The 72,089-nt window shown below is 45.5% G+C and overlaps 1 protein-coding gene across 2 annotated transcripts; it reads left to right on the top strand.

The window, feature by feature from the left end:
• Positions 1 to 27,652: 27,652 nt before the first annotated feature.
• On the top strand, positions 27,653 to 49,136 carry LOC125465837 (atypical chemokine receptor 2-like). Of its 2 annotated transcripts, none has more exons than XM_048559756.2 (2): positions 27,653 to 27,690; positions 42,221 to 49,136. In XM_048559756.2, the coding sequence occupies exon 2, from the start codon at positions 42,249 to 42,251 to the stop codon at positions 43,347 to 43,349; it is 1,101 nt and encodes a 366-aa protein (XP_048415713.1). In that variant the 5' UTR covers positions 27,653 to 27,690; positions 42,221 to 42,248; the 3' UTR covers positions 43,350 to 49,136. The 2 variants fall into 2 exon arrangements, with proteins under 2 accessions (XP_048415713.1, XP_048415703.1); XM_048559746.2 differs by lacking the exon at positions 27,653 to 27,690 and adding an exon at positions 33,597 to 33,748.
• The last annotated feature ends 22,953 nt before the right edge of the window (positions 49,137 to 72,089 follow it).

Below are 72,089 nucleotides of genomic sequence, written 5' to 3'. Positions count from 1 at the left end.
GAACAGCTAAGGTCTTTTCCCCAAGGTAGGGGAAACCAAAACTAGAGGGCAGATGAGAGGAGAAAGATTTAAAAGGGACCTGAAGAACAACATTTTCATACAGAGTGTAGTACATATATTGAACAAACTACTAGAGAAGTTGATAGAGGTGGGTACAATTACACATTGAAAAGACAGTTGGACGGGTAGGAAAGGTTTAGAGGGATGTTGGCCAAATGTAGACAAATGAGTTCAGTTTAGGAAATCTGGTCGGCATGGACAAGTTGGATTGAAGCGTCTGTTTCCGTGACGGATGATTCTATGACTCTGTAAGTATAAAGGAAATAACTCCATATGCTTTCTTTACCACCATATCTGCTATGCAGATATTCACTCCAAGGTCTCTCACTTTCTCCACCACTCTCAATATCCTCACGTATATTGTGTAGTCCTTTACTTTCTTTATCCTCCCCAAATGCATTGCCTTACTCTCCCAAAACTAATGTCCTTTGCCACTTCTCTGTCCACTCAACCAAACCATTGATATTTTTCTGCAGTCAACAGCCATTCTCTTCAATAGCAACCACCCAGCCAGTTTCTGCGGTCATCTACAAATATTCTTGTCACGCCTCCCTTGGAATTACATTTTGAAAGAGATACACTGGGCGGGGGGAGGGTGATCATAGCATCCCTCCAGTGTGGAAGCAGACCATTTGGCCCATGAAGTCCACACCGACTGTCTGAAGAGCATCCCACCCAGACTCGCCCCCCACTCCCCTATCTTGATAACCCTACAATTCCCAAAGCTAATCCACCTAACCTACACATCCCTGGATGCTATGGACAGTTTAACATGGCCCATCTACCTAACCTGCACTTCTTTGGACTGTGGGAGGAAACTCACACAGACACGGGGAGCATGTGCAAACTCCACACAGACAGTCACCCAAACCCAAGAGTTAGGCAGTAGTGCTAACTACTGAGCCACTGTGCTGCCCCAGTGTTGTAGTCAGAATGCCACTGGACAAGGAATCCAGAGATCCACGCTAATGCTTTGGAGACAAGAAATCGAATCCCACGGGTAGAAGATGGTGAAATTTTAAATTTATAGAGTTAACAAATAGCTAAATGTGACCACTGTCAATTGTTTTAAAAACGCTTCTGATTCACTAATGTCCTTTAAGGAAGTAACTGTCATCCTTGCCTGATCTGACCTACATGTGACTGCAACTACAGCAATGTGTTTCACTATTAACTGCTTTCGGGCAATGAGGGATTAAATACTGGCTTAACCAAAGAGGCATGGGTGGCACAGTGGCTCTGTGGTTAGCTCTGCTACATTTTAGTGCCAGGGACCCAGGTTTGATTCCACCCTTGGGCAACTGTCTGTGTGGAGCTTGTACATTCTCCCCCTGTCTGCAGGGCTTTGCTCCGGTTTCCTCCCACAGTCCAAAAATGTGCAAGTTAGATGGATTGGCTGTACTAAATTGCCCATAGTGTCCAGGGATGTGTAGATTAGGTGGGTCACAGGGGGATGGGTCTGGGTGGAATTCTCTGAGGGTCGGTGAAGATTGTTGGACCGAAGGGCCTGTTTCCACACTGTAGGGATTCTATGGATCAATGACATCCACATCCCATTAATGAGTTTTCGAAAAGGCTAGAACTGGAGAAACCAGGATTCCTGGAAGTTTGCAGGGCTGAAGATCAATACCTGCTTTACAACCAGGGAATTTACCGCTGCATCAATCACACAAGTAATTAATTTTCCATTTCCTCTTCACTCAGGAACACAAGAACATAAGAACTAGGAGCAGGAGTAAGCTGTCTGACCCCTCAAGCCTGCCCCGCCATTTAATAAGATCATGGCTGATCTTTTTGAGACTCAGCTTCACTTACCTGCCCACTCACCATAATCCTTAATTCCTTTACGGTTCAAAAATTTATCTAGTCTTGTCTTAAAAACATTCAGTGAGGTAGCTTCAACCGCTTCAATGGGCAGGGAATTCCACAGATTCACAACCCTCTGGGTGAAGAAGTTCCTTCTGACCTTAGGCGTACATCTGCTACCCATTCTTTTGAGGCTACATCCCCTAGTCCTAGTTTCACCTGCTAGCGGAAGCAACCTCCCTGCCTCCACCTTATCTATTCCCTTCATAATCTTATATGTTTCTATAAGACCTCCCTTCATTCTTCTGAATTTCAATGAGTATAATCCCAGCCTACTCAGTCTCTCCTCATAATCCAACCCTCTCAACTCTGGAATCAACTGAGTGAATCTCCTGTGCACCCCCTCCAGTGCTAGTATACCCCTTCTCAAGTAAGGAGACCAAAACTGCACACAGTACTCCAGGTGTGGCCTCACCAGGACCCTATACAGCTGCAACATAGCCTCCCTGTTTTTAAGCTCCATCCCTCTAGCAATGGCAGACAAAGTTCCATTTGTCTTTTTAATTACCTGCTGCAGTTGCAATCCTACTTTTAGCGATTCATGCACAAGGGCCCCAAGTCCGTCTGCACAGCAGCGTGCTGCAATTTTTTACCATTTAAAACATCGTCCATTTTGCTGTTAGCCCTACCAAAATGGATGACCTCACACTTATCAAACACTGTACTTCATCTGCCAGAACTTTGCCCATTCACTTAGACTAACTATAACTCTCTGCAGACTTTCAGCACCCTGATAATCACCCTTAAAAATCAGAGTGACACCGTCTCCCTTACCTTCCTGTCTGTCGTTCCGAATAGTTTGATGCTCCTGGATATTTAACGCCCAGTCATGACCATCCTGTAACCATGAATCTGTAATGGCCACTAAATCATATCCATTTGCCATGATTTGCACCGTCAACTCATCCACCTTGTTTCGAATGCTCTGAGCATTCAGATAAAGTGCACTTATGCCAGTTTTTGCGTCTTCTTTTTGAGTCCTATCACCTCCGTTACTAACAGCTCTTGTTTTCTCCTTCCCTTTAACTATTTTCCTAATTTTCAATGGAGTTGAAGCTTCCTCGTCACTCGCTAACCTGCTGCTTTGCCTTCCATTAATTGCTATACTCCCTGTACGCACACTTCTCCTTTCCCCCCAACTTACTAGTTTAAAGTCCTATTAACCACCCTGTTTACTCTATTCGCCAGCACACAGACCTGGCCCTGTTCAGGTGGAGTCCATCCCAGTGGTATAGATCCCTCCTGTCCCAGAGCTGATGCCAGTGCCCCAGGAAAAGGAAAGCCTCTGTCCCACACCACTCTTTTAGCCACGTGTTTATTTCCCTGATCCTCGCCTCCCTATACCAATTTGCACATGGCTCGGGCAGCAGTCCAGAGATTATGACCCTTGAAGATCTGTTCTTTAATTTTGTTCCTGGCTTTTCATAATCCCGAAACAGGTCTTTTTTCCTAGTCCTGCATATGTTGTTGGTACCTATGTGGACCACAACAACTGGATCCTCCCCCTCCCTCTCTAGTATCCTCTCAAGCCAGTCAGGGATGTCTCGCACCCTGACAACGGGCAGGCAACACACCACTGTCAGACTCTCTATCCTGCTTGCAAAAGATACAGTCTATCCCCCAAATTTATTGGATGAAAGATAGCCGTTGTCCAGCCGACAACTCACACCCACTCTGGGACTCCTCCTCTGCTGAACAACTGAAGGCAACAGTCACGCGAGGTAAGACTTTTATAACGAAAGCTTACCTTCCCGGCTGCCCTCGCACTCTCTCCCGGACTCCTGCCACTGAAAACAAGAAGGCCGCTGCTGCACGAGGAAAGTTTTTATGCAAGGAAGAAAACCTTACCTTCCCATTGGCACTCTGGCTCGTGCTGCTGCCACTGAAAACAAGGCCACTGCTGCACAAGGTACGTTTTTACACAGGGAAGAAAACAACCTTACCTTCCCAGTGAAGAAGAATAAAAAGTAGATTTATTTCTTTTTGTTCTCATGGACCTGAAATGACCTTTCTTTCCCTTCAAGAGCAGATCCAAAATTTTATTTGGAAATTACCATTTAATCTGCTTCCACTGCCTTTTCAGACTGCATTTGTTTGCTCTCAACAATACTCTCCATGGAAAACAAACAGTTTCCTCATGATGCCTTTAGTTCTTTATCTGAAATATGTAACCTTCAGTTACAGACACATCTGCCACTGGAAACAGTTTTTTCCTTGTTTACTTAAAACCATTCAGGATTTTGAATGCTTTTTAACAGATATCCTCTTAAGTTCCGTTAGGAAGAAAGCTGACGATCAGACAAACAAGAAACAAGGGAAGGGCACTCAATCCTTCAAACCTGCCTTGCCATTCAATAAGATCATGGCTGATCAGATTTTAAATTTAACTCTACCTTCCTGCATATCCCTGATAATCTTTCATGCCCTTGGTAATCAAGAATCTCTACCCCTGCCTTAAAAATATTTAAAGATTCTGCATTCATTGCCTTTTGAGAAGAAAATTCCAAAGACCCACAACCCTCTGAAGGAAAACAGATTTCCTCATCATGTCTTAAGTAGACAACCCAGAGTTTTAACCAATGACCCCTCCTTTTAGTTTTCCCACAACAAGAAACATTCTTTGACATCCACCTCAGGATCTTAAATATAGTCAGAGAGATGTACAATGTGGAAACAGACTCTTCAGCCCAACTTGTCCATGCCAACTAGATACCATAATTTAATTTAGTCCCATTTGCCATCATTTGGGCCACATCCATCTAAACCTTTCTTATTGATGTATCCGTCCAGATGCCTCTTAAATGTTATAATCCTACCAGCGTCCACCTGGCAGACTCCTTTGGCAGCTCATTCCATTCATGCATCACTCTCTGCATGAAAATGTTGCCCCTTAGGTCTTTTTTAAATCTTTAACCTCTCACCTTAAACCCTCTAGATTTGGGCTCACTTAGCATGGGAAAAAGGCTTTGGCTATTCACCCTATCCATGTCTCTCTTGATTTTATAAACCTCTGTAAGGTTACTTCTCAACCTCCAATGCTCCAGGGAAAATAACCCCAGCCTATTCGGTCTCTCCCTATAGCTGAAATCCTCTAACCCCAGCAACATCCTCGTATTTTTAAACTGAGTTACTACTGACTAAACTCCAGAGGATGCAGGTGTCTTCTCCAGTCTCTCTTCATAACTGAAATTGCTCACTTCTGGCATCAGTTTAGGATTTCTTTTCAACTTCCTATTGAAGATCTTCTCTAAGTGCAGCTCAAAACTGAGCCCAAAGTGTTCCAACTAAGGCTTACCCCATGTTTCATAAAGGTCTTGTACAACTGCTTTGGTGTTGAATTAGCTTTATTGTCTCATATTGTCAAATGAGTACAGTGAAAAGTTTACAGTCGCTGAATTACAGTGCCATCTTAGGAAGACAAGTACCTAGGTACAGATACTTAAGATCAAGTTCCTGAGAAACAAGAGGTAATTATAAAATTAAAGAAATAAATAGTCCAGCATTACAAAGTATGGAGCTGGATGGACATTGCAGGCCAAGCAGCATCTCAGGAGCACAAGCTTTTGTGCTCCTGAGATGCTGCGTGGCCTGCTGAGTTCATGCAGCTCCACACCTTGTTATCTTGGATTCTCCAGCATCTGCAGTTCCCATTATCTCTAATAGTCCAGCATTATTGGTCATAGGAATAAGTTAGAAAAATAAAGCAGTAAGAAGTTCTGGGTGGCACAGTGGCTCAGTGGTTAGCACTTTTGCCTCACAGCACGAGGGATCTGGGTTCGATTCCACCCTCAGACGACTGTCTGTGTGGAGTTTACACATTCTCCCCATGTCTGCGTGGGTTTCCCCTGGGTGCTCCGGTTACTTCCCACAACCCAAAGGTGTGCAGGTTAGGTGGATTGGCCATGCTAAATTGCCTCACAGTGTCCAAGGATGTGTAGATTAGGGTTATAGGGGTTGGGTCTGGGTCTGGGTGGGATGCTCTGAGGGTCATTATGGACTTGTTGGGCTTGTTTCTACACTGTTGGGATTCTATATTCTATATTCATATATAACTTCAGAATATCAGTCTTTCCAAACTAGCCCGTACCAGCACCTAGCCTCAAGGGTGACCTCTGTCGCCACACCACTGCCTGCGCCAGACCCATCAGTTTAGGAGTTGTCCCACTTTAGGTGCCATCCCTTTGCCACTGAGTCCACTTTGATGATGCTGCTGAACTCACACTCGCCCTGTAACCATAAGTTCCTGCCTCTGCTTCCAGGCCAGGCCTCCACTGGGCCATGAGTCCCACTTTGGCTGCAGATATCACCTTGCCGGCATCACCATCATCTTGAAGAATCCAGTACTACCAATGCGGCCATCCCTGATTGGTGGAGGAGATTGCTGTACCTGCCGCCTGCCCCAATCATTGGGAGAACAACCTTGCTGCTGATGCTACAGGTTTCAGACACCAGAACGACCTTGAAGACTCCATTCCATCTATATGCATTCTATGCCTCTATTGATAAGGATTCTGTATGCGCTTTTAACGTATCTTACTCATTATTCTGCACCTTCAAGATGTTCCCAAGAAGCCGGTCGAGCTCGTAAAAGAGACAAGATCACGAGGACATAGGGTTAAAGTGATGTACAAATTAAGCTAGAGTAATGTGAGAAAGACATTTTCACATCAAGGCATTCAAGAAGGCATTGGATGATTATTAGGATATAAACAGTGTACAGGGATATGGGGAAAAGATCGTCATTATGCTGGGAAGTAATGGCCTATTTGTATTATTGCTGGACTGTTAATCCAGAGACTCAGATGATGTTCTGTGGACCCGGGTTCAAATCCTGCCATAGCAAATTGTGGAATTTGAATTCAATAAATATCTGGATTTAAGAATCTAACGATGACTATGAATCCATCGTCGATTGTCGGAAAAAAAAATCTGGTTCACTAATGTCCTTTAGGGAAGGAAACTGCCGTCCTTACCTGGTCTGGCCAACATGTGACTGTAGACCCCCAGAAATGTGGTTGACTCTTAACTACCCTCTGAGCAATTAGGGATGGGCAACAAATGCTGCCTAGCCAGTGACGCCCTCATCCTGTGAATGAATAAAAAAATTCAGTTATAATGGCATGATGGCCCAAATGGTTTCCTCTGCCATAATAATAATTCTATGATTTCATGATTCAAGGGTGTGTGTGTGTGCACTCACTATCGTCGACGCGGACACCTAAGAGGTAATGAGATTAATGATGCTATACTTTGCTGTCAATTCCCCGAACAGAGTTAAATTTCTAAGAGACCATGTTCCATCGTAAGGAGTAAATTCCTCAAGAATGCTGCAATGAGAAACAGATAAATAATAGTTGTGTGCATTTATTCCCTGAGCTCAAATAGACTGCTACAACCTTCTGCTCAGATCTAAAAAATATAATGTTACATCAAGGAGATTTTATTTGATTTAGAATCTGAGTCTGGCAACTCCCAGCGGAAAGCAATAATGTCTTTGCTGAAGGCCAGGATGCCAAGACATTTTGTTTCCCCACTCCTTTATCAGTCATTATTATTTGTAATGGATTCCACCAGTGGTAGTGCCCCGACATCTAGGCAAGGGTCCCACTTGCTCTAAAGGTGAGTAATAATGTCTCTGAATGGGTTAACTAGAAAGTATCTAACTGTTCTTCGTAATAGTGGCTGTTCAACCTCTTCTGCTGTATTCATTGAAAAATCAGTCACAATTAGGATCTCTCTACATACAGTACGTTATCTTTTCAGTTCATTATCCTTATGTGACCGATAACTGGCTGGAGATTACTGTCTGTGATGATTGCTTCTCTTATGAATGCAAATCACTCGACAGTTTTTTAAAATTCATTCATGGGATGTAGGGATTGCTGGCGAGAGTGACATTTATGACCAGGAGGGAAAACATCCAGTACAACTTGCAAATGATGTATAGTGGCCCAACATGTCTTATATACCTCAAAATGGAGTTCCAATATGTCCAGTACTTTCATTTCCATGTATGGCTGTTTCCTTCTCCTGGGTGGCTATCTCTAACTGCTCCTGAATGGATCGCTAAGACATTTCAGAGGGCAATTAAGAGTCAACCACATTTCTGTGAGTCTGAAGTCACATGTAGGCTAGACCAGGAAAGGATGGCAGTTTCCTTCCCTGAAGGGTGTTAGTGAACCAGATAGGTTTTTCAAAAAGAATCAAAAGAGCTTAATAACACCACCACTAAGTCTAATTTCATATTTCAGATTTTTATTAATTGTATTTAAATTCCATTAACTGCCGTGGTGTGATTAGGACTCATGTCCCCAGACCATTAGCTAGGGCCACTGGATTGACATTCCACTGTGTCACTACCAGTCCTGCCAAATTACTAATGCACCTTATTTATTTGGTTCAGCACATCATTGTACATTGTTCTTAGTTTCTTCGCTGGGTTAGAACTGGTCCTTTGATGTACTAACTGAGCTGTTCAAGTCTGAGGCCTAGTACCTTTAAGTCTATTATCTGGAGACAGGATTCAATGGGCATTGCTGAAGGCAACTGCATGTGTCCAAAGGCCCAACACCAACATAATGGCAACAAATGACTCTTTGTTAATCTTTGTTGCGTTCTTGTCACAGACCCATTTTGATAAGGAATTATTAACATATAGTCTTCCCCGATCTCCAGTTTGCTTGTGTTCTTCCCTCTTATGTACAGTGAGCATCATAGTTGGTTTCTTGCAACCCAATTTTCATCCTGAGCTGAGCATAGAAAATACTGATGCCTTCATTTGGGAAATACTGAGCATAAAAGATCCAATAGTTACGATTTTGAAGTCTCTCCATGCCCAGGACAGCATTTATTCCTCAACAGATACCACAAAACTTAGTCTTCAGAGCTCAGTCATGGAAGCAGTAGCATTGACAGCAGCAACTGGGAGACTTTGATGATCAGCCATGGGGCAGCTGGTCACTGTCAGTGGCATCGCAGCTGCATTGATGTCCGGACCAGTACAGCGAGATGGCTAAAATGGCAATGGAGCATGACACCAGCACAATCTCAGAAGGCAACAGCAGCAAAGACAGCAGTAGGTGGCAAAGGATGGCAGTGGCAAAGTGGCAACTGAGGCCAAAGCCTGGTGGAGGTCAGCAACAGAGGTCAGCAGCCAGGGCAGTTGGCAAACACAGGCAAGCCTTAGCCCAGTGTGTGTGAAAACATGCCCAGTGTGGGGGCAATCTGCCCAGTGTGGGTGAAAACTTACCCAGTGTGGGGGCAACATGCCCAGTGTGGGTGAAAACATGCCCAGTGTGGGTGAAAAAGTGCCCAATGTGGGTGAAAACATGCCCAGTGTGGTGGAAAACACACCCAGCTAGAGAAAAACATTCCCAGTGTGGGTGAAAACATGCCCAGTGTGGCTGAAAACATGCCCAATATGGGGGAAACATGCCCAGTGTGGCTGAAAACATGCCCAATGTGGGTGGAAACATGCCCAGTGTGGCTGAAAACATGCCCAGTGTGGCTGAAAACATGCCCAATGTGGGTGGAAACATGCCCAATGTGGGGGAAAACATGCCCAGCTAGAGGAAAACATTCCCAGTGTGGGTGAAAACATGCCCAATGTGGGGGAAACATTACCAGTGTGGGTGAAAACATGTCTCGTATGGGTGAAAACACACCCAATGTGGGCAAAACATGCCCAGTGTGAGGGAAAAATTGCCCAGCATGAAGGAGAACAACCTCTTTTGGGGAAAGCTCAACTTGGAGCATCTGCAGGCCCATGGCTTTATAAAGTACTGGATTGTTTGACTTTTTAACCTTATTTCTTTATATTTCTACTTCTTTACAAAGAAAACTGTAGTGCTGAACTCTTAAACTTAGTTCTTTATTTTCCTACTTCAATAACTAAGATTTTGTATCCAGGTGCTTTGTACCGAAGATGGCTCTGCGTGTGGCAACATTGTACACTTTTCAATGTACTCCGGTTACCCATACTTGAGTACAAATGACAATAAAAATTAAATCTGAAAGAAACTGATGATCTAGTCATTATCACGTCACTGCTTGTGGGAGCTTTCTGCACAGAAACTGTGTTTTCTTAGTTACAATGAGTGTTGTGTTTTGTGCCACAGTGATGTGTAGAGATGGCACTGGTTTATTCATCTAAGCACAAGTTTATGTGAAAGTTTTTAAAAATAAAATTCTGCTCTCATGCTTCTTGTTTCATTTTATCACTTCGTTCTCTCTGTGACCACATGTAGGCCTGACTCATAGTTCACAGAGAGAAGTTAACAGAATCACACAATCAACAATTGATTCATACAGTGACTACTACAGTTCAGAAGTGCTTCATTGGCTGTGAAATACTTTTGGACATCCTGAAGAAATGAAAGACTATTAAACACAGGATCTTCCTTGTGTATGTTGTGTCAGTATATTACTGTCTACTTCAATATCTTCAGATTTGTGTCATTGTTGGTCATTAGTATGCCAAGGAAGAGCGGGACAGATTTTGACTTGGTATCATACAGTGAAAGACGTGACAGCAAATGTGAATCTATTTTACTTTTCTCTCAGTTTCTATGAGATAAAGATTGAGAGCAAATTAAATAGATTCACATTTGCTGTCACGCCTTTCACTGTATAATATCAAGTCAAAATCTGTCCCGCTCTTCCTTGGCACCTTCCTGCAAAAATGCCATCCCCTATTCCCAATTCTTTCGCCTCTGGTGCATCTGCTCCTGGGATGAGGCATTCCACTCCCGTACATTTCAGATGTCCCTGTTTTTCAAGGACTGCAACAACCCCTTCAGTGAGACCAGGAGGTTCTGGATGTGAGTTTGCTCGCTGAGCTGGAAGGTTAGTTTTCAGACGTTTTGTCACCATTCTAGGTAACATCATCAGTGAGCCTCCGACAAAGTCTTCGTCAGAGGCTCACTGATGATGTTACCTAGAATGGTGATGAAATGTCTGAAAACTAACCTTCCAGCTCAGCGAGTAAACTCACATCCAGAACATCAACCTGAGCTATAAATCTTCTCAAAACTCGCTAGACCAGGAGGTCTCAGTTTCTATTCATATAGAAATCAATGGAGATAAAGATTGAGAGAAAAGTAAAATAACTGCTGATGCAATAACAGCCTTCATTTTCACACTACCTAACAAACTGAAAAGTCACCATGATGCCTAATTTTGTAGTTTAACATTAATAATAATTGCTTTAACAAGACTGGACAAGGGAGGCTCATTAGCGTTTTACACCAGAGATAACAAGGTGTAGAGCTGGATAAATACAGCAGGCCAAGCATATCAGGGGAGCAGGAAGGCTGACATTTTGGGCCCAGACCCTTCTTCAAAAATGGGGGAGGGGTAGGGATTTCTGAAATAAAATAGGGAGAGGGGGAGGCGGATATAAGATGGATAGAGGAGAAGAAGGTGGAGAGCAGATAGACAGGTCAAAGAGGCGGGGATGGAGCCAGTAAAGGCGAGTGTAGGTGGGGAGTTAGGGAGGGGATAGGTCAGTCCAGGAAGGACGGACAGGTCAAAGGGGCAGGATGAGGTAGGAGGTGGGGGTGGAGCTTGAGGTGGGAGGAGGGGATAGGCGGGAGGAAGGACAGGTTAGGGAGGCAGGGACGAGCTGGGCTGGTTTTGGGATGCAGTAGGGGGAGGGGAGGTTTTGACACTTGTTGAGTCCACATTGATACCATTGGCTGCAGGGTTCCCAAGTGGAATATGAGTTGCTGTTCCTGCAACCTTCAGGTGGCATCATTATGGCACTGCAGGAGGCCCTGGATGGACATGTCGTCTGAGGAATGGGAGGGGGAATTGAAATGGTTCGTGACTGGGAGGTCTAGTTGTTTATTGCGAACCGAGCAGAGGTGTTCTGCAAAGCGGACAACAAGCCTCCGCTTGGATTCCCTGATGTAGAGGAGGCCAATACATGAACAGCGGATGCAGTATACCACACTAGCAGATGTGCAGGTGAACATCTGATTGATGTGGAAAGCCTTCTTGGGGCCTGGGATGAGGGTGAGAGGAGAGGTGTAGGAGCAGGTATAACACTTCCTGCAGTTGCAGGGAAAAGTTCCGGGTGTGGTGGGGCTGGAGGGGAGTGTGGAGCAGACAAGGGTGTCATGGAGAGAGTGGTTCCTCTGGAAAACAGATAAGGGTGGAGAGGGAAAGACGTCTTTGGTGATGAGGATGGATTGCAGATGGCGGAAGTGTCAGAGGTTGATGCATTGGATCCGGAGTTTGGTGAGTTGGCACGTTAGGATGAGGGGTATTCTGTTTTGGTTGTTATTGTGGGGAGGGGGTGTGAGGGATGAGTTGCAGGAAATGTGAGAGACATGGTCGAGCGCATTCTTGACCACTGACGGGGGATGTTGCGGTCCTTGAAAAACAGGGACATCTGAAATGTACGGGAGTGGAATGTCTCAACCCAGGAGCAGATGCACCAGAGGCGAAAGAATTGGGAATAGGGGATGGCATTTTTGCAGGAAGGTGGGCGGGAGGAGGTGTATTCTAGGTAGCCGTGGGAGTCAGTGGGCTTTAAATGGATATCGGTTTCTAGGTGGTTGCTGGAGATGGAAGCAGAGAGGTCCAGGAAGGAGAGAGCGGTAACAGAGGTGGTCCAAGTGAACTTAAGGTTGGGGTGGAAGGTTTTGGTGAAGTGGATGAACTGTTCGAGCTCCTCATGGGAGCACAAGGTAGTGGCGATACAGCCATCAACATAATGGAGGAAGAGGTGGGCTTTAGGGCCAGTGTAGCTACGGAAGAGGGATTGATCCACATAACCTACAAAGAGACAGGCATAGCTTGAACCCCTGCGGGTACCCATGGCCACCCCCTTTGTCTGTAGGAAGTGGGAGGATTTGAAAGAGAGGTTGTTGTGGGTGAGGACGAGTTTGGCTAAGTGGATGAGGGTGTCAGTGGAGGGGTTTGCCAACATCATTGTTCCCCAACCCTGCACCGCCCACTTCTATCTCCTTCCCAAAATCCACAAACCTGACTGTCCTGGTCGGCCCATTGTCTCCGCCTGCTCCTGCCCCACTGAACTTATCTCCACCTATCTCGACTCCATTTTCAACCCTTGGTCCAGGAACTCCCTACCTACGTCCATGATACCACCCACACCCTCCACCTCCTCCACAACTTCCAATTCCCCAGTCCCCAACACCTCATCTTTACCATGGACATCCAGTCCCTAGACGCCTGCATTCCCCATGCAGATGTTGGAGTTGATGGAGTTGAAATGCCCATCAGCTGTGATTTAAATGGCGGAGTGAACTTGATGGGCTAAATGGCCTTACTTCTACTCCTATGTCTTATGGTCTTATAGATAGCCTAAAGGTCCTCTGCTTCTTTCTGTCCCACAGACCCGCCAGGCCCCCTCCCCGACACCTGCTTCCGCATAGCTGAACCCGTCATCACCCTCAACAACTTCTCTTTCAAATCCTCCCACTTCCTACCAACAAAGGGGGTGGCCATGGGTACCCGCATGGGCCCAAGCTATGCCTGCCACTTGGTAGATTACCTGGACAATCCCTCTTCTGTAGCTACACTCGCCCTAAACCCCACCTTTTCCTCCGTTACAGTGATGACTATTGGCGCTGCTTTGTGCTCCCATGAGGAGCTTGAACAGTTTATCCACTTCACTAGCACCTTCCACCTCAACCTTAAGTACACGTGGACCTCTGATACCTCTATCTCCTTCCTGGACCTCTCTGTTTCCATCTCTGCCATCCACCTAGAAAACGATATCTAGTTCAAGCCCACTGACTCCCACAGCTACCTAGAATACACCTCCTCCCACCCACCTTCCCGCAAAAATGTCATCCCCTATTCCCAATTCCTTTGCTTCTGCTCCATCTGCTCCCAGGATGAGGCATTCCACTCCCGTACATCTCAGATGTCCCTGTTTTTCGAGGACCGCAACATCACCCCGTCAGTGGTCAAGAATGCCCTCAACCGTGTATCCCGCATTTCCCACATCTCATCCCTCACACCCCCTCCCCGCAATAACAACCAAAACAGAATCCCCCTCATTCTAACGTCCCATCCTACCAACCTCTGGAACCAACGCATCATCATCTGACACTTTCACCATCTACAATCCGTCCCCATCACCAAAGACATCTTTCCCTCCCCACCCTTATCTGTTTTCCAGAGGGACCAGTCTCTCCATGACTCCCTTGTCTGCTCCACACTCCGCTCCAGCCTCACCACACCCAGCACTTTTCCTTCACTGTCACTAGGTCAAGAACCTGGTATTCCCTCCCTAATGGCATTGTGGGTCAACCTACAGCACAGGGACTGCAACAGTTCAAGAAGGCAGCTCACCTCCACTTTCTCAAGGGTATCTAGGAATAGGCAAGAAATGCTGTCCCAGCCAGCGATGCCCACATCCCACAAATGAATAGCAAAAAAATAAAAAAGAAAATATCCAACTAATAACACTTTGGTGGCAGGGAGTGAGGAATCATCATTGATCAATTGTAAGTCAGAATCCTGAAGGTCTCCGAAAACCAAGAGTTTGAACTTTAGTAAACTGAGTTTGCTCAGCAAGGGATTGTGATTAATACTGTCAACACGAGAGCAAGACAGAAATGGTGAAAGAAAGCAGAATTCATGCTGGGTATTTCTGTTCAACTGCCTAGTCACTAGGAAGCCAGGGGTCAACAAAGGAGTTGCCTGTTATTCTGTGAAAGTCATTGTTTTAGCCTGGAATGAGGAAGGAAATGGAATAATCTCATATCTACTAAGTCAGCGAGTATCTGGTCCTGAAACCATTTTATTACACAGCCAAGATAATAGCAGAACAAGGCACAATTAAACAGGTATAAAATGCTTCAGAGATAGTAGGAACTGCAGATGCTGAGAATCCAAGATAACAAGGTGTAGAGCTGGATGAACACAGCAGGCCAAGCAGCATCAGAGGAGCAGGCTAACGTTTCAGGCCTAGACGCTTCTTCAGAAATGGGGGAGGGGTGGGGATTCTGAAATAAATAGGGAGCGATGGGGAGGCGGATACAAAATGGATAGAGGAGAAGATAGCTGCGAGAAGAGACAGACATGTCAAAGAGGTAGGGATGGAGCCAGTAAAGGTGAGTGTAGTTGGGGAGTTAGGGAGGAGATAGGTCAGTCCGGGGAGGACGGCCAGGTCAAGGGGGCGGGATGAGGTCAATAGGCAGGGGATGGGGTTGGGGCTTAAGGTGGCAGGAGGGGATAGGTGGGAGGAAGGACAAGTTAGGGAGGTGGGGACGAGCTGGGCTGGTTTTGGGATGCAGTAAAGGGAGGGGAGATTTTGAAGCTCGTGAAGTCCACATTGATACCATTGGGCTGCAGGCTTTCCAAGCGGAATATGAGGTGCTGTTCCTACAGCCTTTTGGTGGCATTGTGTGGCACTGCAGGAGGCCCAGAATGGACATGTCATCTGAGGAATGGGAGGGGGAGTTGAAATGGTTCGTGACTGGGAGGTGCAGTTGTTCATGTGCGAACTGAGAGTAGGTGTTCTGCAAAGCATTCCCCAAGCCTCTGGTTGGTTTCCCCGATGTGGAGGAGGCTACAAGGGGAACAGCAGATGCAGTATTCCACATTAGCAGATGTGCAAGTGAACATCTGATTGATGTGGAAAGTCTTCTTGGGGCCTGGGATGGGGGTGAGTGGGGAGGCATAGGGGCAGGTGTACATTTCCAAGTCAGGATAGTGCGTGGTTTGAAGGGTAACTTGAACATGGTGGTATTCCCATATGTCTACTGCAGTTGTCCTTCTGGATGGTAATAGTTGTGGATTTGGAAGGTGCTGTCTAAGGATTTGGGGTGAATCTCCGCAGTGCATCTTGTACATAGTACACACTGCAGGTACTGAGCATTGGTTTTGAAGGGAGTGGATGTTTGTGGATGTGATGCCAATCAAGTGGCTGCTTTGTCCTGGATGGTGTCAAGCTTCTTGAGTGTTGTTGGGGCTGCACCCATCCAGGCAAGTGGGGAGTATTCCATCACACTCCTGACTTGTGCCATTTAGATGAAGGACAGGCTTTGAGGAGTCGGGAGGTGAGTTACTTCCCAGTTTCTGACCTGCTCTTGTAGCCACTGTGTTTATGTGGAGAGTCCAGTTGAGTTTCTGCCCAATGATAACTCTCAGGATGTTGATAATGTGGTAATTCAGTGATGAAAACACCATTGAATGTCAAGGGGTGGTGATTAGATTGTCTCTTATTGAAGATGGTCATTGCCTGGCATTTGTGAATGTCACTTGCCTCTTGTCAGCCCAAGCCTGGATATTGTCCAAAACTTGTTGCATTGGAACACGGACTGCTTCAGTATCTGAGGAGTCATGAATGGTGCTGAACATTGTGCAATCATCAGCGAACATCCCCACTTCTGACCTGATGATAGCAGGAAGGTCATTGATGAAACAGCTGAAGATGTTTGGGCCGAGGACACTCTGAGGAACTCCTGCAGAGAGGTCCTGAAGCTAAGACAATTGACCTCCAACAGACACAACCATCTTCCTATGTGTCAGATATGACTCCAACCTCCAGAGAGTTTGACCCAATGCCCATTGATTCCAGTTTTGTTTAGGCTCCTTGATGCTAAGGGCTGTCACTCTCGCCTCACCTCTGGAATTCAGCTCTTTTGTCCAAGTTTGAACAAAGGCTGTAATGAGGTCAGGAGCTGAGTGACTTTTGTGAAACTCAAACTCACTCATGGGACATAGGTAGTGCTGGCTGGCCAGCAGTTATTGCCCATCCTTAGTTGCCTTTGAATTCAATGGCTTGCTTGGCCATTTCAGAGAGCAGTTGTGAGTCATCACATTGCAGTGGATCTGGAGTCACATGTAGGCCAGAACAGGTAAAGAAGACAGATTTCCATCCCTGGAGGACATTAGAAAGGTTTTTCCGGACAAGTTTCATGGTCATCACTTGATTCTTAATTCCAGATTCTTTATTAAATTTAAATTCCACCACCTGCCATGGCAGGATTTGAACCCATGTCCCCAGAACATCATCTAAATTTCTGGATTAATAATCTAGCTTTAAAAACACCAGGCTGTTGCCTCCCCATAACAGTAATATTGTTGGAGATCAGGGATTATTTTTAGCCTTTGCTTGTTGGAGATGGCCATTGACTGACACTAAAGTGTCACAACCATTACCCATAAATGGGAAGGGTTTGGAGAAGATGAAATTGTTCAGTGTAAAATAGAGAAGATTCAGAGAAGACAAAGTGAAGACTGATTAAAACTATGGAGCATTTTGGTAGTGTAGATAATCTTTTCCATTGGTTTGGCAGCTAATAGATACATCCGTAAGATATCAATAGGATAAAACTGGTCCTCGGATGAAAGCACTAAATTAGGAGAAGCCTAATTGAATTGGTATTAGGCAGCAACTGGATAACACAAGAATTAGTTTACAGTTGGCTGTTTGAGGGTAAATCCACATCTGATATATGTGAATCTTTTAAACACCAATTGGTCAAATTTCAGGACTGGCATGTTCCTGTGAGCATGACGGATAAGGATGGTAAGATTCAGGAACCTTGGATGACAAGAGATTCTGTAAGTTTAGTTAGAAAGGAAAAGAAAAGGTTTAGGAAACTGAAATCAGACCAGGCCTTGGAGAATATAAATGAAGTAGGAAAGGAATTAAATAATAAATTAGGAAGGTGAAAGATGATCTTGGCAAATAGGATTAAGAAGAGTCCCAAGGTATTTTTATATGTGCATTCAGAGCAGAAGTGTAGCTAGGAAGAATGTGGGTCCACTTTAGCACAAAGGAAAGAATTCATGCATGAAGCCAGAGGAATTGAGTGAATTCCTTAACAAGTACTTCACATCATTATTCACCAAGGAAAAAGACATGGAGGATGGTAAGATTAGAGAGGGATATGTTGATATTCTGGGTCATGATGACATTAAGAAGGAGGAGCTGTTGGGAATCTTGAAAAACATTAAGGTAGATAAGTTCCTAGAGCCTATGGTTATCCCACGTTACTGAGGAGGCAAAGGAGGAGATTGCTGGGACCTTGACAGAAATCTTTGTATCCTCTTTAGCCACAGACAAATGTCTAGAAGATAGGCAAATAACCAATGTATTTCCTTTGTTTAAGAAGACCAACAGAGACAATCCAGGAAATTATAGGCTAATGAGCCTTTACATCAGTGGCACAGAAATTATTAGAGAACATTCTTAAGGACAGGATTCACTTACATTTGGAAAAGATTGGACTTATTGGGGATAATCAATGAGGCTGAATAAGGGGAGGTCTTGTCTCACAAATTGATGGAGTTTTTTGAGGAAGTAGCAAAAATGTTTGATGAGGGTAGGGCAGTGGATGTTGTCTATAAGTACTAAAGCATTTGACAAGGTTTCTCCTGGTAGGCTGGTCTAGAAGATTAAGTTACGTGGGATCAGTGGTGAAATGGTAAGTTGAATACAAAATTGGCTTGGTCATAGAAGACAGAGTGTTGTTACAGAGGGGTGTTTTTCTGATTGGACCGCTGTGACTTATACAGTCACACTATAGGAAAGATGTGGAGGCTTTGGAGAGGGACAAAAAGCTTTTCCAGGATGTTACGAGAACAGGAAATGCTGAAAAAACACAGCGGGTCTGGGAGCATCTACGGAGAGAAGCAGTGTTAACTTTGAGTCCAGTGAACCTTCTTCAGAACCGTTCTGACCTGAAATGTGAATTCCATTTTCTCTCCACAGATGCTACCAGATCTGCTGAAGTTTCTCATCACTTTCTCTTTCTTTACCTGTTTTTCAGCATCTGCAGTTCTTTGGAGTGTTTTTCTAACCGCGATGTTGCCTGGATTGGAGTGCAGTAGCTACAAGAAAAGATTGGACAAACTTTGATTGTTTTCACTAGAGCATCAGAGGCTGGGGGGTATATAAAATTATGAGAGGCATGGACAGGGTGGATAGTTATTGTCTTTTTCTAGGGTGGAAATATCAAATACTAGGAGGCATAGGTTTAAGGTGAGAAAGTTTAAAGGAAATGTGTGAGGCAAGATTTTTTACACAGAACACTGTTACCCCACGAATTAATTTAAAACTATTGCTGTTCCATGGAAGGTTTTTGTGTCCATGGACAACATGTCTTGTCCCTTAAAAAAGATACTTGACTTTGAAATGATGGAGGTAGGAGTGGGAGTGGGCTTGGGGGCTAGGGGAGGGAAATCAATGGTAAGGGGGATGCGGAAGGAGCTCGGTTGAGGTTCATTCTCCTTGCCCCCCCCCTTTCAGTCATTTTTCCTGGGATTTCCGTGCCTCTTGCATCAAAGTTGCAAAACAAAAATGGGAGAAATATGCAGAAGCTCACCAGCTCTGCATTTTGTACCTTGCAAGTCAGTCCGATATCCAAACTGCACACAGCAAGATCTCACAAAATTTGCTTTTTTGATGTTTCAGAGATGAGCAACAGCACATCACTCTCAAATGTACTACAAGTTAGGGTAACATTGAAATCTAAGCCTGAAAACAGTTTATGATTTTGCCTTCCTCTTGGTCGTTCTGCCTCAAAGTCAGACCCATTGCAAGACAGCAAACCACATAATAAAAGACTATCCATTATCACATTGGTGTTCGTGATGTCCAAGATACTTCCTATATTCACACAGCGACCACGCTCCTGAAAGTGCTTCATTAGCTTTGCAAATCCTTAGATCCTGAAAAGTGTTATTTCAATTGAGTATTTATTTTATCTTCATCTAAATTATCCAGCTACATTTCAATAGGAGTTTCCTGCTTATGTTGGGAATGTTCCAAGAAAAGCCCATCAAATACCCAAGTAATGCATTCCAGAATGACAACTCCTCCCCCTAATAGGTCAAAAAGTTACACACAGGGGAAGGGAAAAAAAAACTTATGTCTGATTCAAATAACAATTGTCAGGTATTCATTGAAAACACACTAGCTCAGCTGAATTCACTGGGAATGTTTAACATGAGCTATTCATCAATGAGATGGGATGGGAAGAAATGTTTTTACCACATTTATCCCTGTGGGAATTTGTATTAATGGTGACACAATCCTGCCTGCACCCTGCCCTTCAATGAGAGAACATTTGAACTCCAGCCCAGATGAATCTGAGACAAGACCTCTGGTGTAATTTGTTTAAACAGAGAGAGAACCTGCCTGCACCCTGCTCTTCAATGGCAGGCAGTCTGAAGTCTTTTCTGATCGAATATAAGAGACCTGCCAGCCTGGGGAGCCTCCACGATCAGACTTCAACTGAACTCATACCCTTATGAAAATGGGCTGCTTTGCATGTCAGAGATAATGGGAACTCTCCACCTATCTGGACTCCATTTTCTCCCCTGTGGTCCAGGAACTCCCTACCTACGTCTGTGACACCACCCACGCCCTCCACCTCCTCCAGGACTTCCAATTCCTGGCCCCCAACACCTCATTTTCACCATGGACGTCCAGTCCCTATACACCTGTATTCTGCATGCAGATGGCCTCAAGGCTCTCCGCTTCTTCCTGTCCCGCAGGCCTGACCAGTCCCCCTCCATCGACACCCTCATCCGCCTAGCCAAACTTGTCCTCACCCTCAACAACTTCTCTTTCGATTCCTCCCATTTCCTACAGACATAGGGGGTGGCCATGGGCACCCACATGGGCCCCAGCTATGCCTGCCTCTTTGTAGGTTACGTGGAACAGTCCCATTTCCGCACCTACACAGGCCCCAAACCCCACCTCTTCCTCCATTACATTGATGACTGTACCGGCGCCGCCTCTTGCTCCCCAGAGGAGCTCGAACAGTTCACCCACTTCACCAACACCTTCCACCCCAACCTTCAGTTCACCTGGGCCATCTCCAGCACATCCCTCGCCTTCCTGGGCCTCTCAGTCTCCATCTCAGGCAACCAGCTTGTAACTGATGTCCATTTCAAGCCCACCGACTCCCACAGCTACCTAGAATACGCCTCCTCCCACCCACCCTCCTGCAAAAATTCCATCCCCTATTCCCAATTCCTCCGCCTCTGCCGCATCTGCTCCCACAATGAGGCATTCCACTCCCTCACATCCCAGATGTCCAAGTTCTTCAAGGACCGCAACTTTCCCCCCACAGTGGTCGAGAACGCCCTTGAACGCATCTCCCACATTTCCTGCAAAACATCCCTCACACCCCTCCCCTGCCACAACCACCCAAAGAGGATCCCCCTCGTTCTCACACACCATCCCACCAACCTCCGGATACAATGCATCATCCTCCGACACTTCCGCCATCTACAATCCGACCCCACCACCCAAGACATTTTCCCATCCCCACCCTTGTCTGCTTTCCGGAGAGACCACTCTCTCCCTAACTCCCTTGTTCACTCCACACTGCCCTCCAACCCCACCACACCCGGCACCTTCCCCTGCAACCGCAGGAAATGCTACACTTGCCCCCACACCTCCTCCCTCACCTCTATCCCAGGCCCGAAGATGACTTTCCATATTAAGCAGAGGTTCACCTGCACATCTGCCAATGTGGTATACTGCATCCACTGTACCCGGTGTGTCTTCCTCTACATTGGGGAAACCAAGCAGAGGCTTGGGGACCGCTTTTCAGAACACCTCCACTTGGTTCGCAATAAACAACTGCACCACCCAGTCGCAAACCATTTCAACTCCCCCTCCCATTCTTTGCATGACATGTCCGTCATGGGCCTCCTGCAGTGCCACAATGATGCCACCCGAAGGTTGCAGGAACAGCAACTCATATTCCGCTTGGGAACCCTGCAGCCCAATGGTACCAATGTGGACTTCACCAGCTTCAAAATCTTCCCTTCCCCCACTGCATCCCTAAACCAGCCCAGTTCGTCCCCTCCCCCCACTGCACCACACAACCAGCCCAGCTCTTCCCCTCCCCCCACTGCATCCCAAAACCAGTCCAGCCTGTCTCTGCCTCCCTAACCTGTTCTTCCTCTCACCCATCCCTTCCTCCCACCTCAAGTCGCACCTCCATTTCCTACCTACTAACCTCATCCCACCTCCTTGACCTGTCCGTCTTCCCTGGACTGACCTATCCCCTCCCCACCTCCCCACCTATACTCTCCTCTCCACCTATCTTCTTTTCCCTCCATCTTTGGTCCGCCTCCCCCTCTCTCCTTATTTATTCCAGAACCCTCACCCCATCCCCCTCCCTGATGAAGGGTCTAGGCCCGAAACTTCAGCTTTTGTGCTCCTGAGATGCTGCTTGGCCTGCTGTGTTCATCCAGCTTCACACTTTGTTATATTGCTTTGCTTGTCTAGAAGCTTTTTAAATGTTATCACAACATGGCCAGCAGACTCTATGACTACTTGAGGAGTCTGGCAAATTTCACAAAGACAACAATATTACAATGGAGTGGTTTCAATATGAGATAGAAGCAGCTTCCTTTGTGGTTACACTGTTATGACTCAGTCGGTCACCTGCTCCAAGATTTAAGCATTTAATCTAGACTACCTTAATACTAAATGGGCAATTCATGGTCAGAGATAGATTGCTATCCAAATTTAAAGAACGATCAAGCAAATTAAGCGTCAATTGGAGAGTAAGAATTGTAATGCCAGACTCTGACTAATAGTTTCATTTAATAAAGGCTAATCTATCTTTGTGTATTCAAATCTATATGTTCATGTGAGTCTTCCAGTCTACAATGGTGTCGTCTAGTGTTGTTTCTTGCAGTTGTTTTAACGCTACCCACACTATTATTTAAATTCAGACCGGTGGGTTTAAGCTCAAGGCAGACTAGGAATACAGCCAAAAGGAAGGATAACTTAGGACATCTTATGATTTCCAATATCTCTAATAATGATAAGAAAGTTAGCATTAAAGGCACTTTACCTAAATGCTCGTAGTATTTGTAACAAAGTAGAAGAATTAACAGCACAAATCAGCTTGAATGATCATGATGTGGTAAGCATCACAGAGACATGGTTGCAAGGGAGTTCAGGACTGGCAGTTAAACATCCAAGGATTTATAACTTATCGAAAAGCCAGGGAGGTGGGCAGAGGTGGTGGGGTTGCCTTGTTAGTTAAGAATGGAATTAAATCTATGGCACTGAATGACAGAGGGTCAGAGGATGTGGAGTCTGTGTGGGTGAAGCTGAGGAACACAAAGGCAAAAAAACCATAATGGGAGTCATGTACAGACCTCCTAACAGTGATCAGGACCAGGGATGCAAGATGCACCGGGAAGTAGATAGGGCATGTCAGAAAGGCAAGGTCACGGTGATCATGGGGAACTTCAATATGCAGGTGGACTGGGTGAATAATGTTGCTAGTGGATCGAAAGAAAGGGAATTCATATAATGTTTCCAGGATGGCTTTTTGGAACAGCTTATGATGGAGCCCACAAGGAAGCAGGCTATTCTGAACTTAGTGCTATGTAATGAGACTGACTTTATAAAAGATCTTAAAGTAAGGGAACACTTAGGAGGCAGCGATCATAATATGGTAGAGTTCAGTCTACAGTTTGAAAGAGAGAAGACAAAATCGGATGTAATGGTGTTACAGTTGAATAAAGGTAATGACAGAGGCATGAGAGAGGAACTGACAAAAATTGACTGGAACCAGAGCCTAGCGGGGAAGACAGTAGAGCAACAATGGCAGGAGTTTCTGAGTGTAATTGAGGATACAGTACAGAGGTTCATCCCAAAGAAAAGAAGGATTATCTGGGGGCAGATTAGACAGCCATGGCTGACAAAGGAAGTCAGGAAATATATCAAAGAAAAAGAGACACCTATAAAGTGGCCAAGAGCGCTGGGAAATCAGAAGATTGGGAAGGCTACAAAAACAAACAAAGGATAACAAAGAGAGAAATAAGGAAGGAGCAGACCAAATATGAAGGTAGGCTAGCAAGTAATATTAGAAATGATAGTAAAAGTTTCTTTCAATACATAAGAAATAAACGAGAGGCAAAAGTAGATATTGGGCCGCTCCAAATTGATGCTGGAAGGCCAGTGATGGGAGATAAGGAAATAGCTGAAGAACTTAATAAGTACTTTGCGTCAGTCTTCACAGTGGAAGACATGAGTAGTATGCCAACAATTAGGGAGAGTCGGGGTCAGAGTTGAGTATGGTAGGCATTACAAAAGAGAAAGTGCTAGAAAGGCTAAAAGCTCAAAAAATTGATAAATCTCCTGGCCCTGATGGGCTACATCCGACATTTCTGAGGGAGGTGGCTGAGGAAATAGTGGAGGCTTTGATTGTGATCTTTCAAAAGTCACTGGAGTCAGGGAAAGTCCCAGATGATTGGAAAATCGCTGTTGTAACCCCCTTGTTTAAGAAAGGAACAAGACAAAAGATGGAAAATTATAGGCCGATTAGCCTAACCTTGGTTGTTGGTAAAATTCTAGAATCCATTGTTAAGGGTGAAAATTCTAAATTCTTGTAAGTGCAGAGTCAGATTAGAACAAGTCAGCATGGATTTAGTAAGGGGAGGTCGTGGCTGACAAACCTGTTAGAATTCTTTGAAGCGGTAACAAGAAGGTTAGACCAGGGAAACCCAGTGGATGTTATCTATCTAGACTTCCGAAAGGCCTTTGATAAGGTGTCTCACGGGAGGCTGCTGAGTAAGGTGAGGGCCCATGGTGTTTGAGGTGAGCTACTGGCATGGATTGAGGATTGGCTGTCTGACAGAAGGCAGAGAGTTGAGATAAAAGGCTCTTTTTTGGAATGGCAACCAGTGACACCTGAGGGAGGACATACTGGCACTGGAGGATGCCCAGCAGAGATTCACATGGATGATCCCTGGAATGGTAAGTTTAATGTATGATGAACAGCTAAGGATCCTGGGATTGTATTCATTAGAGTTTAGAAGGTTGAGGGGAGATTTAATAGAAACTTACAAGATAATGTATGGCTTAGAAAGGGTGAACGCTGGGAAGTTGTTTCCGTTAGGTGGGGAGACTAGGACCCGTGGGCACAGCCTTAGAATTAGAGGAGATAAATTTAAAATGGAAATGAGGAAATGTGTTGGACCTGTGGAATTGCCACGGAGCGCAGTGGAGGCCGGGACGTTAGATGCCTTTAAGGCGGAGATTGATAAATTCTTGATCTCGCAAGGAATTAAGGGCTATGGGGAGAGTGCTGGGAAGTGGAGTTGAAATGCCCATCAGCCATGATTAAATGGCGGAGTGGACTCGATGGCCTTACTTCCACTCCTATGTCTTATGGTTTTATGTGCAACTTCATGACATCATCACAAGGTTGCTCCAGGGTCCTGAAGCCATTGTAGGGATAAGTCATTCACTGGTTCTGTAATAAGTATCACACCAAGACGTTTAAATAACAATCACATGCCATAAAGACTCTGGGACTCGGGGTTGAACCTGTGTGGGCTGCCAGTTCAGATTGGAGAATTTGGAAAAACACAACCAGTCACTTCCACTCAGCTCCTTTCACTCCTTGGGTAGCGACCTTCCAGCTTTAGTTTCTGCCAGCACCTGGTGAGAATTTATACAAGAAATCTTGATTATCCTCAGCTCACATCTACCCACTGTCATTATTTTGTTTAGGAGTCAAGCAATGGTCCAACCACATTTGTCCAACCTGTTTCAAACTGCTGAGCCCTAGCATTGGCCAGCGAGTTCAGTCCCAGTCAAGTCGAGCTCATTTTGAAGAGTTCATTAATCAGCTTATGCTCGTGACAAAGGGGCAGATGGAAAAGAGAATGCCCACGTCATTACATCATGCTGCACTTTCATTTTAGCTAAGTTTTATTTCATTTTGCCTTATTCCTTGCCAGAACATCCTGTAACTAGTACTCCTAAAGTGGGAATGCATATACAGGCAGAAGCAATATTGTAGCACGGCTTCCCCACCTCATATGCCCTACTGCACCAGCAGACTGAGAGGGAATGGCCTCTCCTGTCCTCTCCATGATGGTGGCCCAGCTGCTGACGGGAAGTTTTTCAAAAGAAGTTGGAGATAGAGCACCTCCATCTTGAGTATAACGTACCTTTTGTTCCAAAGCTCTAAAAGAAAGAGACTGTCTTCAGTGTCTTGAGCATTAACAGAGTCTTCAGTGCTAGAAATTCTTCTGCTGACCCTTCAACAATGAGATCTTGCTCACCATATCGATTTGAATAGCACTCCATCTCTGGCCACTAATTGCCCATTTCATGGAATCATAGAATCCCTACCATGTGGAAGCAGGCCATTCAGCCCATAAAGTCCACACTGACCCTCAGAACAACATCCCACTCAAACTAATACCCCTAACCTATCCGCGTGACCCTACATTTCTCACAGCTAACCCACCTAGCCTGCACATCCCTGGACACTATGGGGCAATTTAGCACGGCCAGTCCACTTAACCTGCACATCTTTGGATTGTAGGAGGAAACTGTAGCACCTATAGGAAACCCACAGACACGAAGAGAAGGTGCAAACTCCACACAGTCACCTGAGACTGGAATTGAACATGAGCCACTGATACTGAGGGGCAGCAGTGCTAACCACTGAGCCCCATGTGCATTATTTCAAGTATCACAGCCGGCCAACTGTTTCCCACGCAGAATGGGCTTCTAATCACCCCCACTCCCAACATCGATTTGATTCTGGTGGTAGGAACCTGAAACTCACCACAAATAACCACCCACACCTCCATATCACTGCCCCACTCTGGCTTCACAATCTTCACTGTGGGTCTGCTGCATGTCAGAAGTCCAGTCTTTCAAATGAATGATAAACCAAAGCCCTGCCTGTCGCCTCTAGTTTCTCCATCCCAGCGGAAATATTTCCCAAGGAGAGAAGGGGCAATCTTTCTGGTGTTTTGGCCAATTTTCTACCCTTCAACCAGTGTCTCTGAAACCCAATTATCTGGTCCCTGTCACTGAGCTGTTTGTGGGATCATACTCTTGCACAAATTGGTTGCCACTGGTCCCTGCATTTCAACAATGACTGCACATCAACAGATTCAAGAGGCAATGGCCTAGTGGTATTATCGCTGGGCTGTTAATTCCAAGGCGCAGATAATGTTCTGGGGACCTGGGTTCAAATCCCACCACAGCAGATGGTGGAATTTGAATTCAATAAATATCTGGATAAAAGAATCTAATGATGACCATGAATCCATTGTCAATTGTTGGGAAAAACTCATCTGGTTCACTCATGTCCTTTAGGGAAGGAAACTGCCATTCTTACCTGGTCTGGCCTACACGTGACTCCAAACCCACAGCAATGTGGTTGGCTCTTAACCGCCCTCTGGGCAATTAGGCATGGGCAATAAATGCTAGGCTAACCAGTGATGTCCTCATCCTATGAATGAATAAGAGAAGAACAATTTCTTATCTGCTGTTGTCAGAATTTGGAATGAACCTCTTTAGTGTTAATGTCGATCTGTCTCTCTGCACCTTCTTGCACTCTGTTCTGTTACCCTGATGTTCTTGTATAGCACGGTCAGTCTATAACACACATAAGGCAACACGTCTCACTGTACTTTGGCACTCATGACAATAATAAATCAAATGAAACTTCAGAAGTTCTTCACTCATTGTGAAGCTCTTTTTGAGGTACAATGTATAAATTATTTTCTTCATAAATTTTTAAGACTATCAGTAATTGTGTATTTACATCTCTTGCTGCGAACACAGACCTGATGGGAAGTGGTGGTGGAGTGGGTGAGCAGGAGCATGGATGGAGCTAGTACATTCTTGTTAAATCAAAGCTTTAAGAAACGCAGGAAACTATAAGTGTAGAGGAAGCAAGTGTTGAATATAAATAACACAGAGTGCCTGACACCCTGCAAAAGAAACCGAGCCACAGCAGCAGAGAGCAAGACTCAACTCAGAAGGTAATACATAAGAGAACTATCGAGCTATCATTCTAAAGTGAGACTAATAATATGCATATTGGGCTTTGACTTGATCCTTTATCATTTGTTGCCGTCAGTAGAAGCTAAAACATGTTGCTGTTTAAGTCAGTGTTATAGAATTATGCTCTGGAGTAAAATTTCATTTACTGATTTACTCACTGGGTAACTGAGCTGTAACATTCAGTTAGGTGCGGTGCTTTCTGTATAATGACTGTGATTAATTGCTCCCGACTGTTTTTTTGCTTGAATTTAAGACTGCTTGCTTGGATCCAAACATTTGATGCTCTGCTGTTGGTTGGCAGTGATTGTCGGGACTGGGCAGTGTGGAGGAACAGAGGGATCTTGGTGTGCAGATACATAGATCCCTTAAAATGGCCACCCAAGTGGACAGGGTTGTTAAGAAAGCATATGGTGTTTTGGCTTTCATTAACAGGGGGATTGAGTTTAAGAGTCGTGAGATCTTGTTGCAGCTCTATAAAACTTTGGTTAGACCGCACTTGGAATACTGCGTCCAGTTCTGGGCGCCCTATTATAGGAAAGATGTGGATGCTTTGGAGAGGGTTCAGAGGAGGTTTACCAGGATGCTGCCTGGACTGGAGGGCTTATCTTATGAAGAGAGGTTGACTGAGCTCGGTCTCTTTTCATTGGAGAAAAGGAGGAGGAGAGGGGACCTAATTGAGGTATACAAGATAATGAGAGGCATAGATAGAGTTGATAGCCAGAGACTATTTCCCAGGGCAGAAATGGCTAGCACGAGGGGTCATAGTTTTAAGCTGGTTGGTGGGAAGTATAGAGGGGATGTCAGAGGCAGGTTCTTTACGCAGAGAGTTGTGAGAGCATGGAATGCGTTGCCAGCAGCAGTTGTGGAAGCAAGGTCATTGGGGTCATTTAAGAGACTGCTGGACATGTATATGGTCACAGAAATTTGAGGGTGCATACATGAGGATCAATGGTCGGCACAACATTGTGGGCTGAAGGGCCTGTTCTGTGCTGTACTGTTCTATGTTCTATGTTCTATGTTCTATGAAGAATCAGCACCCCACCCTGCACTATTCTTTGGTACTCTCCCTCCACATGGGCAACCACTCCTAACAAATTTGGCCCTTCCTCCCACCTATCCCTTCCTCCCACCTCAAGCCCCACCCCCATCTCCTACCTACCACCTCATCCCGCCTCCTTAACCTGTCCATCTTCCCTGACTCACCTATCTCCTCCCTAACTCCCCACCTGTACACACCTTTACTGCCTCCATCCCCACCTCTCTGACCGGGCTGTCACCTCTACCCCTATCTTCTACTCTGCCCATCTTCTATCCGCCTCCCCCTCCCTCCCTATTTATTTCAGAACCCACTTCCCCTCCCCCATTTCTGAAGAAGGGTCCAGACCCGAAAAGGCAGCTTTCCTGCTCCTCTGATGCTGCTTGGCCTGCTGTGTTCTTCCAGTTCTACACCTTGTCATCTAATAACCAAGAATAATGTATAAGTTTATCACTGAGTTGGCAGGCAGGGTCTATACTGTCACTCATTTATAGCGCCACCTAGCCTATGTCCATTCACTCATCATCACATTAATAACTGGACTGCAGTGGCTCAAGAAGGCTGCTCACCACCACTGTTTTAAGGGCAACTAGGGATGGGCAATAAATGCTGGGGCCCAGCCAGTGATGCTCACCTTCCACAGGTGGATAACACAAATGAAAAATTAGGAGGAGTCCAGGAATGTGTGTGGTGAGGGAACACTACAAAGTTATATCAGTTCTGAGGAAGGGTCACTCAACCCAAAATGTTAACTCTGATCTCTCTCCACAGATCCTCCCAGGCCTGCTGTGCTTTTCCAGCAATTTCTATTTGTGAATACAAGACCCTTGTGCCATGAATCACCGTATTTGCTCTATTGCTGTCGAGCTTCTGTCAAACAGCCCCACGTTGTATAAACCTTTGGTTATGAATCAGAATCTCTGTATGACAGATGTTTGCCACAAGGATTCTTGTATTTTTGTTTTGGTTCCTGTTTTTGAAGTGTCCTGGTGTTGCTGATGTGTCGTGACAGTCTGACTAAATGATTAAAGATCTTGTAACTTTATTGTGACGCATAAACAATTTGGTTTCCTGGAAACTGAACAGCTGAACAAATTAAATGGACGAAAACAGAAGTTGCTGGAAAAGCTCAGCAGGTCTGGCAGCGTCTGCGAAGAAAAGTCAAAGTTGACATTTCCGATCCGGGGACACTTCCTCAGAACAGTTCTAAGGAAGGGTCACCAGACTGAAAACATTAACTCTAATTTTTCCTCAGAGATGCTGCCAGACCTGCTGGGTTGTTCCAGCAACTTCTGTTTCTGTTCCTGATTTACAGCGCCTGCAGTTCTTTTAGTTTTTATCGGGTTAAATAGGATGCCATGATAGAACAACAATTTGGAGCCAGAGGTTAGAACTTCTCTGAATGATGATAATTAGGATTTCACAGTGTCCTGTTTCAGGTAATCCCCATGGTTCCCCAGTCCAATTCCAGCTTCCCAGTGGCTGCTAGTCTTCAGTTCCATGCTCATGTTTGATCTCGAAAGTGCTGTACACCTTGCCATGTCTCATATGGGGAAGGAATGACCTAGTGGGATTACTGCTAGACTATTATTCCAGAAACCTAGGTAACGTTCTGGGGAACTGGGTTCAAATCAGCTTTACAAAACAATCTGGAATTGAGAGCCTAATGGTGGCCATGAATCTGTTGTCAATTATAATAGAATCATAAAGTTCAGAAACAGACTCATTGGTGCAATTTAACTATGCCAGCCAAGTTCCCCAAATTAACCTAGCCCCACTTACCTGTATTTGGCCTGTATATCGCTAAATCTTTTCTATTCATAGGCCTATCCAAGTATCTTTTAAGTGTTGTAGCTCTATTTGTATCTACATCTATCACTTCCTCTGGCAGTTCATTCACATACAAACCACCTTCTGTGTGAAAATGCTGTCCCTCAGATACCTTTTAAATCTTTCTTCTCTCACCTTAAACATTTGCACCCCCTAGTTTTGAACTCCCCCCACCCTAGGGAAAAGATCTTTGCTGTTCACCTTATCTATGTCCGTCAATTATTTATAAATGTCTATAAGGTCTCTCCTCAAGTCCCACACACCAGTGATAAAGGTCCCAGCCTATCAAGCCTCTCCCTATAACTCAAACCCTCTAGTTCCAGCGATATCCTGGTTAATATTTTCTGATCCTTCTCCAATTTAATAGTGTCCTTCCTGTAGCAAGGTGACCAAAACTGTACACAATATTCCAAAAGTGGATTCACTAACATCCTTTACAATCTCAACATGACACTCCAACTCTTATACTCAAAGGTTCGAGCAAGGAAAGCAAGCATGCTAAACAGGAAAGAACATCTGGTTCACTAATGTCCTTTAGAGAAGACAACTGCTGCCCTTACCTGGTCTGGCCTACATGTGACTCCAGACCCACAGCAATGTGGTTGATTGTTAGCTGCCCTCTGGGCAATTGGGGATGGGCAATAAATGCTGGCCAAGTCAATGATACTCACATCCCATGAATGAACAAGAAAATCCTCCTTCCTCCTACCTATCAACTGCAAAGATTAGCCCCAAGATCAGAGAGGTATCCCACTCCGTCTCTGTAACTTTATTTCTGTTTTGGAAAGAAGGATGTGAACATTGAGAAAGTAAGAACTGCTGATGCTGGAGTCAGAAATAACACAGCGTGGAGCTGGATGAACACAACAGGCCAGGCAGGATCAGAGAAGCAGAAAAACTGACGCTTTGGGCTGGGACCCCTCCTCAAAAATCTTCAAAGTATTGATCTACTTTTGGAGAGGGTAGGGTGTGGTGGAAAGAGTTCAGTTTGTAATGCTCTGTGTCTCAGTGTATAGTGGGTAAGGATTTGAAACCAAAGCCAAATTGTTCACTTTGGCTTCAGCCTTTATCGCCTTGTGTGGTTTAGATCAGAGGTACATTATTCAATATTGGCTTCCCCTCATCATAAGGTCACAGATGAGGATGCTTGCTGATGCTTGCAGTGTTCAGCACCATTCATATCTCCTTGAATACTGCTTAACCTACATTCTGCACCACCGAGCTGGACACAGTACATAAGGCAGACTCTGATCAGAGTAGGATCTGTTCTCCCATCCTCAATTCAAGAGTAGGGCCATTACCTTTCATTGAATTAGAGAACATAGAGAACATAGAACAATCCAGCACGGTACAGACCCTTCAGCCCACAATGTTGAGCCGATCTATTATCCTACTAAGATCAAACTACTCTGCATACCCTACATTTTACTATCCTCCATGTGCCTATCCAAGAGTCACTTAGAAATCTCTAAAGTATCTGACTCCACTACCACTGCCAGCAGCGCATCCCACCCACCCACCACTCTCTGTATAAAAACCTACCACTGACATATCCTCTAAAACTTCCTCCTTATATTCCACCTTAATATTATGCCCTCCCACAATAGTCATTTTCACCCTGGAAAAAATTCCCTGGCTATCCACTCAATCTATGCCTCCCATCATCTTGTAAACCTTTATCAAGTCACCTCTCAATTGGGAAAAGTAGTGACAGGGCTGACCAGGAGACTCCCTTGTTCTTACTGCCTGCCATCGGGTATACTGTAAGGATTGACAAGCTGACAATCAGACTGCTTGGCCATGTTACAAATGCACTTTCAGTGCCCACAAGTCCTGCTGTGAAACTTTACCCTGGAGCATCTCGTCCAATGGTATTGCTTCACCAAACCTCCCCCAGATCACAGCACTGCTTGGTCTAATTATGACTTCCTTTACCTCATATTTATACTTTTTAACCAAGGAGTTTGTTACTGTGTTGGATTTATTCATAACTCAACTACATTTATGTCTTTGGCCATCGCCTAGAAAGACTCTGAAGTTTTAGTGGGCATGCTCGACCAAACAGGTTTTTTCAACATTTTCCCTTCTCATTTCAAGGACTTTGGTCTGCCATAATACCATTGACTACTGCTCCTTGGGTAGCACGTGTCTTTATGTCAGAAGGTCATATCTATAAGCCTAACTTCAAAGCTTTATGCAGTAAATTTAAAAGGATAATGCAGGGAGTGCTATAAAGTGGGACATGTTGTCAGTTTGATGATGCTAAACTGAGACTGCCCTTCCAGATGTGTATAACAAATCCACTGAAAGAGCTAAAAGAGAGATAGGGTGATGAGGTAACCAAGCATCCCGTCAATTCTTACCAAGTGGATAATCTGATCATTACCATGTTGCTGCTGGAGGACGCTTACTGGAGGGAAATTGGCTGCAATATTTGTTACTTTCAAGAAGAGTCTGCATTTATGTAGCACCCATCATGACATCAGGTCATCTCAGAATACTTTGCATCGAGATAATTTCAAGGTGTTGTTGGAATTTCACTGTCGAACTTCAGCATTTTCAGGTTTTTGTTTCAGATTTTTCTTGTCCTTGTAACTTGCTGTTGCTGCAACGGAGTTGTCTCTGCAATGGGTTCAAAACTGTGTCAAGGCCAGATTGCCAAATTTATTCTGACATGGTTGCATTGCTAAGTGGAATGCATAAGATAAAAGCATCAGTTTAATCATGCTCTTCATCGTAGCAACGAGAGAGCAAACACTGCAAAGAGTTTGAGTTGTCTAATGATTAGCTTGGTGGGTTGTTTTTGAAAGGTGCTGTGCTGTGCGTTGAGTTAGAGAGCGATAGAAAGACATGAAGTTGGAAAATCTAAGTCACTTATGAATTACATTTGTACTTTTAACAATAAAGCCTAGCTGAACTCGTTTGGAATGTGGGATTTATACTGGAACTTTCCACTCAAAGCTTTCACTCTGGAAGAAGATCACGATTGCAACACACCTCCAGTGTGCTACATAATCATGGAAACACCCCACACTGAATTCCAACAGTTCTTTTTCCAAAATCGAATTCTGTAGAAAAAGAGAATTCCAAAATTCAGCAAACTGTGCACAAGTGTGGAAAAGATATCAGGACAGTGTGGGTTTCAACTTTGTCAAGGGAAGTTTTGTTGGGTAAGGAATTATTCATTTTGACCACATCTTCTGCCTTTTTAGTGCCTTTCCTGAGGGGGAAAGGGAACAGCACAGAGCCGGAAAACTCTAAAAGTGACTGGACAGCTACAAGTGCCTGAATAGAACTAACATTTGCTGGAGAGAGTGCACTTCCTAATCTGGAGCATTCCTAGATGCTGAGAGAGGTGAGGAGTGATATGTTGGGTGGGCACAGCGAAAGAATGAAAGGATAGGCAAGAGGTGTGGAAGTGAATAAGGAGGAGGATCCAGAGGGACAGACTGAGCAGTAATTTGGTGAAAGGTGCCACATGGTGCCCAGTAATGGTTGGGATGAGCAGCGTCCAGAAATTGGAGCAGATTATGTGACTCCTATAGGATAGGGTTGAAGGTTACAACCCTAGTTTCAGTCAATGCCACAATGAACCATCTGTAGTGAGGTTGTGAATGTCAGGACCATTCCAGAGAGAAACGTAGAGAGAAGAAGAGACCTTGTGCATGCTATTTAATCTCTCTTTGTGCCCTATTAAAATAGGCCTGCTTAAGCAGAGCCAATCATTCAATAAATAACGAGACTGTGGAACATCTGCCACATCTAGTGGTTGAGGCGAATATCTGAATTCCATTCCTTTTAGGAGCAGCTAAGCAAGTGGATCGAGAGAAAGGATTAGAAGTATATTTGTATAGACTGTGATGAAGTAAGGTGGGGGGACGTTCATCGGAGTATAATGCTTGCATAGATCTGTTGGGCTCAATAGCCTGTGTCAGTGTTGCAGCTTCAAGGAATGCAAGATTACTACAATTACCAGAGAACTGGTACTGAGCAAATCGCTGGAGCTGTGAGCCATCAAGATTCCAAGTCCCGATGGGAAACTAGTGTCTAATGAGATATTCAATGCATTGCTTTTAATATTCAAAATTCTCTACATTCAGGGAAGATTCCATTAAATTAGAAAATAGCCCGTGTAACTGTTTTCTACAACAGGGGAGGGAGACAGAAGTAGAAAATCATAAGACCATAAGAAATAGAAACAGGAGTAGGCTATTCGGCCCCTCAAGCTTTCCCTGCCATTCAATAGGATCGTGGCTGAACCAACATTCCTCACATTCACTTTCATGCCCTTTCCCTATAACCCTTGATTCCCCAACTGATCAAGAATCTATCTGAGCCTTAACTATATACAAGGACTCTGTCCCCACGGCTCTCTGTATCAAGGATTTCCAAAGATTCGCTACCCTCTGAGAGAAGAAATTCCTCCTCATCTCAGTCTTAAATTGGCACCCCTTTGTTCTGAGACAATGCCGTCTGGTCCTAGACTCTCTTGTGAAGAGAAACATCATCTCAGCGTTTACCCAGTCAGGATACTTAAGAATCCTGTATGTTTCAATGAGATCACCTCTCATTCTTCTAAACTCTAAGGAGTAGAGTCCCAAACTGTTTAGCCTTTGCTCATAAGACAATCCCTCCATGCCAGGGATCATCCTAGCTAAACTTCACTGAACTGCCTCCAATGAAATCTTTTCTTACATAAGGGACTAAAACTGCTCACAGTACTCCAGATGTGTCACCAGCACCTTGTACAGGTGCAGTAAGACATCCCTGCTCTTGAACTCGAACCCACTTGAAATTAAGGCCGACATTCTATGAATTCCTAATTACCTGTGTGCTAGCTTTCTGTTTCACACACAATTGCCCCAAAAGTTCCCTAGTGTTGCAGTTTTCTGCAGTTTTTCGCTGATTAAATAGTACTCTGATCTTTTATTCTCCCTTCCAAAATGAACAACTAAAAGAGAGTAAGCTTAAGATCTGTTAAAGTGAGCATGTTCAAATTTATTATTAAAGACATCATAAGAGGGTTCTCTGCAAGATTCAAGGTAATCCAAAACAAAGAACTGCAAGTGCTGGAGACCTCAAGCAAACAAAAGCAGAAATTGCTAGAGAAACCCACCAGCTCTAGCAGTATCTGAGGAGAGAGAAAGCAGAGTTAATGTTTTGAGTCCAGTGATCCTTTGTCATGATTGACAGTTGTGAGGAAAAGGTGATATTTATGGAGGTGACATGGGGTGAAAAGAGTGAGTGTTAGGTGGAGATGGAGCCGAGACAGAGAGAGGGTATGAAAGTTAGGCAGACAAAGAGCTGATTGATAGTAAGCCTGGGAAGGAGAAGAGCTAATAATAAGAACAATGAGTATGTGAAGTGGTGGACAACTGAAAGCTCAGGGTCATTTTTACAAACAGAACGTATGCGTTCTGCAAAACAGTCGCCCAGCCTGTGCTTTGGAGACCCCAGTTTGGAGAAGACCTCATTGTGAGCAGCAAATACAGAGGACTAGATTGAGTGAAGAGCAGGTAAATCACTGCTTCATCTGGAAGGTGAGTCTGGGGCCTTACATACTGAGGAGGGATGAAATAAACAGATGGTTGTCATACCTGCTGTGGTTGCAGGGGTAGATGCCATGGGGCTGTGGTTTGGTATTGGGCATAGAGGAAGAGTGGACCAAGGTGTCCCTGAGGGAATGGTTAGTGTGGAAGGTTGATGAGAGAGAAAGGGAATATGTATCTGATGGTGGCATCTCACTGGAGGTGGCTGTAATGTCAACTAATGGTTCTTAGGATGAGGATGCTGATGGGATGTTAGGTGAAGACAAGGGGGACCTTCTTGCTGTTGTGGGAGGGAAGAGAAAGGGTGAAGGCAGAAGTGTGGGAGAATGATCAGACCCGGCTGAGGGAACTGTTAATTACGACACAAGGGAATCCTTGATTGAGGAAGAAGATAGACACTTTCAAGGCTCCCCGATAGAGAGGAATGTCATCAGAATAGATGTGGCAGAGTTGGAGTAACTGGGAGAATGGAATAGAGTCCTTACAGGAAGTAGGGTGTGAGGATGTATAGTCAAGATAACTGTAGGAGTCAGTGGGCTCGCAGCAGACACTGGTGGCCAGGTATATGGAAATGTAAACAGAGACATGGAAGAGGGGAAGGGAGAAGTCAGAGATGGACCAGGTGAAAGTGAGAGTGGGGTGGAAATTGGAAGCAAAATTGACAAACTTTTCCAATTCTGGATGAGAGAGGGAAGCAGCACTGATGATGTCATTGAATATAGTAGAAAAAGAGTTGTGGTGGGACGGCCAAGTGGAACTGGAATAAGTAATGTTCCACATGCCCCACAAAGAGCAGGGCAAAACTAGGGCCCATATGCAGGTACCTACAGCCAACCCTCTAATCTGAAGAAAGTGAGAGGAATTAGTGGAGAAGTTGTTCAGGGCAAGGACAAGCTTGGCAATGTGGACACGGCTGGTTGCAAATGGGGACGGTTCAAGCATTTTCTCCAGGAGGAAGCGAAGAGCCCTGAGACCATGCTGTTGAGGTTTGGATACGTAAAGGGATTGCATGTCCATGGTAAAGAGGAGGCAGATGGAGCCTGCAAACTGGCAGTTCCGAAACTGGTGTAAAACATCAGAAGAATCACAGATTAAATGGGAAGGGACTGGACAAAGAGTGAAAAAATCGAGTCAAGGTTGGAAGGGATGAGTTCTGTGGGGCAGGGGCAGGCAGAATCAACGGGTCTGCCTGGGAAGCCCTGTTTATGGATTCTGAGAAGCAAGTAGAGGTGAGTTGTAAATGGTGGGGGACTATGAGCTTGGAGGTAGTTTGGGGGGGGTGGTGGTGCTGGGGGAGAGATCACCAAATAAAATTAGATGAATTACCATTGTGGACTTAATAACCTGGTTCCATGATGGGATAATGGTCCGGGAGGAGATAGCAGGAAGTGAGTGAGAGCTGGCACTCAGCCTCCGCAATGTAGAGGCCAGTCTGCCAGACAACAACAGCATCACCCTTCTTAGTAGGCTTGATGACACGGTTCAGAGGGAAACAAGTTTAGGGGGTGAGGGATGGGGAGGCAGAGAAAGTAAGGTGAACAATGTCATATTGACAGTTCTTGATAAACAAGTTGAGTACAGTTAAAAAGCCAAAGGGAGATGCCAAGGTGAAGGAAGAGTGTTGGAAGTAGGTGAAGGGGTCTATGGGGCGGAGGGTGGACTCAAGGTGATGGAATAAGAATTCAATGGCATGTTGTGCCTGAAATTCATTGAGAAGGATAAAACTCAGATCTTTGCTGAATACAGAACGTTCAGCATCAAAGAGCAGAAGGTTAGAGGGATAATAAATATAGAGAAAAGGTTTCTTGGTAGAACACTGAACAAGGTAGAGAATGAAGTGGAACTGGGAAGGAATGTGGTGCAGGACAGCATGAGACAGTGCTGATGGAGAGACAGAGGTTTAGAGTGTGCATATGGCACTGATTGTGGGTCTCAGGATGGTATTGTTGAAGGGAAATTTAATTTAACTGATTTATTTGATGAAGTAACATGTTGTGAACAAACAGGAACCAGTGAACTTACTCAGATTACATCTAACAAGTTGTAACACCAAAGTTTACTGTGGGCAATAATGGCTCAAGGTTATTGGGGGTACTTGACATGAATAGAAGATTGACTAGCTAACAGAAAATCATGACGAGACAATAATTGGGTCCTTTTCAGATTGGCAAGATGTATTGAGTGGTGTGCCATTGGGATCAGTGCTGGAGTCTCGACTGTTTGCCAGTTCTCTGAGATAATAACTGAGATAGGGGTCTAACTTGTTCAGTAATAATGTCAGCTGGTATCATAATGGGCAAATCCAAACTAGAGCATAAAAATCATAGAATCAAATATCATCAACATTAGCTAGTCAGAGATAAATCCTATCAGAAATTCTGCAGAACCATCTTTACCCAGAGAGTGGGAGCATAGAAAATACACATTTCTAATTCAGACATGTATCTACTACTGACTGAGACACAATTCATACCATAAATAGTATATCTTATATACAAGGTAAGCTGATGAAAATGAAAAACTTTCTCACTTCCCTTTCCTTCCCAGTTCCACTTCATTCTCTAGTTCGTTCAGTGTTCTACCAAGAAACCTTTTCTCTTCCTTTCAGGTATTAAGAAATTCAAGTTGCAGTAACTCAGAGGTACCCACATCCCTTCTGGAACCTTCCTCCACTCCCCTTCCCTCCGACTCTATCCTCTCTCCAAATCCCACCATTTGTCGGGTATTAAAAACTTTGATCCCTTAAAGACCAAATAAGTCCTAATTTTCTTTGCCTCCGTGTTAATTCATGCATGTGTGGGAGGCGTACCCATCAAAGATGGGGTACAACCCGCCGAATTGCTAAAATACAATAGTTTTGTACTTTTTTTTTACAAGGAATAGTTTTGCAGTAAAAAGATTGCACATTACACACTCTTATCTGTAACCAGCTGTATTCATTCTACATTCCAAGTTAGTACACATGACTATATTACCCAGTTGTATTCAAATCTGTACTGATTATCTGTACATACTGTACATATAACTATATTATCCAATCAAATCATTACATTTTAATATCCACTGACTGTATATACACACATTGTGATTATCAAACTCTCTCCTGTCCTATTATCCCCTTCACTGAGACAGGTATTCTGGAAGGTAGCATATTTCACTTCTGTCAGATTGTACCTCAGGAAACTAATTGGTCTGGGTAGAACCAATCATTAACATGAATTCAAACAATATGAAAGTTATAGTTCAGAGGGAATCTTCAGCATGGATCAGATTACATATGTACACATCCCTGAAAGAATTATTACATCATGATTACCTTGAAGTACTGAAAAGACCCTTAATTTCTGTTAAGATCTCCACTCCCCAGCCACTGATAATTCTTCAGTTATTAATATTTTAACTGTGGCTTCACTGAGCTTCTAACCCATAACTTCTCCTCTAACTGAGCTTTTCAAACTCCAATATACTGACTCACCACAGCTCATCAGGTTCTGGAGCTCTTATCCACTCCACTATCATCCTGAGATTCCATTATTCCAATACCCTTCTGTTCAATGTCAAGTCCATAAATCTGTATCCTTTTCAAATTCTCCATCTCTTTGTTCCTCCACCACACCCGTATAATCTCCTTGAACCATTGGATCACACTGAGTTCTCTGCACTTGCCAGATGCTAACATCTTGCAAACCACCAATTTTAATTGCTCCATCTTTGACAGTCTGCTTTGGCCCAAAACTGTGAAATTCCCTTGGTAAACCTCACTGCCCCTCTCCTTTCTTCATTCATCTCTTTGGTTCTAAGATCTCCACCTTTTGCTCAGTGTTAACTTCTGTCTGCCTAGCTCATCCATCCCCTGAGCCACATCTCTTGCTTTGACAACTTGTGTTTTTACAACTCAGATATAATGGGCTGGAAGTTGTATTCGGGCCCCCTTTTGCTCTTTGTTTGAACTAGTGGTGTTGAATCTTTTACTTCTACCTTTGAGGGAAGGAGTTTAATGCCTGATCCTAAAAGTGACACCTCTAACAGTAAGGCACTCCTCAGCAATGCATTGGAGTGCCAAACTCAGTTCTCTTGTTCAAGGTTCTGTGCTAATCCAACCAAAGTTTTTAACTTTGAGAAATATTGCAAACTCTCAGAACACCCTTCCTCAGATAAGGAGGCCAAAATTGCACACAATACTCCAGATGTGGTCTCTCCAATACCTTATACAATTGCAGTAAGACTCTCCTGTGCTTGAATGCTCTCACTGTGAAGGCCAACATCCCATTTCCCTCTTCAATGCCTGCTGCACCTGCACACTCAACAGTCCATTATGAAATCTGTGATTTTGTTCATTGTTTCCATATAGAAACAAGTTTTAAGGTGGAAGTGATACATCTGTGGGACTAAAAAAATGTAGCAACTGGAACAAAAGAGAAAAGATGCAAAATGCATTCTTTATTTAAGGGCTTTTCCCCCCATTCATGTTGCATTCATTGCCTCTGCAAATGTGTTTTGGCATCATGTGCAATTATTGTTCCTCAGGGTTTGTTCATTTACTCATCATGACAATGAGTCTGATCACAACTACAGTTCCAAATCCATCCACCAGGCAGCTGCCCATTGAGCTTAGAATAGCAGCTGTATGTTTCTTCCTGAGGCACAAGTACAATTACAAACAATAGCACTGATGGTGGGAAGGAAGCAAATTTCAATTAATGTGAACAATCGATTGAGAACCAGAGCAGTGGAGAGTGTGAATCATCAAATGTGTGTTTGGTCTACTCCACTGCCGGACAAAAGCAGCAGGTGCAGAGGAACAACACAACTTTCAACATCCAAGTCACACACTGCCAATCCTTCAGTGTCACAACCCTATCACTCTCAACCACCAGCATTTTATCCCATCGGCCGCAGCGCTTCAACTTACTGACTTGGTAGCACTGCTAAGCTTGGATGGTTGCTTAGTGTTGATTAGCTTTGTTTGCAACGATATTGACCTTAGAGAGGTTTTTGAAATCATGAGGGACATGGATAGGGTAAATAGGCAAGGTCTTTTGCCCAGTGTGGGGGAGTCCAAAACTAGAGGGCATAGGTTCAAGGTGAGTGGGAAAAGGTTTTAAAGAGGCCTAAGGGGTAACTTTTTCAAGCAGAGGGTGGTGCATGTACAGAATGGCTGGGTACGTGAATAGGAAGGGTTTAGAGGGATATGGGCCAAATGCTGGCAAATGGGACTAGATTTATAAAGGATATTTGGTTGGCAGAGATGAGTTGGACTGAAGGTTTTGTTTCTGTGCCAGATGGGGGTGAGGGAGGAGGAGTGGGGGCAGGTGTAGCACTTCCTGCGGTTGAAGGGGGAAGTGCCATGTATGGTGGGGTTGGAGAGCAGTGTGGAGTGGACAAGGGAGTTGCAGAGAGAGTGGCCTCTCCGGAAGGCAGACAAGGGTGGAGTTGGAAAAATGTCTTTAGTGGTGGGGTTGGATTGTAGATGGCGGAATATTCTGCTTGGGAACCCTGCAGCCCAATGGTATCAATGTGGATTTCACCAGCTTCAAAATATCCCCTCCCGCCACTGCATCCCAAAACCAGCCCAGCTTGTCCCGGCCTGCATAACCTGTTCCTCCTCTCACATATCCCCTCAAGCCGCACCTCCATTTCCTACCTACTAACCTCATCCTGCCCCCTTGACCTGTCCGTCCTCCCCAGACTGACCTATCCCCTCCCTACCTCCCCACCCATACTCTCCTCTCCACCTATCTTCTCCTCTATCCATCTTCGATCTGCCTCCCCCTCTCTCCCTGTTTATTTCAGAATCCTCTCCCCACCCCCCTTTTCTGACGAAGGATCTAGGCCTGAAACGTCATCTTTTGTGCTCCTAAGGTGCTGCTTGGCCTGCTGTGTTCATCCAGTTCCGCACTTTGTTATCTCAGTGGAAATGTTCATTTCTTGTAGAAAAACATGGTGCATTTTAATGTTGGTTTCTGAGTTTGGGAAGAAAATGAATATTTTTAGACCTTTCCAAAAACCTTAAATGCTTGTGGATGACCAGAGAATGTTGTTGTATAATTTGTTATCATGAAATCACTGAAGACTTTTTTTTTCTTCTTTCAGTTAAGCCTTTTTGCCAACATCTCTGACAATGAGCAGTGTCAATCTGGAAGGTGCCTCCAACAACTCAAGCTATTATGACGAGGACTATAACTATACTGACTTTGATCTCACCCCCTACCTTCCTTGTGGGAAGGATGAAGTCAGAGCATTTGGGAAGATCTTCCTCCCAGTCCTGTACATCACGGTTTTTGTTTTTGGAGTGATTGGCAATAGCTTTCTGATCCTCATGATACTCAAGTACCTCAAGTTGAAAACAATGACTGACATCTACCTATTGAATTTGGCCATTTCTGACCTACTGTTTAGCACGTCACTCCCCTTCTGGGCCACTTATGTGACTTCAGAGTGGATCTTCGGAAATACCATGTGCAAAATAATAAGTGCCCTCTACAGTGTGAATTTCTACAGTGGCATCTTCTTCATAGCCTGCATGAGCTTGGACATGTACCTCCACATTGTCCACACAGTATCCTTGAAGAACCACAGGACAATCTACAAGAGCATTGTCATCAGTGCTGCTGTTTGGACACTGTCTATAATTGTTTCAATCCCTGAACTCATATTCAGCGTGTCCAAGAAGATTGGTGATAGGCATACTTGCCTTAGTCATTTTGGCGATGAGCAACTTGTGATCTGGAAGACAACGGTACAACTCCAGGTCAACATCATTGCATTTCTCATTCCATTTTTTGCCATGATCTTCTTCTACACTCAGATTGCCTCTGTCCTGCTTCACTCGAAATCCTTCGGCAAGGAGAAAGCCTTAAAACTGGTCATCATATTGTTTGCTGTCTTCTTCATCCTCTGGTTCCCCTACAACATCGTCCTTTTCCTGCATTCCTTGGAAGACCTTGGCATCATTGGTAATTGTGAAATGAGCAAGAGGCTGGATTATGCTTTGCAGATAACTGAGTCTATCGCCTTCACCCACTGCTGTTTCAATCCACTACTCTACGCTTTTGTGAATGAAAGATTTCGGAGACATGTGAAAAATATTTTGGTGAAGCTAATTCAGAAGATTGGCTGCAACAAGGAGTTAGGAGTCATGGTCCCCACTGCAGAGCGTAGTGAAACTAGCAAGCAGCAATACTGCATGTATTCCGACGTGGAAATGACAATGGTCCAGTAGTGGTCTGGTAAAGGAGACATAACATCAGTTAGAAACCTACTTCAATGTTTCAAATCATGTTGTATTGAATCTTCTCAAAGGTATTCAAACCTGTCAGGATGTAAAAATGCTTATGAAGTGCCGGTCAAGCTGACCTTACCAAACACAGTGACGCAAATCACTATTCAATGACTTGGAATCTCGAAATATTCTGCCAGATACAAACATCACATGGCTCTCCGTTTCACAATTTCTGCACATGTTCTCTAATCCAACCTTCTTCAACTTCTCCTAACTCTTGCCTTATCATCCACTCCTCACCTTAGTTTTGTCCTTGCATTTCCGTAGTTAAGTGACAATAGTGTAGTGGTTGTGTCTTTGGGCTAGTAACCCAAATCCTCTGTTGATGCTCTGGGTTCAAATCCCATCACGGCAGCTGATGGAATTCAAGCTCATTTAATAGAAGTCTGGAATATAAAGCTAATTGTCTGTAATGGTACCCATAACAATTATTAGCGATTATTGCAAAAACTCATCTGGTACACGAATGCCCTTTAGGAAAATGAATATGCTGTACTTACCTGGTCTGGCCTACATGTGACTCCAGACCCATAGCAATGAGGTTGACTCTGAAATGGCCAAGCAAACCACTCAGTTCAAAGGGCAATAAAGAATGGACAACAAAACAACTTGACAGTCACCCTCCCATGAAAAAGTAAAGGAAAAGTTACTGTCAATACTGGATGTTTAGGAACAATGATGTTTATCATTACTTAAGTCCAGTCACCATGGAAACCGCAATTCAGTCAGAAACCATAAGACATATGAGGAGGAGTAGGCCATCTGACCCTTGAGCCTTCTCCACCATTCAATAAGACCATGGCTGATCTTTTTGTGAACACAGCTCTACTTACTCGCCTGTTTGCCATAACACTTAATTCCTTTACTGTTCAAAAATCTATCCTTCTTTGCCTTAAAAACATTAAATGAGGAAGCCTCAATTGGGCAGGGAATTCCACAGATTCACAACCCTTTGGGTGATGAAGTTCATCCTCAACTCAGTCCTAAATCTGCTGCCCCTTATTTTGAGGCTGTGTCTCCCCTAGTTCTAGTTTCACTTACCAGCAAAAACAACCAGCCTGCTTCTATTTTATTTGCTCCCTTTTTAATATTATGTTTCATTTATATGATATCACTTTGAAAGACATGTTTAGTAGATAAATGATAGAGGGTTGCCCGGGGATAATGTAAACAAACTACTCTAATTGATTTAATCCTTGAGAAAATTTGAACCAGTTAGAAAAAGCGGATCAAGACAAATTGACTTTTGATTGGTTCCTAGAGCTTTAGCACCAAAGAAAAGTACAGCACAGAAAGAGGCCATTCAGCCCTTCATGGCTGAATAAATTACCTGCCCCATTCTTATTTCCACTTTGCCCAGCTCCTGATCTGTAGCCTTACAGGTTACAGTGTTTCAGGGGTAGGTTAAGGTTCCTTTTCAATGAGCTGAGGGTTTACACCTCAACCACCAAACTGGGCAGCGGTTTCTAGACACCCGGTCACTCTCTGTATGAAGAGCATTTCCCTCGCCCCACTCCAGTTTTTGTCCTCTCCATTTGGGGAAATAGATCTTTCCTCTATCCTTCACTCTATCCAAGCCTGTCCTTATTTTGTATACTGATTCACTCAACGCCATCCTGGCCTCCTCCATCCTAAGAAAAACAATCCTAATCTGTCCAATCTTTCCTGCAATTTTCAAGCCCTGGCAACATTCTTATCATGCATCTCTGTAGCTACTCCAGTGCAATTACGTGCTTCCTCTAATATCATGACCAGAACTATAGATTAAATTCTAAACTGTGTTTAACCGGATTTTTATACAGTTCAAACATTAAGTTCATAGATTCATACAGTGCAGAAAAGGCCCTTTGCCCCATTGAGCCTGCACTAACATAACTACACTAAAGATTCACTGATCACAATTTTCTGCACTTGTCCCATATCCTTAAGTATTATGATATTTGAAGTCCACTTCCATATCTTTTAAAATTTTCCAGCCTCTACTACTTTCCCAGGCAGTGCATTCCAGATTCCCACCACCAACTGAGTGAAAAGGCTTTTTTCCTAAATTCCCTCTGAATTTCCTGCCCCTTACCCTAAAACTATGCCTCAATGATCCCTCAATCAAGGAGAACAGCACTCTCTATTCACCCAGTCCATACCCCTCAACCTTATATACCTCAGTCATGTCCCCCCTCAGTCTTCTCTGCTCAAGAGAAAACAACACAAGCCTGTCTAGTCTCTCCATATGTCTCAATTTCTACTTCCCAGGCAACATCCTGGTGAACGTCCTCTGTACTCCCTTTAGTGCTATCACATCCTTCCTGTGGTGAGATGATCAGAACTGTACTCAGTACTCCAGCTGTAGGTAACCAATACTCTGTACAGCTTCAATGTTACCTCCTTGCCCTTACACTCTACGCTAACTGATGAAAGCAAGTGTTCCATATGCCTTCTTAACTATCCTATTCACATGCTCTGCCAACTTCAGGGATTTGTGAATAATTACCCCAAGATCCCTCTGCCCCTCTACGCTACCAGCATCCTGGCATTCACTAAATACTGGCTCATTTTGTTTCTCCTTCTAAAGTGCGTAACTTCACACTTATCAGGGTTAAATACCATCTGCCACTGTTCTCCCCATCTGACCAACCCATCTGTGCCTTTCTGTAACTTATAACCATTTTCTTCACTATTAACTACTTTATCAATCTTGGTGTCATCTGCAAATTTGCTTAACATTCTCCCCACAAATTGTTATCTATATTGTTGATGGATATATCAAACGGTAAGGGTCCAAATACTGATACCACTGGATGCCAGCCTCCTTAAATCCCTGGCTTTGTCATCTATTCCTTGTTCAATGGAGGAGACATTCCACATACTTTCTTCTCCCCCTTATCTACTTGTCCAGTCACCTGCAGGGACCTGTGGACAATCACTCCCTGGTCTTTCATTTCCTTTTTCCTTCAGACTATTGTGTATTCCTTTGCTCCATTTGCTTGTTTTGCTAAATCTAACCATATAATGGTTACTATTTCTAAACTGATGACTCACTGCTACTGCATCCACTTGCCCAGTCTAACTTCCCAAAAGTAAATCTAGAATTGCTTCTCCTACATTTTCCCTTTGCACATTGTTCCAGCTGAAATAATCATCCACGGATCTGTTGAATAATTCAATTGAACCTATCCTTACCACACCACCTGCCAGCACATTTCAGACCTCATTGTGTGAAAAATGTGTGCTTACAACATGTATTTGCATTCCTTTGCATATTCTCTTGACATGCAAATGAGGATTTATAAAACATAGAACATAGAACATATAACATAGAAAAGTACAGCACAGTACAGGCCCTTCGGCCCACGATGTTGTGCCGTGGAATAATCCTAATCCAAAAATTAAATAATCTAACCTACATTCTCCTCAATTCACTGCTGTCCATGTGCATGTCCAGCAGTCGCTTAAATGTCACTAATGACTCTGCTTCCACGACTTCCACTGGTAACCTATTCCATGCGCTCGCAACTCTCTGGGTGAAGAATCTCCCTCTGACGTCTCCTCTATACCTTCCTCCTAACACCTTAAAACTATGACCCCTCGTGGCAGTCAATCCTGCCCTGGAGCAAAGTCTCTGGCTATCGACTCTATCCATGCCTCTCATTACCTTGTACACCTCGATCAGGTCACCTCTCTTCCTCCTTCTCTCCAGAGAGAAAAGTCCGAGCTCAGTCAACCTCTCCTCATAAGACAAGCCCTCCAGTTCAGGCAGCATTCTGGCAAACCTCCTTTGCACCCTCTCCAAAGCCTCCACATCTTTCCTATAATAGGGCCACCAGAACTGGACACAATATTCCAAGTCTGGTCTCACCAGGGTTTTGTAGAGCTGCAGCATAACCTCGTGGCTCTTAAACTCGATCCCCCAGTTAATGAAAGCCAAAACACCATATGCTTTCTTAACAACCTTATCCACCTGGGTGGCAACTTTGAGGGAGCTATGCACTTGAACACCAAGATCCCGCTGTTCCTCCACACTGCCGAGAATCCTGCCTTTAATCCTATATTCAGCATTTAAGTTCGACTTTCCAAAATGCATCACTTCACATTTATCCAGGTTGAACTCCATCTGCCATTTCTCAGCCCAGCTCTGCATTCTGTCAATGTCTCGCTGAAGCCTGCAATAGCCCTCAATACTATCAACAGCACCTCCTACCTATGTGTCAGCAGCAAACATACTAACCCAAACCTCAACCTCCTCATCCAAGTCATTTATAAAAACTACAAAGAGCAGAGGCCCTAGAACAGAGCCCTGCGGGACACCACTCAGCATTGACCTCCAGGCAGAATACTTACCATCTACAACCACTCTCTGCCTCCTGTCAGCCAACCAATTCTGAATCCAGACAGCCAAATCACCCTGTATCCCATACCTCCTGACTTTATCGATGAGCCTGCTGTGTGGAACCTTATCAAATGCCTTGCTGAAGTCCATGTACACCACATTCACTGCTCGACCTTTGTCAACTAAAGGCTGAACTTTTCCATTTTCTGACAGTTTTCTTTTGGCGCGGCCTGCCATAGTTCACTAAACTCTCCTTGTGCAATCTTCATTAGTTCAGCAACTGACTCTTACAATTGTGTTGTAATTGTGATGGAAATGTTTGCCACTGTCAGGGCATTGCAACATTCAGGCTGCTGGCACAAAGCTGCACAGCACTTCACATACAGCAAGCCAGGAACTGCCTTTCACAGTGTGCTGACAAACTCTCATCACAGAGAACGTGATCCAGAAAGGAAAGCTGGTAGTTAGAAGTTTTGCAGGCAGAGACCTAGAGGTGTTAATGGTCAGAGTGGTCATGAGAAGGACAGTGCTGTTTCCTCCAGACCAAAGTAGGCCAACACCACCAGACAGAATCAGCCTGGACAGAGATAACAGCCTAGGTCAATGTGGCATCAGGGTGAAAAGCAACATTCAGCAGTGCCAAAAAGGAGGTAAATGACCTTCTTGATCGGCAAGGCTAGGATGCTGCCATTTTTCCTGTTACTCTATACACATAGGTCCACCACTGCTCATTATCTCTACATGGTTTGGTAGTACACGCGTCCACTTGGTGTCTTCAGGCCAACACGGTCAACTATAAAGTAGGCTTCCTCCACACCATCTATAGATGTTGGGACAGCTATGCCAAGGTCATCTGTTGCAAAGCCATCCATCTGTTTTGTTGATAACTGCGGTGTGTCACATGTAGACCAGCCAAGAACAGAAGGTTCCCTTTCCTAAAGGACTTTGGCAAGCCAGCCTTTTTATTGACAATGGCTGCATACTTGTTATTAGACTAGCCTTATAATTCCAGACTCTTACTTAATTCAAATTTTATCATCTGCATTTTAACCCACACCCAACAAAACAAAAAACTGTCGATGCTGGAAATCTGAAACAAAAACAGAAATGGCTGGAGGAATTCAGCATGTGTGGCAGCTTCTGTGAAGAGAGAAAATAGAGTTAACATTTCGGGTGCAGCGACACTTCTTCAGAAAACCACAGGCTATTAGTCCGGGGCTCTGAATTACTAATCCAATAGTATGAACCTCTGAGTGCAGAGAAATAATTAAGATTCTAAAAGAGATAATTAGGACAGTTGCTCTGTGAAGGAAAAGAAGTTATGTCAAACCTCTTCAGAGATAGTAGGAACTGCAGATGCTGGAGAATCTGAGATAACAAGGTGTAGAGCTGGATGAACACAGCAAGCCAAGCAGCAACAGAGGAGCAGGAAGGCTGATGTTTCGGGCCTAGACTGGACATTTCAGCATTTCTGAAGAAGGGTCTAGGCCCGAAACGTCAGCCTTCCTGCTCCTCTGATGTTGCTTGGCCTGCTGTGTTCATCCAGCTCTACACCTTGTTATCTCTATGTCAAATCTACATGCACCTCTCCACCGCTTAGACATACTCACTGGAGAGTTCAATGGCTTAATTCATCAGTCTGTTGAAGCAACATCAATTTGAATATATGCAGTAAGAAACTTGGAAACATTTCATAGGAATTTAAACAGGCAAAAATGAACTTTTCATCAAATGTTTGGATTTGTGACCTGCTTGGTCAGTGACATAGGTTTTAAGCAACTTCCTAAAGGAGGAGAGAGAGATGGAAAGGTAAAGAGGTTTGGTGAGGAAACCATTCTCACGTTACCATTCTCACCATTAAAATGAAACTAAAGTCAAAGCTGTAAACTTTTACAGTGAGTACATACTGTGAAAATCAGAAAGTAGACAGCTGAAATGGCTGATTAGAAGAGGCAGGGCATGCACAAGAAACCAGAGTTAGGGGTAAACAGGAAGTTGCAGAGAAGGGGAATGTTGGTTATTTACTCTGTGGAGTTGGTATCCTCTAAGAAATCTAATTATCCAGACATTCACAAGACTGCGACATTATTAGCAGAAACTTAAAGGATTAAGTCACTTGTATTGCCTCTATCAATGGCCCCCTTCATCTATTGTTATCCTATTCCCTATCCTACATCCAAATCCCTTTCTGTTGTTCATTCTCAAATACTTCCTTCTTTAACCTGACGGAAGAGTCTGTCTCAAAAATGTTTAATGTTCTAATAACCCTCTATGCAAACAAAACCTCCGGGTCACATTCAAAATGTTCACACAGCATACACTTTCTCAGTTACTACAATATATGATGTCAGTTTCTGGGCCTGTATCCTTTCTCTGTTTAGCTGTATGTGCAGAGGATTGCTGTTTCCCTGTGGATGGGTTTTGTTGAGCAGATTTTTCCATTGGTCTAAATCTTTGCAATGTGGCGAGATGCACAGGGAAGCTCCATGTATAGCAAGGCAAACATTAATGACAATTACTTCAGACTGGATCTTTTCCTTTAATACTGCTTCTGTGAACTATTATAAAGCTGTACATTATGCAAAATTCATAAATATATTTTCAAGCATTAGCAAGAACGAAAATGATTTATAACCAAACAATTACACATCTACTAGCCAATTCCAAATAGCTGTGCTTTTGGATGTACCCTAAACATACACACATTGTATAAACATATATTCTACATATATACATGTTATACAAATATGCATACATCTAAGTGTACAAAAGAGTTTCATACACAGTATGTTCATTAGAATGTATCTCCTTGAGAACTCAATAAATCTCGGAAGAAATATATAAGGCTTTTTATTCTTAAATTAGAACGAAATAAAAAATGACTTGGTACTAGGAATTACAAACATTAGGTTGGAAATTCTATGGTAACCAACTTACTATCTTTTCCCCACCAACAATAAGTCAGGAGTGTGATGGAATACTCCCCACTTGCCTGGATGGGTGCAGCCCCAACAACACTCGAGAAGCTTGACACCATCCAGGACAAAGCAGCCCACTTAATTAGCACCACATCTGACACCTCCAACATTCACTTCCTTCAACACTGAGACACTGCCAAAGAAGTACATACCATTTACAAGATGAACTGTGGCAACTTGCCAAGGCTTCTACAACAGCACCTTCCAAACCCACTACCACTTCCATCTAGAAGGACAAGGGCAGCAGATACATTGGAACACCACGCCCTGCAAGTTCGCCTCCAAGCCACTCGCCATCTTGACTTGGAAATATTTTGCCATTTGTTCACAGTCGCTGGGTCAAAATCCTAGAATTCCCTCCCTTAAAGGCATTACGGGTCTACTAACAGCACACGGACTGCAATGATTCGAGAAGGCAACTCACCATCACCTTCTTAGATCTTTTAGAGTTGGGGAGTGGATCCTAGTCCGACCAATGACACCAGCATCCCATGAAAGAAAGTAGAAAAACAATATTGAATGCCTGTGATTATTAACTGTATTTACACTGTTTCATTTTTACAACTGACCATGACATGAGTCAGAGATTAGTTGGATATCAATATATGAGCAAATTGCATTTTACCAGACAGAATGAACGTGGCTTGTACCTGTGCTCAGGAAGAATCCTCCTGCTTCACCAAGTCATGCAATTGAATAACACCTGCTCATACCACCCACACTGTTGGTGTTACCGATACCATTTTGGGTTCACATTTCACGTCCTTGCATTTTCAGTTTCTGGGCATTTGGCATGCTTGCCTTTATTGGTCAGTGCATTGAGTATATGGATTGGGAGGTTATTTTGCAGCTGTACAGGATATTGGTTAGGCCAAGTTTAGAATGCGTCGTTCACTTCTGGTCTCCCTGCTGCATGAAGGATGTTGTTATACTTGAAAAGGTTCAGAAAATATTTAGAAGTATGTTGGCAGGTTTGGAGTGCTTGAGCTACCAAGAGAGGCTGAATAGGCTGGAGACATTTTCCCTGAAGTGCCGGATGCTGAGGGTTGATTATAGAGGGGTAGAGTCCAAAACCAGAGGGGCAGAGTCCAAAATTAGAGGGGCATAGGTTTAAGTGGAGAGGAAGAAGATTTAAAAAGAACCTGAGAGGTAACTTTTTCATGCAGAGTGTCACGTATATGGAACGAGACTGCCAGAGGAAGTGGTGGGGTTGTGGTACAATTATGACATTTAAAAGACATCTGAATGTGTATGTGAATAGAAAGGGCTAAGAGGGATTTGAGTTAAATATTGAGAAATGGGACTCAGTCAGATTGGAGATCGTAGGAACTGCTGATGCTGGAGAATCTGAGCTAACAAAGTGTAGAGCTGGGTGAACACAGCATGCCAGGCAGCATCAGAGGAGCAGGAAAGCTGACGTTTCGGGGCTGGACCCTTCTTCAGAAAAGGTGGAGGGGAAGGGGACTCAAATAAATAGAGAGGGGGAGGCAATGATGGAAGTTGGATAAAGGAGCAGATAGGTAGGGAGAAAACAGACAGGTCAAGGAGGTGGGGATGGAGACAGTAAAGGTGAGTGTAGGTAGGAAGTTGGCATGGGGGTTGGTCAGTTGGGAGGGAGGGGTGGGTGGAAGGGAGGGAAGACGGATAGGTCAAGGAGGCAGGGATGAGGCTAGTATGTAGGAAGTGGGGGTGGGAGTTGGTCAGTGAGGTGGGAGGAGCGGATAGGTGGGAGAAAAGATGGATGGGTCAAGGAGGTGGGGATGAGCTGGGCTGGTCTTGGGATGAGAATAAAGAACAAAGAACAAAGAAAATTACAGCACAGGAATAGGACCTTTGGCCCTCCAACCCTGCGCCAATCCAGATCCTCTATCTAAACCTGTCACCTATTTTCCAAGGATCTGTATCCCTCTGCTCTCTGCCCATTCATGTGTCAGTCTAGATACGTCTTAAATGACGCCACTGTACCCACCTCTACCACCTCCGCTGGCAACGCATTCCAGGCACCCACCACCCTCTGCGTAAAGAACTTTCCACGCATGTCTCCCTTAAACTTTCCTCCTCTCACTTTGAACTCATGACCCCTAGTAATTGAGTCCCCTACTCTGGGAAAAATCTTCTTGCTATCCACCCTGTCTATAGCCCTCATGATTTTGTAGACCTCAATCAGGTCCTCCTCAACCTCTGTCTTTCTAATGAAAATAATCCTAATCTACTCAACCTCTCTTCATAGCTAGCATCCTCCATACCAGGCAACATCTTGGTGAACCTCCTCTGCACCCTCTCCAAATCTTCCATATCCTCTTGGTAATGTGGCGACCAGAACCATACGCAGTATTCCAAATGTGGCCGAACCGAAGTCCTATTCAACTGTAACATGGCCTATCAACTCTTGTACTCAATACCCTGTCCGATGAATGAAAGCATCCTGTATGCCTTCTTCACCACTCTATCGACCTGCATTGCCACCTTCAGGGTACAATGGACCCGAATACCCATGAGGTCGGGGGTGGAGAGATTTTGAAACTTGTGAAATCCACATGGACACCATTGGGCTGCAGGGATCCCAGGTGAGATATGGGGTGCTGCTCCTGCAGCCTTCAGGTGGTATCATTGTGGCACTGGAGTAGGCCTAGGATGAACATGTTGTCCAGAGAGTGGGAGGGAGAGTTGAAGTGTTTTGTGACTGGGAGGTGCAGTCGTTTGTCATGAACCAAGCATTGGTGTTCCACAAAGCGGTCTCCAAGCCTCTGCTTGGTTTCCCCGATGTAGAGGAGGCCACATCGGGGACAGTGGATACAATATACCACATTAGCAGATGTGCAGGTGAACGTCTGTTTAATGTAGAAGGTTTTCTTGGGGCCAGGGATGGGGGTGAGGGGGGAGGAGTAGGGGCAGGTGTAGCACTTCCTGTGGTTGCAGGGAAAAGTGCCAGAGGTGGGGCTAGTGGGGAGGGTGGAGCGGGCGAGGGAGTCACGGAGAGCGTGGTCCCTCCAGAAAGCAGATAAAAATGGGAAGGGAAAAATGTCTTTGGTGGTGGAGTTGGATTGCAGATGGTGGAAGTGCTGGAGGATGATGCATTGAATCCGGAGGTTGGTGGGGTGATACGTGAGGACAAGGAGGATTGTGTTCTGGTTGTTATTGTGGGGAGGGGGTATGAGGGCTGAGGTGTGGGAAAAGCAAATGATTCGGTCGATGGCAGTTTCGACCACTCTGGAGGGGAAATTGCAGTCCTTGAAAAACAAGGACATCTGGGATGTCCGGGAGTGGAATGCTTCATCTTGGGAACAGATGCAGCGGAGGTGAAGGATTTGGGAATAGGCGATGGCATTTTTGCAGGAAAGTGGGTGGGAGGAGGTGTTTTCTAGCTAGCTGTGGGGGTCGCTGGGCTTGAAATGGATATCGGTTTCCATGTGGTTGCCAGAGATGGAAACGGAGAGGTCCAGGAAGGAGAGAGAGGTACCAGAGATGGTCCAGGTGAACTTGAGGTTGGGGTGGAAGGTGCAGGTGAAGTGGACGAACTGTTCGAGTTCCTCATGGGAGCACAAGGTGGCGCCAATATAGTCATCAATGTAACGGAGGAAGAGGTGGGGGATGGGGCCAGATGGGGCAAGCTCTGCAGCGTGAATGAGACCACAGGCCCAGCTATACAAGATGGCAATACAGGAACAGAAGGACCATCCACTCAAGGCTGGCTGCATCCTTTTTCTCTCTCTCTTTCCTTTTCAACTGCTTTTGGTTTCTTCATATTTCTGACGTTGCGGGGTGGCTGCAACAGTCTTTGTAGTGACCAGAGCAGGGATGCCTACCATCGTAGGCCTAATGCATGAACTCCTGGAATTGGCAGGAAGACATCAGCTGCAGTGATGATGGGATGGGGACTGCTGGCAGTCATAAACCCAGTGCATGGACCTGCAAAGGTCCTGGAGTCATATTTGGGACCCCAGCCAATGAAATGAAGTCCATTTAAGTATGATTTGCTGAAAAATGATCCAGACCCGAAACGTCAGCTCTTCTGCTTCTCTGATGCTGCCTGGCCTGCTGTGTTCATCCAGCTCTACATTGTGTTATCTCCATTTAAGTACTTTATTTCACTCTTTTGTACCTCAAAATGGTGCCAACTCCTGGCGACAGAACACTTTTCACAGTGTCTCCCAAGATATATCTGATAATAAATCTAATTGTTCAGGGTGCAGTTAAGAGTCAACCACTTTGCTGTGGGTCTGTAGTCACAATGCAGGACAGACCAGGTAAAGATGGTAGCTTCCTTCCCTAAAGGTCATTAGTGAACCAGATGGGTTTTACAACAACCAATGGTAGGAGCATGGTCACTGGTGTTGAGACAAGTTTTCAATTCCAGATTTTTATTGATCAAATTTAAGTTCCTGCAGCTGCTTTTGAGCCATGTCCTCAGAGCCTGGGTATCTGGTTTCACAGCCCTGTAGAATTACTCCTTCACCATCATCCCCCCTCAAAATGTACTACTAATGATATAATAATTACCTTGAAGCAATGATAAAGCTGCCAGGATCCACAACCATTTGCAAGTAGATTTTTAAAAATTTATTTCTTCATTCACAAGATGAGGGTATCACTGGCCAGGCAGCATTTACTGTCCATCCCCAATTGCCAGAGGGCAGTTAAGAGTCAACCACATTGCTGTGGGCCTGGAGTCACATGTTGACCAGACCAGGTAAGGACGGCAGTTTCCTTCCCTAAAGGACACTAGTGAATCAGATGGGTTCAGCCTAACAATCAACAATGGAATCATGGTTACCATTAGATCCTTAATTCCAGACTTTGTACTGTGTCTGTCCATTCATGGTCTGTCGCGTTAGTGAGTAAAGTTTTTAAATACAGCCGGGAAATTTCGCGCCAAAAAACTTTACTCACTAACGCGACAGACCATGAATGGACAGACACAGTACAACGAGCCATAGACATCAGGCAGCGGCAAGCACAGAAAATGAATAAACTAGACCTGCAGAATAAACTAGACAAACTCACACAAAATAACAACACAGACAGCACAGAAGCATGGATAAAAAACTTATTCGACCGACCATTAACAGACGCTGAAAACAGAAGACACATACACCAGACACCACCAACCTCATCAGCAAGGACAACATCATCAAGCTAGTGGACCTATGCCTCACCACCCACTTCACTTTCAATAACAAAACCTACAGACAAACCAGCGGTACACCCATGGGATCTCCGATATCAGGGTTCTTAGCAGAGGCAGTAATGCAGAGACTCGAACAAACAGCTCTGCCAATCATCCAACCCAAACTTTGGGTCTGCTATGTGGATGATACCTTTGTCATCACTAAACAAAACAAATTAGAGGAAACCTTCAAGACCATCAATAATACCCTTTACTGGCATAACATTCACAAAACAGGAGGAAAACAACAGCAAACTGCCATTCCTAGATGTCACTGTAGAGCGAACAGCCAATGGGGAACTTCAAACCAGCGTGTACAGGAAAACAACACATACGGACCAAATACTGAACTACAGGAGCAACCATCCCAACACCCACAAACGAAGCTGCATTAGAACATTATTCCAACGAGCCACCACACACTGCAGCACAGAGGAACTACGCAGAGCAGAGGAAAATCACCTATACAGCGTATTCAAAAAGAACGGGTACCCAATGAACACAGTCCGCCGATTCCTCAGCAACAAACCCAAACAAACAGACAAAACGGGCTCAGAAACCATAACCACGCTCCCCTACATCAAAGGCATTTCCGAAATGACTGCAAGACTACTCGGACCCCTTGGCATCAGGGTAGCCCACAAACCCACCAACACACTAAAACAGCAGCTAATGAACTTAAAAGACCCTATACAGACAACAAATAAAACAAACGTCATCTACAAAATACCTTGCAAGAACTGTGACAAACACTACATTGGACAAACTGGCAGGAAGCTAGCCACCAGGATACATGAACATCAACTAGCCACAAAACGACATGTCCCACTATCGCTCGTATCCTTACATACAGATGAGGAAGGACACCACTTTGATTGGGACAACACACCCATCCTAGGACAAGCCAAACAGAAACACGCACAAGAATTCCTAGAAGCATGGCATTCCAACCGGAACTCCATCAACAAACACATTGGCTCCAAATCAATCTACCATACCCTGAGAAAAAGAACAGGAAATGACATCACCAACACAGGAAATGACATCACCAACCCAAGGAAACCTAAACAGATAAATAGAAAGCGGGACATAACACCAGCGCTTCATCGGAGGCTCACTGATGATGTTACCTAGAATGGTGACGAAACGTCTGGGAACAAACCGGCAAGCTCAGTGAACCAGCTTACATCTGGAACAAAATAAAGACCCACTCTCTTGTGAACCGAGAGGACGAGAGTGCTGTCTTGGAGGTGAAAGGAGGACGTCGGGTTGGCTGTGCACCCTTGCGACCAGTGGATCTTAATGCTGGCTTCGGCCTAACGCTGGTTCAGGGGAGCAGCCAACCTGCAACGATGGCTGCGGCAAGTGCTCGTGCCCCAGGTCAGGGGGTCTGGAACACCATCCGTGTTTCCGTAAAGAAGGTGGATGAAGGTGCACCTGTGGACCGCACCTTCTTCGTGAAGAGGGTCCTATTGGACTGTTGTGGGTTCGCTGCTGTGGACATTTACTGCCTGCAGAATTTCCCCGGAGGAGGTTTTTACGACGTGACCTTCCGGAGTGCCAAACTTTGCGAGCGCTTCCTGGAGGTTTTCAAGGAGAAAGGAGGTGAGGGCCCCCTCTCTGTATTGACCGCTGTCCCACTGTTTGTGATGCCAGCACAGAGGAGCCGTATGGTGACTGTACACATGTACAACCCGCATGTGCCAGCAGTTGATGTCCTGACCTTCCTCGGAAGGTATGTGAAGGTGGAAGGGGACCTAACTGACATGGTGGACCCCTTTGGCATCTGGACGAGTAAGAGGCAGGTCAAGGTGACGCTGAGGATGGGCGCAGACGGGAATGTCGCACATCCACCGTCCAGCTTCGCGATCGGCGGAAGCAGGGGCTAACTGACCTATGCAGGGCAACCTAAAGTCTGCCATGCCTGTGGTAGGTCAGGTCACATGGCGGCCGACTGCAAAGCCACCATCTGCAGGGAGGAGGGACACCTTGCAAAGGATTGCCCACGAGAGAGAAGCTGCAACCTTTGCGGGGAAGCGGGCCACTTCTACAGGGCATGCCTGCAGCGGGGTGCCACCTACGCCCAGGTCGCCGGCAGGGGAAATGCGGGGCCAGCCCCCCCAGAGGAGAGGAAGGCACCAGGGCCCAGCAAGGACCCCACTAATGTGCAGGAGGGCCAGGCCGTGCAGGATGGGCCCGAGGCCAGCAAAGCACCCCTGCAGGCTCCGATCCCCCCCGACAACCCGGAGCCAATGGAGGCGGCGACAGGCGACCCAGGGGAGTGGACAACAGTCCGGAAAGCGAGGAGGAAGGTGCGTCGACGGCCCAGGAACCGCAACAATCAGGCGGGAAGAGGCAGCTACAGGGGGGCTATAAGAGCTCCTCTGACGAGGAGGATTCGGAGAGGGCCCACCCGAAGCAGAAGTTAAAGGTCTCGAGGGGGAAGGAAAGCAGCACCCCGCTTCCAGGTGATGGGAGGCATCCTGAGGCTCACTCCGACACCCAGTCAAGTGCCGCTGGAGCACTGGAGGGCCCCCCGGAACTTCCAGGCGGGAAGGAGGAAACAGCGCGTCCCCAGCCTGACCCGGAGCCGGACCCTCCTGCCTCCGCACCCCTGACGGGGGGATGCCACCCGGAAGGCAGCACGGACGGTTTCCTGAGCCCGGAGAGCGTCCAGCAGTTAGCCCGGGCAATGGGCACGAAGGGACAGATGGAGGGGATGGACCTTGGACTTGGGGAGGGTACTGCGGTCACTGCCCACAATGGGGGTACGAATTGCGAGCATTAATGTGCGCAGCGTCAAGTCAACCGCGAGATGTGTGTCCACGTTGGCCTACCTGACCACCATCAAGGCGGACCTCCTGTTTCTGCAGGAGTGCGGGATACCGCACCTCAGCAGGTACAGGAAATGGTCGGGCGCCTGGACCTGTGGGCCTTCGATCTGGTCGGGGGGTAACGACTGTCGCTCCTCGGGCCTGGCTATTCTGCTGCGGGGGCGCAACTTCACCATCTCTCAAGTTCAGGTGGTGGTGGGGGGGCGCCTCCTAGTGGCTGACATCACCTACAGGAATGCTCCCCTGAGGCTGATCAACGTGTACGCCCCAGTGGTACGGAGTGAGCGGTTGGACGTCCTGCAGCGGCTTCCACCCCTGCTGGCTACGTCCAGGCCGGTCATCCTAGGCGGAGACTTCAACTGCATCATTGATGCAGATGGAAGATCCGGCGTGGGGACAGCGGGTGGGGGGAGTCAACTGGACGTCACGTCCAGATTCCTGATGGGCACGGTGAAGGACGCCAAGCTGCTCGACGTCTTCAGCACCCCTGCAGACGGAGCGCAGCGGAGGTATACCTGGTCGCGGCCAGACGGGTCTATCCGCTCAAGGATAGACTTCCTGTTTGTGTCACGGACGTTCTCGGTCAGGTCCACCGGTGTCGAGCCGGTGTTCTTCTCTGACCACTGCCTCCTGTTGGCCGACTGTCACTTACAGGACGACCAGCCGGCCGGCAAGGGGACTTGGAAGCTCAACACGACTCTGTTGACCCCAGAGAACGTCGAGGAGCTTAAGAGGGAGTACGCCGGTTGGAGAACCGTGAAACCCCTCTTTGAGTCTCCAGGCGACTGGTGGGAGACGGTGAAGGAGAACATCAAGAGGTTCTTTGTCCTCAAGGGTGTTCAGAAGGCAAGAGAGAGGCGGGGAAAGCTGTCGCGACTCCAGAAAAGGGTGCAGAACCTGCTCCTTCTGCAGTTGATGGGGGTCAATGTCACGGAGGACCTCCGCGAGGTGTGGGGCCAGCAAGCCTCGCTCTTCGCCGTGGAGGCCTCCAGGATAATCTTCCGGTCCAGGGTCCGCTCCGTGGAGCAGGACGAGACGTGCTCGCGTTTCTTCTTTCAGAAGGTGCACAAAGAGAGCTCTGTGCTTAGCCGGCTGAAGGAGGACGACGGCTCGGTGACGTCGTCTCGGCCCGACGTTTTGAGGATCAGCAGATTCTTCTATGCCGGACTGTACGACGCAAAGCCCACGGACAGCACGGCCTCCGAGTCGTTCCTGTCGTCTATCACGGAGGTCTTAGACGACGGCACGAGGGAGTGGCTGGACCGGCCAATATCCCTGGATGAGCTGGCCAGAGCCCTCAAGTCCTTGCAGAGGAATAGGACTCCCGGAAGTGACGGCTTACCAGTCGAGCTGTATTCCGCTCTGTGGGGCCTGGTCGGCCAGGACCTGCTGGAGGTGTACGATAGTGCGCTTCGGGCAGGGGAAATGTGCAAGTCCATGAGGAAGGGCATCATCACCCTCATTTACAAGAGGAAGGGGGAGAGGGAAGAAATTAAGAATTGGCGTCCCATTTCACTTTTGAATGTGGACTACAAAATCCTGGCCAAGGTCATTGCCAACCGGGTCAGGTCTGTCCTGGAGTCGGTGATTCACCCTGACCAAACCTGTGCTGTGCCGGGCAGGAAGATCGCTGAGAGCCTCGCGCTCATCAGGGATACGATCGCCTACGTACAGGACAGGCGGGTGGACACCTGCCTCGTCAGCCTGGACCAGGAGAAGGCCTTCAACAGGGTCTCTCATGCTTACATGAGGGACGTCCTCTCCAAATTGGGGTTCGGGGAGGGCATCTGCAATTGGATCCGGCTGCTCTACGCTAACATCGTTAGCGCAGTCTCGATCAACGGGTGGGAATCAGACAGTTTTCCTGTTAGATCTGGAGTCAGGCAGGGCTGCCCGCTCTCTCCTGCCTTGTTCGTGTGCTGTGTGGAGCCCTTCGCCGCCTCCATCAGGAAGGACGTGAGCCTGAAGGGCGTGACTATCCCAGGCAGCGGAGGCCTTCAGGTCAAGACCTCCCTGTACATGGACGATGTCGCCGTCTTCTGCACCGATCGTCGGTCGGTGAGTAGGCTGTTGGACATCTGTGGCCAGTTTGAACTGGCCTTGGGTGCCAAAGTCAATAGGGGTAAGAGCGAGGTCATGTTCTTCGGGAACTGGGACGACCGCTCCTTCATCCCTTTCACCGTCAGGACAGACTACCTGAAGGTGCTGGGTGTTTGGTTTGGTGGAGCTGGGGCATGGACTAAGACTTGGGAGGAGCGTATTGCCAAATTTAAGCAGAAGCTGGGCAGGCGGACGCTCCGGTCCCTCTCCATAGCGGGTAAGAACCTGGTTGTCAGGTGCAAGGGGCTTTCGGTACTGTTGTATGTGGCGCAGGCCTGGCCTATTACCTGGACCTGCGCCGCTGCGGTCACCCGGGCCATCTTCCACTTCATTTGGGGGTCGAGGATGGATCGGGTCCGCAGAGACACCATGTACAAAGACCTGGGAAATGGGGGAAAGGGCGTACCGAACGCCACCATCGCCCTGACGGCTACCTTTGTGTGCGGCTGCATCAAGCTGTGCGTAGATCCTCAGTACGCAAACACCAAGTGTCACTACTTACTGAGGTTCTACCTGTCCCCGGAGTTGCGAAGGATGGGCCTGGCCTCGTTGCCGCGGAACGCTCCGAGTAGTTGGACCGTCCCGTACCACCTGTCCTTCGTGGAGAAATTTTTGAAAGGAAACACCTTTGACCACAAGGCCGTCAGGCAGTGGTCAGCACGTAGTATCCTCGAGACCCTTCGGGAAAAGGAGAGGGTGGATACCGTCGTGTGGTTCCCCACGCAGACTGCCAAAGTCGTTTGGCAGAATGCCTCATCGCCAGAACTTTCAAACAAGCACAAGGACATTGCTTGGCTGGCGGTGAGAGGGGCTCTGCCAGTGAGATCCTTTATGCATGCCCGGAATCTCTGCACCACTGCACGCTGCCCTCGAGGTGGCTGCGGGGGGGACGAGACTGTTGATCACCTCCTTCTGGAGAGTGCCTATGCGCAGGAGGTCTGGAGGGGGATGCAGTGGTATTTGTCGAGGTTCGTCCCAAGCAGCTCCGTGACGCGGGACTCCGTGCTCTACGGGCTGTTTCCGGGGACGCACACCGAGACCAACATCAACTGCGCCTGGAGGACCATCAATGCAGTGAAAGACGCTCTTTGGTCTGCCCGCAACTTGCTGGTCTGCCAGCTGAAAGAACTGACCCCGACCGAGTGTTGCAGACTGGCGCACTCCAAGGTCCAGGGCTACGTGCTGAGGGACGCGCTAAAGCTTGGGGCAGCCGCCACCAAGACGCGGTGGGGAAAGACCACCGTATGAGCCCCCTCGTCCAGAAAAGGGAAAAGAATCCTATCTGGTAACTGGGCCCAGCTGGCGCCTTCCCCAACTGGTCAGGGGGCCAACTGGGACTTTGCGGGGTGACGACTGCCGGGGTGTTTTCTTTGCTTTGTTTTTTTTTCTCTGTTTTGTTTTTTTCCTTTAGTTGGTGTACGTACCCCCGGGTAACCCGGAATGGCTTGCATGACTGGGTAGGTGTATAAATGTTTTATTTTTTTGTACATTCTATGAATAAAGTATATTTTTTCAAATAAAAAAAAAGGTGACGAAACATCTGAAAACTAACCTTCCAGCTCAGCGAGCAAACTCACATCCAGAACCTCAACCTAAGCTACAAATCTACTCAAAACTCGCTAGTAAGGTTTAATGTATGACTCACTAACTCTGAGGTAGAATGACACACACTGAGGCACGTTGCTGCCCAATAGGGTGGACTGCTTTCAGTTCTGCTCTGTCCAGATTGTTTACATTTCAGGAAGAGGAGACGGATTGTTATCCCAATCTTCCAGGATGGCAAGGAGATGGGATTGTTTCCTTGGGCTTTCCTCAGCTTTGGTTCTCCTCCAAAGTCAGTGAATGGGTGGTGATGAGAGTGAGGGGAACTCATCACTGCTGTGAAGGAATGCAATGTGGCTCCGCCAGCCTTAGGGTCACTACTATTGCCTGGGGCAGGCAACCAGGCCCTTGGGACTACTCCTACGTTTGCAGCTGAATGCATCTGATGTTATAGGATTCTGGGCCCACAGGAACATTGGATGGGGAGGCAGCGGGTGAGTGGCCTTATCGCTGGACAGTTAATCCAAAGACATCCATTAAACCTTGCTGCCTACTCAGGGATGTATAATGGAGGTACTGAGGGATTGCTGAACTGTCGTGGGTGGTATCATTCTAGAGAGAGTGGGACAGTCCTCTCACCCACATTTATACCCATTTAGGGCTACTTCATGGCCTCTCCCCACCGTGTTATCAAGGGTGAAAGATGCTCTCTGCCATTTGGGATTACTTCCAGCCATAGCCTGGCCACTTCCTTGTGGATTGGCATAGCCCACTTGATCAAGAACCCAGTGGCAGGGGTTGCCCCCTTGCCCTGTCTTGAGACAATTCCTGCCTGTAGCTCACATTGGCCCCCACCATCTGCATTGGCAAGGGGTTGCTTTGTAGGCTTCCCCGTTTAAGAGGGCATGAGACATTCAAGAGGCCATTGGATATTATTTGGATAGAAATGGTGTACGTGGATGTGGGGCAAATCAGGAGATTGGCGCTAGGTAATAGATAAGGAGCAGACCGGATGGGCCGAATGGTTTTGTTCTGCGCTGTAACAGTTCTGTGATTCTATGAGCTAGCTTGATTCATGTACCTGGCTTCTGTGGATGTTGCAGTTCCAGGTTTGGGCCTGACTTCCAGGTTGTTGACCACCCCAGAAAATCTGAGCCAAGGATTTATAAAAAATCCTATTTCAAAAAAGAACAGGCAAGTTCTTCCTGTTCGACATATATTAAGCAATGTCACTAAAAAGGGATTATTTGGTCTTTCATTCCTCCTTGTGGGATCTCACTGTGTGCAATGTTACATCATGCTTTCATCAAATTGAAAATGACTTTATAGGCTGTAAAGCACACTGTAGCTAGAGGAAGGGTATCCTCAGGTATTATATAAATGTAATTTCTTTCTCTTTCCTTTTGAGGCAAAGATAACAGAGAACTAAAATCTGTCAACCTGTTTGCACCAGAAACTTCATAGCAAATAGTTATAAACGTAAATTGCCCACAGAAGTGTTTGCTCAGACTTCAGGTCAAGTTAAATGTAATTAAAAGGAAGCTTGGTAAATGAGTGAGAGTGAAAGGGATATTAGGTTTTGCTGATAGATTAAGGTGAAGTAGAGTGGGGAAGTTCCTGTAGAGAACTTTTTCTTAATCATTCATTGGATATGCAGCATTGTTGCCCATCCTTAATTGCCCTTGAGTTCAGCAGCTTTCTGGGCCATTCCAGAGGGTAGTTTAGAGTCAACCACTTTGCTGTGGGTCTGGAGTCACATGTAGGCCAGACCAGGGAAAGATGGCAGATTCCTTCCCGAAAGGACATTAGTGAACCAGATGGGTTTTTGCAACAATTGGTGATAGTTGTCATTGTCAGTGTTACACAGTCTAACAATTCCAGATTTTATTTCCATCAGCTATTTTGGTGGGCTTTGGGACAATGCCTCCAGAACATTAGCCTAAACCTCGAGTCTGACTTACTAAACTTAATAGTCTAGTGACTGTTCAATCACCATCTCCTCATGGCTGAACGACATGGACTATTCGTGCCAAATGGTCAGTCATTTCTCTGCAAATTGATTGCAAATTGCTACAAGGTCAGAAATCACATGACACCAGGTTATAGTCCAACAGGTTTATTTGGAAACACAAGCTTTTGGAGCGGAGCCCCTTCATCGGGTGAAGTGAGAAAGAAGCGCACAGAACACAGAATTTTAAAAGTAAAAGATCAAAAGGTCACACAACTGATGAGAATATATTAATCAAACCTAAGATGCAGTTAAATCTTTAATCAGTTAGAAGGTTTTAATCGATTAATATGTTATGCATCTGACCTAAAATGTCACCTCTTCTTTACACCTTTAGCTCTCTCAGGGCAGGTGACTTGAAAGAAATTCTGGGATTTACATATACGTCTTAATTCTGTGTGATTCTTTCTCATTTCACCCGATGAAGGGGCTACGTTCCAAAAGCTTGTGTTTTCAAATACACCTGTTGGACTATAACCTGGTGTCATGTGATTTCTGACCTTGTCCATTCCAGTCCAACACCAGCACCTCCACAATTTGCTACATGGCACAGAGGAAGATGGGGTTAATGTTTACAAATAAGATAAGAAACTAATTAGGGACAACCATTTCTTGCAAACCAAACTGAAATTTACAACATTGGGGAAAATGTTGAGAGGCTGTTGAAAGGTTTCGGTGTTTCATGAAAGCTCCCTCGTTCTAGGACAAGGTCTGATTGTTTTGTCCAGTGAACTCTGTGACCCCACGAGAACAAGCGAACCAATGGAAACCAAGTCTTTGTGACATCAATGTATCATAGCTTCTATTTGTTCTTTCAAGGCTATGGCCTTGGGAAAGTCTATGAAATCAGCACAGTTGCCCTGAATACGTGATTAACATATTGTTCACAGAGCTCAGAGTTAAAGGGCACCATAAGCTTCATATTGCAGATCAATGCTTTCAGGCAAACACAGTATTTCTAAAGTTTGTTAATGACCCAAAAGTAGTTGGAAATGTGAGTTGTGAGAAGCATGCAAAGATTTCTAGGGGATTTAGACAGCCTGAGCAGATAAACAAGAACAGGACAGATGGAATGTCATCTGGAAAAATGCAACATACTGCATAAGAGTTGGCAAAGGGGTGCAATTAGTTCTGTGGGTGAACATTTGGCAGAGGGAGTGGGATGTGGGAAATGTGATGTCCATTTTGGCAGGAAGAACAAAAAAGCAGCATTTTACTTAAATAGAAAGAGGTTGTGAAACTCGGGCATAGAGGGGTCTGGGTGCATGGATCTCAAGTAAGGATCATAAGCCACTATTTCTGCCACCTCCAGCAGGATTCCACCATCACGTACATATTCTCCTCCTCTCCCTTATCAGCGTTTTATAGGGACCATTCCCTCCAGGATACCCTGATCCACACCATCTTCACTCCCAACAACCCTCCCACAGTCCACGGCAACTTCCCCTGCAACCACAAAAGGTGTAACACCTGCCCATTTACTTCCTCCCTCCTCACTATCTAATGGCCCAAACACACCTTCCAGGTGAAGCAGTACTTTACCTGCACGTTATTCAATCTAGCCTACAGAATTTGCTGATCACAACGTGATCTCCACTATATTGGGGAGATGAAGTGCAGACTGGGTGACTGTTTTGCAAGATGCCTACATTCTACCCATAAAAATGATGCTAAGCTACAGAGATAATGGGAACTGCAGATGCTGGAGATTCCAAGATAATAAAATGTGAGGCTGGATGAACACAGCAGGCCAAGCAGCATCTCAGGAGCACAAAAGCTGACGTTTCGGGCCTAGACCCTTCATCAGAGAGGGGGATGGGGGAGGGAACTGGAATAAATAGGGAGAGAGGGGGAGGCGGACCGAAGATGGAGAGTAAAGAAGATAGGTGGAGAGAGTGTAGGTGGGGAGGTAGGGAGGGGATAGGTCAGTCCAGGGAAGACGGACAGGTCAAGGAGGTGGGATGAGGTTAGTAGGTAGCTGGGGGTGCGGCTTGGGGTGGGAGGAAGGGATGGGTGAGAGGAAGAACCGGTTAGGGAGGCAGAGACAGGTTGGACTGGTTTTGGGATGCAGTGGGTTGCAGGAACAGCAACTCATATTCCGCCTGGGAACCCTGCAGCCATATGGTATCAATGTGGACTTCACCAGTTTCAAAATCTCCCCTTCCCCTACTGCATCCCTAAACCAGCCCAGTTCGTCCCCTCCCCCCACTGCACCACACAACCAGCCCAGCTCTTCCCCCCCACCCACTGCATCCCAAAACCAGTCCAACCTGTCTCTGCCTCCCTAGCCGGTTCTTCCTCTCACCCATCCCTTCCTCCCACCCCAAGCCGCACCCCCAGCTACCTACTAACCTCATCCCACCTCCTTGACCTGTCCGTCTTCCCTGGACTGACCTATCCCCTCCCTACCTCCCCACCTACACTCTCTCCACCTATCTTCTTTACTCTCCATCTTCGGTCCGCCTCCCCCTCTCTCCCTATTTATTCCAGTTCCCTCTCCCCATCCCCCTCTCTGATGAAGGGTCTAGGCCCGAAACGTCAGCTTTTGTGCTCCTGAGATGCTGCTTGGCCTGCTGTGTTCATCCAGCCTCACATTTTATTATTATGCTAAGCTACCAGTTGCTTGTCACTTCAGCACACCACCATTGGGGGCAGCACAGTGACTCAGTGATTAGCACTGCCTCCTTGCAGTGCCAAGGACCTGGGTTCGATTCCACCCTCGGGCATCGGTCTGTGTGAGTTTCCTCCGGATGCTTAGATTTCGTCCCAGAGTCCTAGGCAGGCTAGGTGGATTGGCCATGGAAATGCAGGGGGTCAGCGATAGGTTAGGGTATGGGTCTGGATGGGTTTTGGAGGGTCAGTGTGGACTCAATGGGCCAGATGGCCTCCATTTGCACTGTAGGGATTATATATCAACTCCAACTAAAGATAAGTACTCTACTAAAGTAACTGCTTCCAGTTTACTGAGGGATGCAGTCACAATTTAATGGTTCTTGCCCAAATCTACAAGCAATAAACCTTTCACAATTCTGATGGCCTAGAGCCTTTCATGCAATTCCCTTGGCCAATCCACCTTGCTTGCATATCTTTAGACGGTGGAAGCAAACCCATGCGGACATTGGAGAATGTACAAACTCCACACGTCTGCCTGAGGGTGGAATTAAACTCAGATCCCTAGCACAGTGAGGCAGCAGTGTCAAACGTTGAGCCACCATGCAACCGACAAGGTGTGTGAATTCCCTGGGCTTGATTCTGTGTAAAATACACTGTTAGGAAACAAGCTGAAAGTTTGTTTGCTGTGGAGTTCAGATCCTTTAAAACTGTGTTTTATATTGTCTGGTTTGTTTTCCCCTCTATTTTGTGCAACACACTTAAATTCTGTTGTAAAAGAACATCTCGCAGCCTGCATTTCAATGATGAACTGCTGTTATCCCTGTAGTAGGTTGCTTTCCCATTAGAGAAACAGAGATTGCTGATTGTGAGTTTAACTTGAGTCTCACCATGACTTGGGCAACACTGAGATTAGAGGGGTCTCTGTAATTAACTCAGTCCATATGGGAATTGAATGTGCACTATTCGTGCCACTCTGCAAAATGTACTTTCAGCAGACTCAATGGGCCAGATGGCCCTTACTCCTATTTCTCATCAGGGATAATGGAAACTGCTGATGCTGGAGAATCCGACATAAAAAAGTGTGGAGCTGGATGAACACATGGAGCTCCTAAGATGCTGCATGGCCTGCTGTGTTCATCCAGCTCCACACTTTGTTGTCTCCTAGTTTTTATGTTCTTATTATACAATCCCCTGTTTCTGAATGTAAGAGGCTACATTTCTTTTAAATAATCTTTTTCTCTTTACGTACCTATTGGTAATTTAAAAATCAGTTTGTATGTTCACTGTAAGCTTACTGTCATACTCAATTTTCCCTCCTGTTAATCAATTCCTTTGGCCCCCTTGGCTGAAATCTAAATTGCTCCCAACCCTAAAGTCTGTTGTTTTCTTTGGCCGTTTTGTATGCCCATTCTTGAATCTAATACTATCCTTAATTTCACTTGTTAGCCGCAGTCAAGCCATGTTTCCTATTTGTGCCAGACAGTAATGAATTGTTGCAGTTCCTCCATGCGCTCTTTAAATATTTGAATGGTCACTCTTGCTCAAGACGTTTTGCACAACTAATTGTCAATTAATAATTTCTGATTAAACAATACCCAGTCTCCATCAAGGACAGACACCTCAGTACCTCACTCTAACCCAAGACCACAGAAACACTCACGATGGTGCTCTTCTCTAGCTTCCACCCTAAACATATTATAGAGATCATCCTCCACGGACAAGCCCTGCGCGTACACAGGATCCTCTTAGATGAGAAGCATATGAACACCTGGAGGTTTGGAAAGATGGCCTCATAACAACAGGATACGATGCTCAACTCATCGATCGCCAGTTCCCATGTGCCTCAGCGAAAAACTGCAGTGAGATCCTCGGAAGACAGATATCGTGGAGAGGAGGCATTATGCCATGTTCTTCACTGCCTTCAACACGCCAGCAATGATGATGAGCATCTTGCCAAGATCTTCCCCATGCCTCCAAACCTTAAACAAACCATCGTTCGGAGCAAACAAACCATCGTTTGAGACAACATCATTCCCAACACCACACAATCCTGGCAACCTCTGCAAGAAGTGTCAGATCATCGACATGGATACTACCCTCACAAATGGAACACCAGCCACCACACACAGAGCAATACTCATGTGTCTTGGTCAATGCTGTCTATCTCGTACTCTGCAGGCAAGGATGCCATGAAACATGGCATATTGGTGAGACCATGCAAATGCTATGACAACGGATGAATGGACACCGAGCAACAATTGCCAGACAGGAATGTTCCTTTCCAGTCAGGGAGCACTTCAGCAGTCAAGAACATTCAGCCTGTGATCTTTGGGTAAGCGTCCACCAAGGTGGACTTTGAGAAACACAACACACAACAACGAGCAGAAACTTGATAGCCAAGTCCCATACCCATGAATACAGCCTCAGCCATGATCTGAGAACTTGGAACATAGAACAGTACAGTATAGTACAGGCCCTTCAGCCCTCAATCTTGTGCTGAACTTTTCCCCTAAATCTAAGGTCTATCTAATTTCTATCAAATTGAAAGAGAAGGCATACAAAGTGGCCAAAACAGCATGAAACTAGAAGATTGGGAAAACCTTAAAGGTCAACAGAAAGCCACAAAAAGAGCTATGAATAAAAGCAAGATAGCACATGAGAAAAAACTAGCACAGAATATAAAGACAGATAGCAAAACTTTCATAAATATATAGAACGAAAAAGAGTGGCTAAAGGAAACGTTGGCCCTTTAGAGGATGAGAAGGGGAATTTAGTTCTGGGATATGATGAAATGGCCAAGGCTTTGAACAGGTATTTTGTATCAGTCTTCACAGTCGAGGACATGAATAACATGTCAGTAATTGACAAAGAGACAAAGGTAGGTGAGGACCTGGAAACAATCATTATTACTGAAGAGGTAATGTTGGGCAAGTTAACTGAGTTAAGGATTGATAAGTCTCCTGGCCCTGATGGAATGCATCCCAGGGTACTTAAAAGAAATGGTCGGAGAAATAACAGGTGAACTGGCGGTAATTTTCTAAAACGCGCCAGACTCTGGGGCAGTCCCAGCAGATTGGAAAACAGCAATGTGACACCACTGTTCAAAAAGGGAGGTCGACAAAAGATGGGGAATGATAGAGTGATTAGCTTAACCTCTGCAGTGGGGAAATTGCATGAGTGTATTATCAAGGAAGAAATAGCAAGGCATCTCGAAAGAAATTGTCCCATTCGGCAGATGCAGCTTGGGCTCATGAAGGGCAGGTCATGCATCACAACTATTTTGGAATTCTATGTAGACATTACGAGCCGGTGGACAATGGGGACCCAGTGGATGTGGTGTATCTAGATTTCTAAAAGGCCTTCAACAAGGTGCTGCACTAGATGCTGCTGCACAAGATAAGGATGCATGGCGTTAGGGGTAAAGTATTAGCATGGATAGAGGATTGGTCGACTAACAGGAAGCAAAGCTTGGGGATAAATGAGTGCTATTCTGGCTGGCAATCAGTGACTAGTGGTGTGCCTCAAGGATCAGTGTTGGGACTGCAATTATTTACAATTTATATAGATGATTTGGAGTTGGGGACCACGTGTAGGGTATCAAAGTTTGCAGGTGACACTAAGATGAGTGGCAGAGCAAAGTGTGCAGAGGACTGTGAAACTTTGCAGAGGAATATAGATACATTGAGTGAGTGGGCAAAGGTCTGGCAGATGGAACATAATGCAAATAAATGTGAAGTCATACATTTTGGTAGGAGGAATAGCAAAAAGGATTATTACTTGAATGGTAAAAAGTTGCAGCATGCTGCTATGCAGAGGGACCTGGGTGTCCTTGTCCATGAATCACAGAAGGTTGGTCTGTAGGTACAACAAATAATTAGGAAGGCAAATGGAATTTTGTTCTTCATTGCGAAAGGGATTGAGTTTAAAAACAGAGAGGTTATCTTGCAGCTGTACAAGGTGCTGGTGAGGCCACACCTGGAGTACTGTGTGCAGCTTTTGTCTCCTTACTTGAGAAGGGATATACTAGCATTGGAGGGGGTGTAGAGGGGGTTCGCTAGGTTGATTCCGGACTTGAGGGGGTTGGCTTATGAGGAGAGACTGAGTAGATTGGGATTATATTCATTGGAATTCAGAAGATTGAGGGGGGTTCTCATTGAAACATATAAGATTATGAAGGCAACAGATAAGATAGAAATAGAGAGGATGTTCCCACTGGCAGGTGAAGCTCGGACAAGAGGGCACAGCCTCAAGATTAGAGGGAGCTGATTTAGGGCTGAATTGAGAAGGAACTTCTTCACCCAGAGGGTTGTTAATCTATGGAATTCCTTGCCCAGTGAAGTAGTTGGCGCTACTTCAGTAAACGTTTTAAAAGCTGAGGTAGATATTTTTTTGAACAATAAAGGAAATAAGGGATATGGTGAGAATGCGGGTAAGTGGATCTGCGTCCACGAAAAGGTCAGCCACGATCTTATTGAGTTACGGAGCAGGCTCCAAGGGCCGAATGGCCTACTCCTGCTCCTAGTTCTTATGTTCTAACCTCCACCCCTACCTTATACTATCATCCATATGCCTATCTAATAGCTGCTTCAATGCCCCTAATGAGGCCAACTCCATCACCCTCTCCGGCAATGCATTCCACATCCTGACCACTCTCTGAGTAAAGAACCTACCTCTAACATCTCCCCTATATCTACCTCCACTCACTTTAAAACTATGCCCCCTCGTAATAGCTTTCCACCCCAGGAAAAAGTTCTGGCTGTCCACTCTGTCTATACCGCTGATCATTTTGCACACCTTGCGTTCATTTGCACTATATATGACCCTACCACACTGTTCTGTATCTGTAAAATCTTCCTTGCTATCCTGTTTCTACAGTATCACCTTGATAAATTATTATGATCCCTCTACGTTAATTAGTTTGTACAGTTTTGGATTACTTATTACTTCTGTGTCCAGCACACCTTATTATTAATTTTTAAAAATTATCTTTCTGCCTCTGTTAATCAAATTACAGGTCACACCTTTGCTTGTTATTCAGCTGTTGACACCTTACTCACACTGTCTCTTACTTTTGGTCTCCAGCCGAAAATTATCATTTGACACTCCACTCACAC

This window comes from Stegostoma tigrinum, chromosome 2, assembly GCF_030684315.1.
Source record: "Stegostoma tigrinum isolate sSteTig4 chromosome 2, sSteTig4.hap1, whole genome shotgun sequence".
NCBI lineage: Eukaryota > Metazoa > Chordata > Chondrichthyes > Orectolobiformes > Stegostomatidae > Stegostoma > Stegostoma tigrinum.
The sequence above is the reverse complement of the archived record's forward strand: the minus strand, read 5'-3'. Positions and strand labels throughout refer to the sequence as shown.

What these genes read in the sequence shown, in the direction of transcription:
- LOC125465837 (XM_048559756.2), top strand. Translation starts at nt 42,249, where the DNA reads ATGAGCAGTGTCAATCTGGAAGGTGCCTCCAACAACTCAAGCTATTAT.